The sequence below is a fragment of the Poromitra crassiceps genome (assembly GCF_964638095.1).
Source record: "Poromitra crassiceps genome assembly, chromosome: 1".
Taxonomy (NCBI): domain Eukaryota; kingdom Metazoa; phylum Chordata; class Actinopteri; order Beryciformes; family Melamphaidae; genus Poromitra; species Poromitra crassiceps.
This window is the reverse complement of record NC_139623.1, coordinates 77263054-77324001: the sequence shown is the minus strand read 5'-3', so window position 1 is coordinate 77324001 and position 60948 is coordinate 77263054. Positions and strand designations below refer to the sequence as shown.

At 44.4% G+C, this 60948-nt stretch overlaps 2 protein-coding genes across 3 annotated transcripts; both read right to left on the bottom strand.

Moving 5' to 3' along the window:
- Positions 1–2266: 2266 nt before the first annotated feature.
- aldocb (aldolase C, fructose-bisphosphate, b) lies at positions 2267–24340 on the bottom strand. Of its 2 annotated transcripts, none has more exons than XM_083646239.1 (9): positions 24214–24313; positions 16972–17085; positions 15889–16100; positions 13817–13871; positions 13560–13720; positions 10003–10086; positions 9700–9874; positions 3713–3912; positions 2267–3587 (listed from the first exon to the last, which is right to left on the bottom strand). In XM_083646239.1, exons 2-9 carry the CDS (start codon positions 17081–17083, stop codon positions 3495–3497), a joined length of 1092 nt encoding a protein of 363 aa, XP_083502365.1. In that variant the 5' UTR covers positions 17084–17085; positions 24214–24313; the 3' UTR covers positions 2267–3494. The 2 variants fall into 2 exon arrangements, with proteins under 2 accessions (XP_083502365.1, XP_083502364.1); XM_083646238.1 differs by having other exon boundaries at positions 2268–3587; positions 16972–17088; positions 24214–24340.
- A 16708-nt stretch (positions 24341–41048) lies between these two features.
- Positions 41049–60469, bottom strand: rskrb (ribosomal protein S6 kinase related b). Its single transcript, XM_083636541.1, has 13 exons — positions 60338–60469; positions 58655–58951; positions 58419–58502; positions 57869–57937; positions 56026–56095; positions 52553–52660; positions 52234–52274; positions 50932–50959; positions 50560–50649; positions 48086–48174; positions 47509–47619; positions 43317–43430; positions 41049–43230 (listed from the first exon to the last, which is right to left on the bottom strand). Exons 1-13 carry the CDS (start codon positions 60365–60367, stop codon positions 42991–42993), a joined length of 1371 nt encoding a protein of 456 aa, XP_083492667.1. The 5' UTR covers positions 60368–60469; the 3' UTR covers positions 41049–42990.
- Between the last annotated feature and the right edge of the window lie 479 nt (positions 60470–60948).

Here is a 60948-nt window from a genome sequence, read left to right as displayed (position 1 = left end):
ACGGAAACCTGCAAAATTTAGCTATCCAAAGTCCAGCAACCCAGTGGTGACCATGTTTCATGGAACTAGCCATCCCCAAAACCAAACTCGGCAACCTGTATGGGAGACTACTACACGTCCAGTGTGTCCTTTCTGTGGTGTCCCTGACCATCATTTAAGTATTTGTCCAGATTTTCGTCAGGTATCTACAGATGCAGCCAGCACATGGATCCGGGAGGAAGGGCGTTGCTGGAGATGTGCGCGGGAGCACAGAGCCTCAAATTGTGACCTGAAAAAGCTTTGCCCGAAATGCAACGGAAAACACCTTGGAGTCCTCCATGAAGTGAACCTACCGCCAGGGGAGTCAAGCTCTTATCTTATTCGCTCCAGCTGCAGTTCAAGAGTCTTGTTGAAAGTGGTCAGAGTTCTGCTGAGCTACAGAGGAAGACATCTAGAAACATATGCAATATTGGATGATGGTTCGGAGCGAACTATGCTATTAGCCTCTGCAGCCAGAGCTCTTGGTCTTGATGGGGCGGCTGAGTCTCTGGTGTTGAAAACTGTCTGCCAAGGGACTGAGACTCTAGCGGGGACTGCAGTCTCTTTCAACATTTCCTCTGCATCAAATCCAGACAAGAAGTTCATGATAAGGAATGCTTTCACTGCAGAGAAATTGGGTCTTGCCCCGCAGTCATACCCTTCACCTGTGCTCCAAAGATTCAAGCATCTGCATGGTTTACCACTTGATTCTTTCCAGAAGGTTCAACCCTTACTCCTGATTGGTTCTGATCACCCTCATCTTGTATGTCCAGTGGACCGGGTTCGTTTGGGTCCAGGCGGTGGCCCAGCAGCTGTTCACACTCGTCTTGGGTGGGCTTTACAAGGGCCAATGACATTCCCTGAGGATCACTTTGGCACCTCAGCTTATTCATACACAGAGACCAGTTTAGAGATCCAGAGATCCAGCAACTCCCAATCTCCTCATGGGGCGGCTGGAGTGGTTGGTTCCTCTTACACAGATCAAAGATGACGATCCGGACCCTCTTCATCCCATCTAAGGATTTTCCTATAACTCAAATATAGTTCCCTAATTTGAGGGGCGGCTGTGGAAAATCCCCTCATTTCCTATTCCTCCAATTGCCTCCTCACTGCTTCCCTTCACTGCTCTCTGGATGGGCGGAGCCCGAGAGCTAATAAGGCCAGTCACATCACCTGTGGCAAATCCCTTCTGCTGCAAACCATAGTAGCACAAGCTGGCTGGCCTCCACTGGATTCCACACCTTCACCTTTGCTGTGTAAATGATTACGAACCAGCAGCATCAACAACATATGGTGTCACAATAAATATTACTGGTGTTGGAATCCAAGCCTCTGCTGTCTTCTGTCCTGGCCGACAGGCCATTGTGTTGGGCCCTACCTGGAACCAGGCCTTAGCCCTGAGCTGCACCCACCCTCACCACCATTCCATACAGTTGATATTTTTCAATCATAGTGAAAATAAATGATTCCACTTTATGCTGGGGACCCTCTGGTCTAAGGACCCGTGCCAGATTGTAGTGACAAATTCAAGGGTTAGTTCTCCTGTTTTCTCGTTTTAGGAAAGAACAGTTCACAAGTATTGGCTGATCCGTCCTGTGGCACAGGGATAATGTGTATTCTTAAAATGGTTGGCATTCCTTTGAAATAACATTTGCCTATAACACTATAACATGCCCTGTGCTGCACTAACCACCATCAATTCACTGTTCAAACAAATGCAATGCCCCCCCCCCCCCCCATCCCCAGCACTTTTATTCTGAAGCCAGTCATAGTCGTTACTCACACATAGTACTACCACTGCTAGCTACAGTACATGTTAACTTTAAGCTACCTAGTCCACATCGCACGAGCTAGACACAGTATTACCAGCAGAAACTAAAAGTAGTCTGGCTAGAATATGAGATGTGTATATATATTTATAGTCCCATTTTTTTTAGAATTCTAAGGTTTGCTCGACTAGTGGAAGGAAGGCAGTATAAAAGTCTAAAGTACATCTACATAGTACTGTTGTGGAAAAATAAAATAAAATGCCTTGTTGATCCACCAATAAATGAGTTGCCTTTTCGACATAACAAACTGCTTCCCAGCAGAAGAGATTGAGTGCCTCAGATGTGAGCCATGCATGTCAGTTAGATCATAATTAAACAGAGTCTACAATGATCAACAATCAATCAATAAGCAGTCAATCAATTATTTTACTCTGACAGTACTTATTGGGTTAGTCAGGTTTTAGAAGACCAGTGAGAGACAGAAGACCATCATGAGCACAGGAACAAACAAAAAAAAGTCACATAAAGCGATTTCTAACCATTTGTCATTTTTAATTTAGTTTTTTGAGCTCCACTATTTGACACAGCAAGTGCTTCAAGAACAATATTAACATCACAAAACATCACAGTACTCAACACAGCAGTGACCGTTTCCCCCCCAACAGACCCCACATATTGGTCCGCTTGATAGATAAGTCCATATAAACCATCTTCTCTTCCTGTGGGGGGTGGGCTAGAGTGGGAGGGGGGTGACACACAAGCATCACATGATGACACCTTCACACAACTGAATACATTGTGTAATTTAAAGCTAACGTTATACTGAGAACAGACACACACGATGTTTCTCTGATTATTGGAGATTAGAAGAGTGAGAACAGAAAGATTAGGATGAACCTGGTACGTAATGGTTTGTAGTCTATTTACCAACCTCTGTTGGAGCTACAGCAGTCTCTGCTTTGACCAACTTGGCATTGGTGTGTGTTCAAATGTACGCTGTGCACACCACCCACTCAACACTTCACGCTGCCCAACTTCTGATGCTATCTTGCTGCTTATTTCTCCGCTAATGGATGTAATGTGTCACTGGTTATTGGTTGGTCTCACTGCCAGGGAGAATGTTAGTATAGAGTGTTTTACAGAAGAGCGCACACTGCATTCTGACAGAAGCCAAACACTGACACACACACACACACACGCTAATCTGGCCTGCTTGGGAGTGGTTGAAGATTTCTCATGTGGGAGAGAAAAATGGAGAAAGGACAGGGATGGAGTGAGGTAAAGTTCCGAAGAGGCATGGAGTGAATACTGACTTATCGACTTATCATTTTTAAATTTCACTTTTAAAATCCTATCTGTAACTCCTAACCCAGTGACTGTTATAGACAGATTTCAAACAATTTTCCACCTCAGTCTTAAATTGTCTCTGCACAATTTTAAATTCTGTTCTGATTAGATCGATTAACACATTTAAGTTCTGTTCCGATTAGATCAATTAGACAGAATAAGAAACAAGCCGTTTCCCTTTTTCAGCATTGTTATTTCACATTGTTTTCAGATACACATATCTAACACTTGTCATTTGACAACCCTAAAGTACAGTCGGCAGCACAGCCCTGTGATTGATGGGGGTTGTGAAGCGGTGTATAGCAGAGCAGATAAGACTATTAGCTGGCCACAGTAGAATGTGGGAGTGAGGTGGATGTTTTAATAAGCGTGATTTGCCACGTAGAGGGACTGTCCTGCTGCAGCGCCACTTCCAGAAGAATCGTACTTGCCCTGCGCAGCCAGACCATTCGCCTGAAGAAGACAGAGAGAAGAGGCAAAAATAATAATTAACACTGAAAGCATCACTGCACACAGAATGTTACAGTTTCATTTCACTCTGCGAGGGTGCGACTGTCCTGTTCGCGTTGGTTTCTGACCTCGGCACGTTTGACAAACTCCTCGGTGGCGGCCTTCTCATTGCTCTGCTCTCCCTTCCATGCGTTCAGGGCGGAGGCCTGCAACGCGCGGCCGTAGGAGAAAGTCAGGGCCCAGGGCTTGGCGAGCGGGCAGTTGTTAATGGCGCTAAGGTTCACGCTGGCGTCTTCCTCGGACTGGCCACCTGACAAGAAGGTCACTCCTGGGGAAAGACATACACATACAGTATTATTCTACGAGGGCTGAAAGATATTTACAAAAAATGTAATTGCGGTTATTTGACAGAATATATATATATTTTTTTAATAGAACGATAAGACAAACAGGCTCAGACACAGGAAAATAAGTAATAATACAAAGAAAAAATAATACTAAACAATAACAAAACAAAAAACAAAAAATAGCTTTGACATTTAACATTGTAAAGTGGAGCTACCAGCCGCATAAGGTGCTTATGTGCTTGTAAGATATATTGCGTATGGGATCTTATACAAGGGGTCTGTGGGAAATCAGCTGGGCAAGCCGTCAGTTACCCCTAACCTGAGTCACTAGTCATTCTTAACCTCGTCAAAGTAGGCTAAAAACAGGTCCCAGATAGTTGAGAACTTTCCGAATTAGTTTGTTCTCAGGAACCGGAGTCTTTCCATCTGTATTACAGACACCATGTCCATTAGCCACACCTGGAAAGAAGGTGAAGAGGAGGACTTCCATTCCTTCAAAATAAGTCTTTTGGCGACAGTTGTCCCCAGTGTCAGAGATTGCTACACAGCTGTAGGGAAGTTCAGAGAGGACTCTGAGCAGCCGAAGATGGCGAGTTCTGCCTCTGGCTGCAGTGTTATTTTGTAGGCCTTAGAGTACGAGTCAAATATTTTGGCCCAGAAACTCTTTAATGAAGGGCAAAACCAGCAGGCATGAGAAGGCATGCCCTCTGACACCTGACACCTGTCACACACTGGTGAGACAGAAGGGAAGATCTTATAATTTATGCTTGGAGTAGTGAAGACGGTGAGCAACTTTAAATTGGATCAGCTGGTGTCTACTATTAAGTGAGCAGAGTTGTACCACAGACAGACTCCTTTCCCATATAATGTCAGATAAATCAATACCAAGTTCCCGCTGCCACGCTTCTCTAATTCTCTCGGTAGAGGCTGTGTTGCGGTTGTCAAACAGACATACAAACCTAGAGATAAGATGCCTGGAGTGAGGAGGGCTCAGCAATTGACAAAAGCATGCTCATTTGGGAGCGCTTCAAAGGTATGAATCAGATCTAACATAATTTCTGGTTTGCAAGTATCTGAACCAGTTCATGCCGGGCAACTCGAACTTCCTCTTCAGTTGATCAAAAGATGCAAAATGACAGTCTATGTATAGGTCTCTGATGGAAAGCAGCCCCTTCTCACTCCATGCATGGTAATTTCTGTCTGACCATGGAGCCAAAGAAGAGTGGTTGAAGCAAATCGGTGTATGGACAGAAACAACTGGTAGATTTAAAACACTCCTAACTTGATTTAGACTTCTAACAGAATTTTTCGTGACAAATTTTGTAAAGTCCCAGGCCTCTCTAGCTTAGAGAACAACGTGGCTGCCAGAGACGAGCGTGCAACAGAGCTAGCCTCCATTTTCAGCCACAGGGGCGCCCCCTGGCCCTGCTGCCAAAACATTAAAGCCCTAACAGAATATTGCATTTGTGATTTAAACTATTTAAACTAACTAAATTTTTCTTGTCATACATTCTTTTAGAACGTTTAAAGCAACTACGAGGATCTTCCTTTTTGTGTTGATTGTAGCGGCCCCTGTGGACAAAAGCGGTAGTGTTTTCCCCGGAATGAAGACTGTATTTCCTGTACACCGAGCCTCTTCCCCTTATCTCCACCATCGACCGTCTAAAAATATGGACAGTCAGCGTGACATCACCCATTTGTTTTTGGACTCCCGTTTAGAAGCCTAGTGTGGCTGTTGAGACCAGGCATTTCCCAGAGCCACAGCTCCGCCTGCTATTGGTCCGTGATCTGTCGAGACCCAATCGGGGAACCCAGAGTCTATTTTTATTTGAAAATAAAGCGTTAACATTATTAGCAAATAGCCGAAATGGACGCGGAAAAGGAAAGCGGAAGTGACGGAAAAGGCACCGTCACTTCCTTTTCCGCATCCATTTCGGCTATTTGCTAATAACGTTATGCATAAACAGGCTGCATAGAGGACGTCAACTCATCTTAGAACAACAGTGGAAGATTACTGTAACCCACACATCCATATAACCCTACACCACAAATTAATAGAATAAATACAAGGATGTACAGTAAATTACTTTCTTAGTCTTAAATTCATAACTCACAGTAAAATAAATACCGCTAATGATCAAATAAAATAAGATAAACATACAACATGTACAAAAGATGTGATCAGAAGTGAGCATCTAAAGTTTACATCACGAAAATGATCAAGTGCAAACATTGAATGTAGAAGTTCCCCTCTGTGCTTTAACGGCTTGTTTGTGTTTGGCATCAATGTTAAGCATGTTTGCTAACGTCATTTTCCCCAATGTGTTCTACGGTGGGGAACCTATTAGGCTACATAGCTTGCAAAATGACAGCCCGACATAGCTTGCAAAACATAGCTTACAAAACGCATAGCTTGCAAAACATAGCTTGCAAAACGCATGGTATTTGCTAATGTGGCTAGTGGTTAGAAACGGGAAGGTCTCGCACTGAAATTTTGCAGCGCATCTATTCATTCAAACATTTTGAAAGGATTATTTGGTTGTAATTATCATTTGAAGTGTCCATAAATTAATTCCACCGCAGATTTTTGTCTTAATGGACTGTGATCTATTTTTCAACTTTACTGCGACGTGACCATATCAATTGAGAGCGGTGAAGACGTATGAACGAAATTAAAAGATATTGGAAAGGATAAGGACTGTTTCTGTAGTCCTACCTCCTATTGAAGAACTTTTGGATTAGGCTAATTGAAGAAAGACCGATATTTATGGTTTGTAATGATGATGACACAGAAATAACAATGTATAATATATAATAATATAATATGAATATATAATAATGACATGAATGAACAGCTGTGCGTCTGCGCTCATCCAGAGCAGAGCTGTTGCATATGTGAGAGAAAAAGAGACATGTTCATATTCAAACACCTAAACATAAGGCTTATCTTTCACCGTTAAGATGTGAAGAATGCATTGTTTGTGTGTGAGTGAGAGAGAGAGAGAGAAACTGAGTTTGGACACCTTGGAGAGCTCCGTGCGCTCATCCTGAGTCCTAGAACATAATATGTTCTAGGACATTTCTGTCACCATAAAACTTCAAATAAATGCTGAGTCCCAAATAGACGCCAGTCCCAAATAGATGCCAGGTCTGGCTACATGTTTTGGTAAATAAGCACCGGTCCCAAATAGTCGCAGAGTATTTTTTATTATGGTATGTTTTTGTGTTGCGCTCAGACTGAATTCACAGTCACTTAGGGTAATGACGTGGGCAGTACGTGTTGTTGGCGGAAGTCAGTCATTTTCCCCCCTGTCAGACAGTTTTACGCTTTGTTTCTACATAACCGACATGTTTCAAGTATGCATACTGCATTGTTTGATGCTACGGACTGTACGGACGAAGTACGAACGGAGTCAACGTGTTAGACTGGAGATGCTGTCTGGTTTCCATAAGGACAACATGGGGAGCAGTGGAGAGGGTACCTGTAACGTTAGCTGGGTGTTGTAAAAATGCATTTCTGTCAGTGGGAACAGCGATCATAAATGCAGTATGGATTATACCTGACATCTATTGGAAACATTTGGTAAGTCTGCTTGTTGCACAACAATGTTGCAGTGGTTCCCAACCTTGGGGTCGTCTGGAATTCAAATAGGGTTGCCTGATTTTTTTTTTTTTTTTTTTTTTTTTTTTTTTTACACCAGACCCAATTTAATACTACCATAGATGATTAGGGTCACTTGCGATTTTTTTTTTTTAGTTCTGAGATTAAAGTGATAATCTCTAAAATTTCAGTTTTGTTCTCTTGGGTGACACCTATGGCGATGAGTGGTAATTGCAGGTGACATCCAAACAGTGTTGCATTATCACATGTCTATACTGCAAAGGCTTCCATCAATGGACCGTAGCTTCAATCAACATTATGAGTGACTCTTAATTATTATTTTTTTAGATGAAAATCTTATAACTTTAAATCAGTATTCTGAGAATAAAGTCAGAGTTTTGATATTAAAGTCAGAATTCTCAGATTCAACTCAGAATTCTGTGGGGGAAAAAGAAGCATACTATGTGACATCACCGATGATGTCACTGATGACATTATCGATGGCGTACCGGAATTTGAATGTCGCGGCCCCAGGGAGTAAGAGATTAAATTGCAGGCCGGTTGGGTTGGGTTTGGCATTAACGCATATTTGAATGGGGCAGGCAGGCGGACTGGCTCTCTTAACGGGTTGGTTGGTACGGGCCTTAAAAAACTGTGACCTATATATTCATGAACCATAGATGACCCAGAACACTAAAACATCCTGTTTAGAAATCCATTTTGGCCCCTCTCTTAACAAATATGACCCAGAACACAAAAATATCCTGTTTAGAAATCACTCTTAAAGGGATAGTTCGGTTTGTTTGAAGTGGGGTCCTATCAGCTAGTTGCATACACTAACTGAAATAGGTACAGTGTTCTCTGACGCTGAGCGCACCGTTTATCGAGACCCAGCACTCTGAAGCAACAGCCTCCACAGCTCTGTCTCTCTACTACACGGGGCCAAGAACTAAAACGTAATTTTGCCACCTAAAACAACGCCCACCTAAACAAATCGATATCTGTGTACATGCACGCTCTATTTTGACAATTTTCAGCGATTTACTTTCCCGCCAAACAGCGGTCTCATTCGGCACTGCTTTTTCTCCCAACCGTACAACTACCGTATTCCTCCGCTAAGATCCTGCACAGAGCTGCAGTGCTGGATTACGCCGCAGATCAGCTGTTATTTTGGCTTATTTCTCCTGGCTTGTTAGTGAAGACACAACAAATAGAATACGAACGAAAATATGAGTGATTTTGATAGCGAGGACGATATGCCATTCACCTTGGTGACAAGAGGATACAATTATGAACCAGAGGGAGTAATATACAGAAGAGGAACTTTTGCAGAGTGAACAGGCAGAAAGAGAGATACGAGGAACTGCCATAATGCCATAATGCTGCCTAAATGCCGGGGTGTCCTGCAGACCTTTTTCACCATTCCCAGGATAAATTGGGGAAAATGTCCCAGACCAGAGAGGCCAGGTGACTTGTTGTCTCTAAAGTAAGTCAGTGTTTTATCTCTCTTCTAAGCCTTCCTGTTTCGTAAACCGCGGCTCTGTGCTCTGTGCTGGCGTTTGGCGGAGGAATACGGTAGTTGTACGGTTGGGAGAAAAAGCAGTGCCGAATGAGACCGCTGTTTGGCGGAAAAGTAAAGCGCTGAAAATTGTCAAAATAGAGCGTACATGTACACTGATATTGATTTGTTCAGGTGGCCGTTGTTTTAGGTGGCTAAATTACATTTTAGTTCTTGGCCCCCTGTACTAGAGAGACAGAGCTGTGGAGGCTGTTGCTTCAGAGTGCTGGGTCTCGATAGACGGTGCGCTCAGCGTCCAGAACACTGTATTTCAGTTAGTGTATGGAACTAGCTGATAGGACCCCACTTCAAACAAACCAAACTATCCCTTTAAGCAATTAATTACAGCTTTTGTCATTTGGGAATTTCAGAAATATTGCGACCCCCCCCCCCCCACACACACACACACACAAACACACACCCTTCCAATGAATTGTTCAGCTCCATTATCTACCTGCACAAAGCTCCTGCATTTTGCTGAACACATCAGCCTTTCAACTCTGCAGGCAGAGAATTGAATCTATTTTGCCTTTGCTAAACTCCATTGCTTCTACCTTCTGTAGATTCCAGCAAGCTGCTGAATATAAAGCCTACAGGGTTGTATCTGACCTGTGACTGCAGGAGGCACGGTGCGGCGCAGGGCAGTGACAGTAGCCATGGCGATCTCCTCGCCGCTGTACTTGTTGGGGCAGGAGTGTCCGGCTGTGACCATGTTAGGTTTCAGCAGCGTCCCTTCCAGGTACACATGGTGGTCTGACAGAGCCTTGTACACTGCAGCTAGGACCTAAAGGATGAAGAGAGAGACAGAGAGCAATGTATGTGTCAAAAGACTGCAAGAACGTTGACAACCACTGACACGCATGAACATATCAAGATCAAATTTGTGTCGCCGTGTTCCTCGTTCAAACTCACCTTCTCCGAGACGTACTGGCAGCGCTTCAGGTCATGCTCTCCATCAGGAAGGATCTCAGGTTCCACAATAGGAACGATACCATTCTGCGACACATGACAAAATGTGTATGTTTAAAGCCCCAATAATGTGTAGAAAACTGCTGAGCAGCAGTAACAGCAGCCTCTGCTGCCACAAGTGGTAACTACAGGATGCTAATAAATGCTATTTACTTCACTGTTTGTACGTTCAGATATCAACTCAGATCTCAGATATCGCTGTACTTTGCTAACCTTTCTGCAGTGTTTATAACTGATTTGCTGGAAAATATTTCTCCAAATATCCCAAAATGTTGTTGTGTCGACTTGTTTTATTGAAGAATAGCGACGCTAGTAATCGCGCTATGCTTACTCAGAACAATAACAAGCGATAAACACATTTCACTTGCTATACGTTCTTCACAATAAAAGCGTCCCGTTAGTTTGCCAGGGGAAAGCTTTTAATATGAAGGAGCTGCAGCAGGAAATGGAGTTACAGTGTAACTCCAGTGTAACTGTTACACCCAGGTAACCTCAATGCTCGGTCACATCGTGCAGTAACAGGCGTTCGGGGCGCAATTTTGTGTTTTAGTTTAGTTTGTGTGTTGAGTTTAGAAAAAGTGATATAAGTATTGGATAATGCATGCTAGCGAGCATACAAAACTGTAAGGTAAAATAGTTACATATTGGGGCTTTATGGAAAATTCTTAAGATACTTTATATACAAACTAGTCTCGCTGGCCAGCCTCCTCTCCCTTCCATCCGAGGAGTCTGGCGCCGCAGGTCTCCATAACTGGGATAAACCCTCCCCTGCTCTACTCTGCTCTCCCATTGGAGGCGTCGGTTTCAGACGCTGCCGGATTTCCGCTCCCCGCTTAACACATTCACTGCCAGCCGTTTTTTTTTTACTGTAGGTAGCTTCTGCCAGAGGGTTTTTTTGAGGATTCTGGCTCATTTTACAAGAGCCGAGGATTATTTTCTGCTTGGACTTTGTGAACACAAAGTTCACAAAAGTACTAATAGAATGTGTGCTTTCTCTGTCTAAAAGAGTTAGTTTGTAGAGTTAGTAGTTATGTAGATATTAGCCGTTGAGTACAGCATGGTTTCAGCGTCTGAGACTGAAAGCTGAGATAATCGCAGTTTTGTGAAATTCAATCAAACAGGCAGAACAGTCACTTTAACCATTTATTTTTGGCATCAGTGAGAGATCAGACATCTAAACAATATAGTTCTGAACGCCCTCTCCTTCAAACTCCTCCCTCCGTGGGCGTGTCTGGTGGCTTTCAGCAGCGTTTGTCACAAGCGAGTTTCTACTGCCTGTCTGAGCAGTGAGCAGCCTCCCTCCCTGGCGGCCCCCTCGTCGGCGAGTGTGGATGGGGCTCACTCGTTTCTTGGGTTTGAGAGCTTTGATGAAGCTTTGTGCGATTCTAGGCTTTATGCTGCGTGTTTCAAAGTGTGTTTTCCACCCAGTCTATTTTTGGAACCCCCCACCGTTGTGCGCCCGTGTGCACCAGCGTGAAAGCGTTTTCGCCTACAGTATGAGAATGAGGCTCGTTCGTTTCTGGGTTTTCGGTTGAGCTCAGCTGGAATGAAGCTGTGTGCGATTCTGCGCTTTCTGCTGGTGTTTCAAAGTGTGTTTCACCCATAATCTATTATGCAAATTTGCAATCCCCCACCGCCAGCTCCCAGCGCGATAATGCGCGAAAGAGAAAGCGTTTTCGCCAATCCATTTTACAGTATGAGAGAATGGTTTCCTCGCGCGTTCCCCTGCAGTTTTGGCTCTGCTTTTTCTAGTCTGGAGAGCACTGTCGCCACTTAGTGGGTCAGTGGAATGGGTTGTACACGTTCGGTGGCTCCAATATTTTTTATAGGAGACGTGGGGGGCGTTGATCCATGTCCCACCGTCAATTTTTTTTTGACGACTCAACTCGTCATTGGCAGTCAACCGTTGGATTTTTTTTGACGACTCAACTCGTCATTGGCAGTGAACGTGTTAATAGGGGTGTCACGGTACACAAAAGTCACGGTTCGGTACGTACCTCGGTTTTGGGGTCACGGTTCGGTACGAATACGGCACGGTACGAAAACGGGGGAAAAAAGCAACAAATCCCAAATTCTGTTTTTTTCCCTTTGAATATGTCTGAATTCTGCTTTTTACGCTATTTATACCATCAGAAATAGTGTCTAATATGTGGGAATGAATAAATGTCCACTATTTAATAAGATCTAGGCAATCCACACAAAAAGGTTTTACTCTAGAGCAGTGATTTTCAAAGTGTGGGGTGCGCCTCCCTCTCAGATGTCTGTATTCCAGCTGTTTGACAGGGCAAAGGCATTTCCCCCCACTTTAAATCTTTATTGTACTCAAGTTTGTAAACAGAGCGCATGTGTGGAGTAGCCTAATACTCCCACCAACCCCTCCCCCTGTTGTATTTGTTTTATGTAGCATTTGCGTTTGATGTAAGCACTAATTTGGAATCCTATCTAAAAGCGGCCACTAGGCGGCAGTATTTCTTTAGTCAACGTCAAAATACCTACATGTTAAGTAGAAGAAGAATAAAACGGCAGAAAACTTCTGTTGAAAGATACCCCCACTGTCTGACAGACAACGGGGTGGGTTTCACTTTCCCAGTAAGTACGGGAAAGAACCCTGTCAGCGCCTTAATGTTATTGGATGTGAGTTTTGTTTAGCATAATATGATTACGTTCGGTCATCTAATGGATTATTGGAACATGACAAGGAGTCATCCCCTCTTCCTTGCTTGTCTGCATCCGCAGATGTCTGGTTGAGTCTGCTTGACCGCATCACTCATCCCACGCGATGTAAGTTGCTTGTTTACAAGTTAACAGCTTTGTCAGTGTTATGTAACGTTTAGCCGCAACGCGCAACTACAGTATAAAGGACTTTGTCGCGGCTACGTAACGTTACATTGGCAAGCTTACCTCGTTGGCTTGATGTTGACAGAATTTGCAAAACAGCTTATCGCCACAAAACGTCCCATTCTGTGAACGCGGATTTCTATGGCCCTTGTGTTGTTTTGGTGTGTCTTCTTCTGTGGCGTTTAATTCAATTCAATTCAATGTCGTTCAAACAGCGTTTAGGTGCTTCTGGATTTGACGTATTCGTCGTGTCGTTTCACGTATCGTGAAACGAGGTACCGTGAGGCCCGTACCGTAAATTCACGGGACGAATACATGTACCGTGACACCCCTACCGCTTAAGAAGCTCTGTCATTGGCTCCGACCATGTCAATCAGAGCGGCTTCCGCTCCCTCTTCCCTGTGTGTCGCTGTAAATAGTCCCCTGCCGCCTCAGGGAAAACAACAACGCTAACTAGCTAGCAAGCTAACGGCAGGTTGTTACACGCTGAAAACGGCAAGTTGGATTGTTTGAAACTATTTTCCAAGGGCACTGCCGCTAAGCGCCGCCCATCGCAATCCCACTATGGAGACCTGCGGCGCCAGACTCCTCGGACGGAAGGGAGAGGAGGCTGGCCAGCGAGACTAGATACAAACTGACACTAGCAGACATCACACACCAACCTGTTGGCAGATGCTAGCGTAGCGTGCCAGGACATTGGCATTCTCGAAGATGGCCAGCTCAGAGGGCGTGGTGTCAGAGATCTTCAGCACACAGCGCCACTTGGCAAAGTCTGCACCGTCCTTCTTGTACTGGGCACAGCGCTCACTCAGCCCATCCAGACCTACACTCCCACACACGCCACACAAGACATGCATCAGAAATCCATTGAGGCTCGTGAAATGTTTGAGAGCGTGTGTTCCTATTAATGCCTTCTTACCCTGAGTGGTAGTCTCTCCATTTGTTCCAGCCAGGGGCACAACACCTTTGTCCACCTGCAGAGGGCAGATTAAAAATATAAATAAAACACCCAATTATTATGACATTAAACACAAAATGTCCTTCAAATAACCTCCCTAAAGAGCTGTCGCCTCACAGCTAGAATGTCCTGAATTCGATGATTCCCGCCTGGGAAGCTGCGGGGTGCTGAGGGTGTGTATGTCTTCAGTGCCTACTGCCCAGGTGGGCTATCTCGTCAAAAGGGGCCTTTCTATGTGGAGTTTGCATGTTCTCTCTATGCTCTCTCCCCGGAGGTTCCTCCACACAACATTTGATATGGACCCCCCATTAGAAACATGCAGAAGATCATCATCTGACCAGTGACGACAATGTTTGAAGTTGGCTCCTGGCCTGCACCCCGGACGAAGGGCAAGCCTGGATGGGATAAATGCAGAATGCAGAGACAATATTCTACCTGCCACCGTCAGCGTTTGTGTGCGTGAGAGAGTGTGTGTGTGTGTGTGTGTGTGTGTGTGTGTGTGTGTGTGTGTGTGTGTGTGTGTGTGTGTGTGTGGCTGGCCGCATGCGTGTGTTGGGTTGTCGTGTGACAAATAAAGACGGGTTTGTCCGTCCAGTTCTTCTTCTTCTAACTTATGACCTTAAGCTCAGCTTATCCTAACAACATGATATGTTGCTGACACCCACTGTGTGTGTGTGTGTGTGTGTGTGTGTGTGTGTGTGTGTGTGTGTGTGTGTGTGTGTGTGTGTGTGTGTGTCTGTATGTGTTCATACATGTTGACAGTGACTGTGTTGTTAGTAGCAGCCCTTCTAGTTTCACCAGAGGCCTGACTCAATGGCCAGTGACTGTGTGCTCCAACGGGTCTCAGAATCAGAACTATAAACAGAATGCAGTCTCTGTCTGTGTGAATGAGCACAATCAGAACTATAAACAGAATGCAGTCTCTGTCTGTGTGCATGATCAGAATCAGAACTATAAACAGAATGCAGTCTGTGTGTGAATGATCAGAACTTGTGTTCAGGCACAGCTATGCCGTCACACTGGATCTTTCAGGAGGTGTAAAGAGCACCCGTGCGAGTGACCTAATGGAGCCGCATTTTTAAATGAGGTCATTAGGGCATAGTATCATCAGGTTGAACCCAATACACTGCATGGGTGTTCCGCTAGTGACGGTTAAAATACAGTGGGATCATGGATGTGATTGTAGGAGAGGATAGACGAGTAATTAGCTGAAGGCTTTTTACATGTTAACAGGCAGCTCATACTCAGCTGTTGAAACTAACTACATCAAAACATCACTTCACTGAAAGAGAGGGAAGTGTTACTGAACCTCAACCATTCAGTGTGTGTGTGTGTGTGTGTGTGTGTGTGTGTGTGTGTGTGTGTGTGTGTGTGTGTGTGTGTGTGTGTGTGTGTTGGTTGCACTTGCTCAAGTTCAAGTTCAGCTTTATTGTCATTTAAGCAATACACAAGGCACGGCAGAAACAAAATGACGATTGCATCTAGCCCACAAATAGTGCAATTTCAAGAGAAGTACTGACAACCGACAATAAAGGTAGTAAGTTAAAAGTAAAGTGCTTTAAGGAGATTATTGCACATGCTAAAGAGGTTTTAAAACAGCAGAAATAAATAAAATAGCCTACTCTAATTTAAAAACTAAATTAAAAAACAAACATTAAAAAGTACCAACGATGGTAGAGAAGGTCATATAAAGTCTCTGTTTACCAACCATGGTAGTGTGTGAGGGATCAAACCTGCATCTACCTACCTGCATCTGTTCCTGTGAGGAATGTTAAGACATGCAAGCCTAAAGGCGTTTGTGCCAGATCGGAGCCCTTATGCTTATCCTATGTAGAGCAGTGTCTTTAGTTACTTCCATTTATTTTTGTCTGATGTTCAGAAGAATAAAAGGGCTATTCTAAAGTGATTGTCAGTTCAGATGCATCCCACTATTCTCCACTCGAAGAGGTCGGTATTTGAGGTATAAGCATGACCAATGCTGCTAGTAAGTTAGTTAGTTAGTTAGTTAGTTCACCTAAGTGTGCATTGTGTACCTTGATGCCAACAACAATGCCGCGGTCTTGGATCAGCTTGGCGAAGTTAGTGCCATCGTCTGTGCTCTGATAGAGGGTTTCGTGGAAGAAGATGACACCTCCGATGCAGCTGTCGATGCGTTCGTCGGCTGTGAAGAGCAACTGGCGGTAGCGACGTCTGTTGTCCTCTGTGTTCTCAACCCCGATGGGGGTGAAACGCTTCGCCATGCTACCTGCACACACACACATACACACACACACACACTATAAACACTATATAACTGTACACTTGTGGATAAATTACAGTCGAAAATGTCCAGGATTTAAACCTCAGAAGGCTTTGACACACCTAGCAAGTCTTATGATGACTAGAATCAGAATCAGATCACTTTTTTTATTGCCAAAATATGTAAAGATTATACAAGGAATTTCACTCATGGCCTTTATATGGCACGTACGGGTAGTGCAGCGGTAGATTTCCTGCCTACCAACACAAGGGGCATAGGTTCGAGCCGCCATGTTACCCCTGGCTTGGTCGTGCGTTAGTGATGCACGGGTCACCCAGAACCCGCCCGTCCTGAAGGCAGCGTGGGTTGGCAAATTCTGAGAATATCGCAGGTGTGGGCGGGGCAGGCTCAGAACGTGACAAAAAGCAACATTATTAAATAATTTAGTTAGAGCAGTGACACACGCAGAGTAACCCTTTATTAAAGACGTGAACTCTCTCTCACACACGTAGGCCTACACACAATCAGACAGCGAGTCTGAAGCCGTCTACAGCAGTGCACCTGCTGTACTCTCTATAGCCTACATGGTGGAGTAAAGAAACGCTTCAAATGAGGTAGCCTATGTGCCCTCAACAATAGGCGACTAAGAATGTGCCTGATGAAAAATGTAGCTTAAAATACGTTCATAGACTAGAGAACGTAATTCATATTATTTTTCCTCATTAATGATACATCGTTTCAACCGCCCGCAACCCATCCGCTATTAATCAGAATGTTTATTTTTATGATCCGGCCCGCCCACGGGGCGGGATATCTGCGGTCAGCGCGGTTATAACTGCGGCCCGCGCATCACTAACACACACACACACGTACGTACCGGTGGACTCATCGGCTGCGAGGATGCCTTTGCCTGGAGCTACTATCCTCTCTGCGATGTCCTGCAGCTCCTTCTTCTGTTCAGGGCTGAGCGCAGGGTACTGCTGAGTCATGGCTGCTGAAAGAGAGAAAGCACCGTTACATTGTTTCACTGGACCACTGACCAGCACTGCTCCTTCTATTGCCTACAACATGGCTACTTCCAGTCCCAAACTGTCCTGAGTGAGTGAGGGAAGGATAGGTTTGGTCACTTAAGGCGCTGACAAGGTTCTGCGCACCCTCGACTTGGAGCCTTGCCGCCGCCGAGCGGCGACAGAGAGACTGTGCATACTCGAACGTTAACTCAGCGCGTTGGCTGCGGTACACGTCCAAAACGTTATCGTGTCGTTTACCAAGAACTTGCAATCATGTCGGTGGGGGGACATTTTATTGTCCCTCCATTTCAAAACTCATTCCGGTGAGCCTGCAGAAGGCTTTGCTAGATGAGGGACAAGCACTGTTAAATGAGGAAATGGCATTTCCTCATTCCTCACAACAATGAGTTGTGAGGAATGAGCTGCGCCAAGAGGACGCCCAGCTGCGGCGACCCCCTCGGCGCAGTCAGCACCGGCGATTTCGCTCGAGCATAATTTGCGCTTTAGCCTATATTAAATTTAGCTTCAAGATCATTTTTTTGCACAAATCACATGACGGATTCTCCAAATGGGCTCTTTTGCTGCAGAGGGTGAGAAGTATTACAATTATTTCCACATGGGGGATGAAATAGTGAAAGTGAGTCATAGTCATATCATAGTCATACTAGTGAAAGGTCCTGATGTATTGTGTTTGATATGGCTGTATAGAAACAGCAACTGGACGTGTCACGGCATGCTGACATGCACACGGGCTTCAGACCAGCTTACATTCTTCCTCTCTTCCCCTCTTCACTCTGCTGGAAATAAGCAGTTATGTAAACACCCCCCCCCCCATACGCCCTGTTATATGTTGTTATTATGTAATAGCCCTTTTCTAAAACTCTGCTGCCCATCCTCATTATGGCTGGGAGAATGGACACTGCTCCGCCCTTTTCTCCGCTGGACACATTCAAGATGTACAAACACAAAACGGCTCCTAAAGAAAAGAAATCCCTCAGATCCATCACTCCCACTGAGGCTGACTGTGCCAAGGAAGCAGCAGTGTGGTGCCTCTCTGTAGTTCATTCACAGGTTGCCAAGCCCCTCCCTCCCAGCACAGGCTTATTATGCCACAATATGGTCTGAGCTGCTGCTCAATGTGTTGCTGCTGAAGCTACAGAATACAGAATACCTGCCTGTATCAGCACTGCAGGGAGTTATATGCACTCTACGCTGCTACACTGAGATCTGCTGCCTCAACAGCCGGATAGAAATAGCTGAATTCATCACGTATTAATTTATAGCTGCCTGTATATAGACTAAACTAGGCTACTCTATGACTGTTGTTCTCCACAATCCACATTAGGCTTCCTCATGTACTACATCCATCATCCCTGTTCAACCCGCCCAGTGAGAAGGGATGACTAGTTTGGATTATCAGTCTAAACAGCCATCTCTCTAGGCCAGGGGTGGGCAACTGGCGGCCCGGCCCGCGAGCGCCCCCTGTGTGGCCCGCGCTGGAATTGCAAAAATATATATATATATATTTTTTTTAGTCATATTTTTTTTTATACAACAGTTAGTTCCGGCCGGGCAATTTGATTGGACAAGAGGGATCCTACCAGTGCCAATATTTCATGATAATGCACTGGCGCTTCACTGTGTGTAGATCACTCTGCTTCACAGCTGCCCTAATCAACAAAACGCTTCACAGCTGTAGAGTAGACAGTAGTAAAGTAGACAGCCTGCAGTTAATTAGGCTGATTAGGCTACATTTTCAGCAAAGCAGAAAGCTGAGGGAACTATTTTTGTTGGCGGAGGAATAAATAGAGAAATCATATATTTTCTCAGCTTTTTGTCATTTTTTTAAATCAGCTTTGTTTAATAGAACTGTTGTATAAAAGCAATATCACACTCGAGGTCGTGCTGTTGTCTAATATCGGCACTGCTGTGATTATCTTCGGCACTCGGCCTACGGCCTCGTGCCTACAACCGAATCACAGCAGTGCCGATATTAGCCAACAACCGCACTCCCTCTCGTGTGATATTGCTTAAATATACAGTGCACCTGAACGCAACATGCAAGATACCCGCTGAATAAGTGTCCAAATGTTCATGTCATTCTGGCCAATACTCCACTTGTGTTATAACATTTCAGTGTGGAATATGGAATATCTTTCAATAATCTTTATGACAAAAAGGCTAAAAGTAATCTCATGTGTAAGAAATGACTGTTCTACATTGAAGTAAAAATTTAAATAATTAACTCGTTGGTTTTGGATTTATTTCGCTTCAAGAGTGCATTTTTGTTCGTGTGACCCTCAACACAGGCTTTGAGAATCCCGGGCCACTTACTGATACTTATGCTTAAATTAACCCACTCATATTCTGGTTTATTTTAAGAAAAACATTTTGGCTAGTGGAAATTCTAATTGGCTGGTAACTTTAAAATCTAGCAGCCATATTGGGAGGTGGTCAAAAAAGTTAATTTCAAGCCCTGTAGGGAGAGCAATTGGTGACATAGGAGTGAGTGAGAAAATGATTAAATATTGGTGGTTAAGACTGAATAATGACATCACAACTGTTAATTTAAAATGAGTTATTCCTCCAAACCTTTCAAGTGTCGGCGAGCAGTGTCTGCTACCTAGTGAAATGTCTAGTGTCACGATGTGTCGCGCAAGTCTGATTGGCTATATAGACGGCACGTGCTTGACTTCCTTGTTTTGGTTTTCACTCGATTGAAATTAATGAACGTGTCTCCACTATTTTTATCAGCCTGTCCTTGATGTATGACTTCGTGAATATCACAAAGAACGAGAGAGGAGGTGAGTTGTGTGTCGTTTATATGCGGCTGCAGCCAAGTACGTTACATCTGGCCTCCGAGGTGGTTTCACTGTGCGTTCCCTCTCTTCTCTTGGCTGTCTGCTTATAGCGTTCGAGTGTCATGTGACCGTTGAACCGGGGCGAACATTCACTGACTGAAGTATAAATGCAACACCATGAGCGACACTTTATTTTTCGTCTGCGACCATGTGCTGAGCGACACTTTCTAGTTTCTAATAAATATAAATTAAGCTTTAGCCTTCCTGGATAATAGGCGGCATCAGGTGAAACTTTTGCAACGTAGACCTACCGCCCGGTACTTTGATACATGATACTGTACTGTACTGTACATGTATGTACATGTACACAATACATATCCATTAGGGCTGCACAATTAATCATATTTTCATCGTCATCGCAATATAAACATGCGCAATAAACACATCGCAAAGACTGCCTGAAACGCAATGAATAACAAAAGTGGTTTTATTTACATGCGTCATGCATTCCCACTCAGCATCTGATCATTTTGTCTTGTGTTGTAAATCCAGCGTACACCTTTCCCTTTAAACAGTGTGCTCCGCTCCTCTGCCAAAGCCCAAACACGCTGTGTGTAGTTTCAGCTAGAGTCAGTGTGTATTTCATTTCTTTATTCAGTGGGCATAGGCTATGTTTGGGGTCTATGTTAGCATTATTAAAGCACAAAGACATAGGAACTGTATAGCTAATATGCATACTTTAATATTTGTTTATTTATCGCAAGTCGTATCGTCATCGCTATATTGAACAATGTTATCGCACATCGCAGATTTTCCTCATATCGTGCAGGCCTAATATACATGTATGTTACAAACTAACACACATGTCAGGCTGAGAGACTGTTTGCTATGGTAGGACATGGCCTGAGTCAGCCTGTGATCTCTGTGATAATCCTCAGCTTACAGCAATAAGATAACCTTCAGAACGCACGCGGAGGCACACACCATTGAAAACAATGTACAATTACTACAGCACGCATTTCGACAAGAGCGCTCACTGCTAATAGTTTAGTTCTGCATGATGAAATCAGTGCATGATGAAATCAGTGCAGGTCTATTCCAACAGAACAAAGGCCCTCAAATCATAAGATAGAACAGGAGCATAGATTGAGGCCACGTCTCGTCATAGACACTGGGTTAGCTGGCTCAGCCTTGCTGGGGGCGGGGTCAGGGTGGGGTAAATTTCCCCGTTCTATCCATTCAGCAAAGTTAGAATTTAGCTGATAGCCCAGCCCAGGCAGACACGATCGGGGATTTAACCACCGCAGTAAACGCACATCTGAGCAGATGTCTTGTGTTCTGCTCTAGAACCCCCAAACCTGTAGTTTAGAGCCGCAGCATCGTCTTTTGGTGAGTCAGCCCATGAGATATATCGGCGGTTTTACCCCACTCGCGCGCCAGCCGTTTAACATTTTGTGGGCGTTCCCAGACATGCAGACTGTCTCTATAATGCAGAGTCACTTGATAAAGGCCAACCCAAGGGCACAAGCAGGATGTGTGTGAGTGTGTGTGTCTGTGTGTGTGCACGTGTGTGTGTGTGTGTGTGTGTGTGTGTGTGTGTGTGTGTGTGTGTGTGTGTGTGTGTGTGTGTGTGTGATAGATAGATAGATAGATAGATAGATAGATAGATAGATTTTTATTTCTGTGTCATGCACCATATTCAAGGTGCCCAGCCCGTCTGGGCTTACAAGACACAAATCATTCAAGTTCAACAATACAAACAAATCAACAAACAAGCTACAAAACGCTCAAACATAAACAAGACAGAGTTATATATTCAGATGAACAGCTTCTCCATTCTGAGTTTCCAAGCCCTCCCAATAAACCTGGCCAAACTGAAGACTTCATCTCTGAACAACCATTCCAACTTCGCATCATCTCCTGACCAAAATAGTTCCGGTTTCTTATTTTGCATTAACTGAAATGTTACCAACCCAAGGGCACAAGCAGGATGTGTGTGAGTGTGTGTGTCTGTGCATGTGTGTGTGTGTGTGTGTGTGTGTGTGTGTGTGTGTGTGTGTGTGTGTGTGTGTGTGTGTCTGTGTCTGTGTCTGTGTGTGTGTGTGTGTGTGTGTGTGCGTGTGTGTATGTATGTGTCTTTCTGTCTCTGGATAGCCCTGCCTCAATTTTTAGCCAGACAAAACTCGTGCTCAGCAAATACCTGGCCTCTTTTGTGAGGCTAAACTACGAGCTTATACAATTTACTTTCACTGACTTTGGTTCCAATGTGGTTGGGCTTTTGCTGAGAAAACATTGCAAAATAGTTTGCAGTGAATGTGAAATCTATGTTTTGCAATTTGACTTGTTTACTCAGTTGAAACACACACACACACACACACACACACACACACACACACACACACACACACACACACACACACACACACACACGCACATTTGAGATTTTTTTCATTCAAAAACATCTTCTGATCAGATGAATGTGGAGCACATTTATGACAGGCACATGTGCAGTCGACAGCATTCGTATTATCTTATCTTCATGTATTTATTTGAATGAATAACATTTTTCTGCTACTTTTGATCTGCAAATATTTCTAGAATATCAATACTCCCACCAAATCTACCCTGTAACTACTACTATATTTGTTTACTTTCAAGATGAGAACAGATAGTACAGATTTATAAGGCAGTCTTAACAGAATAAACTCTCAAAGTTTTGTAGAAAATAAATGATAGACAGTTGACACAACTGTCCTGCTTTCTATTCCTAGGTTGTTGCACATCAGTAGACCAGAACATTAAGACACGCACTGTTCCTGCATTGCGACATCACGATGCAATGGCCAACTCCCTACTGTGTCTGTGGCATCATGCATAATCACTGTTTAAATCCACATGAAAGCATTACCGTACTTCAGGCATTCAAGAATTTAATCACGGCCCATTTCATAGTGCCTTAATTAGGGCTTAGTTACAGTTATTAGACAATATAAGAGAGAGCATATGACTAGACGTTTGACTTGTATATCTGAAACTTCTGTTCAAGATTTTCTCTCATGAAGCCATCTACTACCCCTGCAGTTGATCTTACTTGTATAGAAATTAATCCATTAACCTGGAAGAGGACCTGATGTTAGTGTTCTCCATGCTACAACAGTCAAATCAATCCTTATATCTGTAACATCATACCACATATCTTAATATCATCATGTTCTCATGGTATATGATTCCACTGAAAGACAATACTATTGATTTATTGCCCAGTATAAAATGATATGACATAAATGGATAGCTACTGGAATGGATGTTACCAGATGATAGGGTATTATTTTTAAAGGGGGGGGGGGGGGGGCTTTTCTGAAAATATACTGATTCATACTGAGCACCAAGGTCACAGTCTAGTTTACCCACCTTTTTAGTTCCCTATGAGGCTCTGCATTGAAAGCTCTCAGAGGGCAAAATGTATGAATGGTGGTGGGGGCCTCTAGTTGTTATCCGGTGCCAAGTTGACACTGATGGCCCGTCCGTGTTTGGCTGTACTGGCTGTTTTTATCTGGAGGCCTTGATCCAGCAGCGCTAAGAGGATCAACACACCCTGTTTCCCATGTAGGCAGGCAGGCAGGCAGCCCCCTGCACGGCTGCACCTAGCGTCTCTCTGACTGTCACCAGAGCCTATTTCACTCAAGGCTCTGTCTGTGTGTGTGCAGTGCAATTCAGAAAATGGTTGACACTGCCACTGGTGAGAATGAGCACAAAACAGTAGGCGACACAACTTCTACACAACCATGGATGTGTCTCAACCCCACCCCGCCCATCAGAGGAGGTCTACGTGCTTTGGCACAGATACACACGACAGGAGGACATCTCACGCACCGCCCATCCTCTCTCTGCTAAACCTAATAGATCCATGTATGTGCTAAACACATTAAGACCCAGACCGGACACAGATTCAGTGAATGAGAAGATGATGTGTGACGTTATCAATTTTAAAGTGACAACGGATCGAAAGAACATGCAACAGGCTCATTTTTGCATCCTCGAAGGCCTCCTTGCTGTTGCGTAACGGAACGTTACGACGCAAAGACCACTTTTAGAAAGAGTAATAATTTTGCTAGCTAGAAAACTTGGTTTGCTTTCTACCATAAGAGATAATGGCATAAGTTAACGCTATGAGCCACACAGCCGCAAGACAAAGTTAGTTAGCTGCGGGCTGTCAGTGCAGCATCACGTCACACATCATCACCATCATCATCAACAATAAGAAAATAAGCCGCCATACTTATCATCCGCTTGGTGTTTCTTCCTTACCTGCTGCTGCTGGGTTTAAAGAGCTCAAATGGTCAGGTCAGGTGCGCTGTGTGTGTGTGTGGAGGATGCAGAAGAGAAGAGTCTCCTGTTTCACTGCTGCAGCGCAACGTGACTCTTTACAAAACCCTCCAACCGGAGGCGGAGCCTAGATTGAATATTCATTGCGCATGCGCCGGACAGCATCATGATTCATGATCATGATGCTGCATTAATACCCCCCTCATCCAGCAGATGGATCGTAAGGTGGTTTTTGTGATTTTTTTTTTCTGTGGAAAAAAAAGTTTTGGGAGTTCAGGGCTGAAACTTTCCAAATCATGTTTTTTTGATTTATCATGGTAATTCAACCTTCCGCCATGCTAAAAAAGTGTTCCTGGCAAAAAGTAAGCGCTATAATCACGTTAACCCCCCTCATCCAGCAGCTGGATCCTATTAAAACCATTAAAACCACTTTTTTGAGACCTCCAGGAAATTTTTACAAAATTAATCTATTTTATTTTTTTCAGCGGGCATCCTGGACCAAACACCTTTAAATTTGACCTTAATATCTAACCTTGGAGTTTGTTGAACATTTGGTGGAGTTACAACCATTCAAAATCCATTGCATATTTTTCCCATTGATTTCAATGTTAATTTAGCAAAAAAACAACATTTTTTTTTGGACTCCCACGTACTTTCCCCAAAAATAATTATTTTTCTGATCTTACACCTCTCAGCTAGAGTCAATACATCAAATTTGTAGCTTATATTGTGTTTGGCCCCACCCCTGTATTTGATCAGTGCTGGCATAGCAGCCAATTGCATGCAGTTTAACATTAAATACACAGTACAGTGGTCGTCATAGCAACATGTCACATGACCTGAGAACCCGGATTTTCCAGTGCAAACTACTGATTTGAAGCCTTTAGACCAAGATTGATGGATGAATAAAGCTATTTTGTGTTTTTTGTGAAAATTAGTTGGGAGTCTAAAATTGGCAGTTTTCATGTTTTTTCGGCAAAAAACATAATTTTGTGTTTTCTGCTGTAAAGTGTAAGTACAGTAAACTGGCATTTGAGGGGTTAAAATTCTGAGTAAGCATGAAATGTTGATATGAGGTATGAGGTATGAAGTTACCAATGGATAAGTGATTATGGATAATCATAATTATTATTATTATCAATATAAAAAATAACTTATTAATATCAATATCCAGCTGCTGGATGAGGGAGTGCAACAGGCAAAAAATATAAGGAGGGTACAAGGGTTAAAGGGGAAAAAACAAGCATGATTTTTTTTTGAAACAATACTATTGAATGACGTCACGTACATATAGTACTGTATGGGTGTGGGTGCTCACCTTCCTGTGCCAGACCTCAAATTCAAATGATTAGCTATCAGAAAGCTACAGATGCTACAGATGCTACAGATGCAAAGCTACTGCAAGACACCACAAGTGATAAACACATCACTGCATACAACTTGCAAAAATACATGGAAAATCAGATTTCAAACTTCAGAGCCAATCAAAACACAATACTGTATGACTAGTTGACTACAGGTCTAAAGGAAGTATTTACAAACATTACAGAAGCTTATACACACACACACACACACACACACACACACACACACACACACACACATATATATATAGGCTATATATATATACACACACAGTATACACACACACATACAGTATGTGTGTACAGTATGACTGTATACACACATATACAGTCAGTATATATATACAGTATGTGTGTGTATATATATACTGTATATATATATATATATATATATATATATATACACACACATATATATATATACATACACACACATTATATATATATATGTGTGTGTGTGTGTGTGTGTGTGTGTGTGTGTGTGTGTGTGTGTATATATATATATGTGTGTGTGTATACTGTATATATATATAGAAAAGGCTCCGTAATGCCCCACCACCGAAGGAGCCCACAACCCAACGATGATGTCACCGCCGTGACATCATCCGCCGTGACATCATCGGTGATGATGTCAGAGTTCACCTTGTGAGGTCATCGGTGATGTCAGAGTTTCCCCTGTGAGGTCATCGGTGATGTCAGACGGTCTAGGCTGTCTCCAGACTGTGTGATGTCAGACGTGACTTTGTGACATCATCAATGATGTCATACCTCCCGGGACGTTGTGACATCACGATGATGTCATACCTCGAATGTGGGAGGTATAAAAGTGATGGTCTGCTATCTATATCCCTACTACTCTGCATGTTGCTTGCTCTACAATTCTGATATCTCAAATAAATGCCTGAAAAACCTCTCTGTGGTTCTAACGGATCACTCCTCGCGAGCTCTTACCTAAGATCCAGCACAACTCAACAAACTTCATTACAAACTGGTCCTTCGAGCTGGATCTGAGGACTTCGGACGCTCCGAGATGTCACGAGAGTCAGTTGAGGAGCCAGCCTCCCTGTCCGCGGTGCCCAGGGGACCAGAGGAGCAGTCCGGCTCCCAGCAGTCCGCAGTGCCTGGACCAGAGGAGCAGCCCTTCCCCCAGCAGTTTGAGACGTCTGGACCCGCGAGTCAGGGGCCTGCCCCCCAGCACTTCCAGACGCCCAGACCAGGGGAGGGGGAGCCCACCCTCCGTCAGCAGGAAGAGCACCTCCATGCTCAGGTAGCCCACACAAGGGCTGAGTTCGAACATAAGAGGAGGGCAGATGACCTCCTGACTGAGGCACAGCAAGCTACAGAGAGTCTTAGTGGAGAGATCCGAAGGATCGAAGCCGTAATGGCGCAGCGATACACAATGTTCAACCATAACAAGCAACAGCCCAATCCACTGACTGCAGAGGCCTTCAATGCATCCAGTGCTTTAACCAACAGCCCCGGGCGAATGCCCACTATCAAAGCAGAACCCACCGACTCCACCCTAAACGGATCTACAATGGAATCAGAAGATCAACAGTCAGTAGCATCCTCAGGGCCCCTTGTGGGCTATCAACAAACCAAACCTTCAGATGAATCTGAGACGGAATCTGGGACAGAGTTGGCGGGAAGTTTGTGTCCCGCTGAACCTCCAGAACAAGAACAGCTTCAAGGGCCGGAGGAGGCTGATATCACCGACTTCCTATTCACTCCTGTCCATGTGAAGAGTGAAGATGATGAAGATAAACCTCAGTCCTCCTCACAGATTCATCAAAGCCAAACTGAGGAAAACAGAGAGGAAGAGCCCCTAGCCATGGTAGCCCACAAAGGAGAAAAACAATTTTATTGCTCAGTCTGTGGTAAAAGTTTCAGCCGATCTACAGACCTGAAGACACACATGAGAGTCCACACAGTGGAGAAGCCATTTAATTGCTCAGTCTGTGGTAAAGGTTTTACTCTAATTGAAAACTTGAAGAAACACATTAGAGTCCACATTGCTCAGTGTAGAAAAGGCTAGAAGGCTGGAGGAGGGGCCCTGAGACCAGGCCTGGAGGCCCCACGAGCCGGATGCGCGCCCACGACCCAACGATGCATCGGCGATGATGACGCTGCCGTGGCATCATCGGCAATGATGTCGGAGTTCCCCCTGTGAGGTCATCGGTGATGTCAGACGGTCTTGATTGTGATTGTGTGATGTCAGACTTGTAGGGGTGTCAAAAATAATCGATTATAAGATGCATTGTGATGCGGACGTGCACGATTCTGCATCGATTCACAAATGTCAAAAATCGATTATCAAAAAATAAAAATAAAATAAAAAAAAATAAAAAAATATATAATGGAAGTACATGCAGTTGTTTATTTTAATTATGGATCATAATACAATGCAATTCCAAATGCACTTTTATTTTAAAAGTAGCCACACAGTGAGAAAAAAGAAAGTGAGAAAAAATAAATCATGTATTGGGGAAAAAAAGTGATGCATCAATTTAAGATGCATCGAGATGCATCGAGATGCATCGAGATGCATCGATAATTGTAATCGAATCGAATCGTAGCCCTCTGAATCGTAATCGAATCGAATCGTGAGGCCAGTGAAGATTCACAGCCCTACATATATACATATATACATATATGTGTGTGTGTGTGTGTGTGTGTGTCTGTGTGTGTGTGTGTGTGTGTGTTTGTGTGTGTGTGTGTATACTGTATATATATATAGAAAAGGCCGTAATGCCCCACCATCAGGCCTGTTTGTGGGCCCGAAGGAGCCCACGACCCAACGATGATGTCACCGCCGTGACATCATCGGTGATGATGTCAGAGTTCACCTTGTGAGGTCATCGGTGATGTCAGAGTTTCCCCTGTGAGGTCATCGGTGATGTCAGACGGTCTAGGCTGTCTCCAGACTGTGTGATGTCAGACGTGACTTTGTGACATCATCAATGATGTCATACCTCCTGGGACATTGTGACATCACCGATGATGTCATACCTCGAATGTGGGAGGTATAAAAGTGATGTTCTATTATGCTATGCTCTCTCTGCAATCTGTAAGCTATCTATATCCCTACTACTCTGCATGTTGCTTGCTCTACACTTCTGCCTGATATCTCAAATAAACGCCTGAAAGACCTCTCTGTGGTTCTAACCGATCACTCCTCACAAGCTCTTACCTAAGATCCAGCACAACTCAACAAACTTCATTACAAACTGGTGCTTCGAGCTGGATCTGAGGACTTCGGACGCTCCGAGATGTCACGAGAGTCAGTTGAGGAGCCAGCCTCCCTGTCCGCGGTGCCCAGGGGACCAGAGGAGCAGCCCTTCCCCCAGCAGTTTGAGACGTCTGGACCCGCGAGTCAGGGGCCTGCCCCCCAGCACTTCCAGACGCCCATACCAGGGGAGGGGGAGCCCACCCTCCGTCAGCAGGAAGAGCACCTCCATGCTCAGGTAGCCCACACAAGGGCTGAGTTCGAACATAAGAGGAGGGCAGATGACCTCCTGACTGAGGCACAGCAAGCTACAGAGAGTCTTAGTGGAGAGATCCGAAGGATCGAAGCTGTAATGGCGCAGCAATACACAATGTTCAACCATAACAAGCAACAGCCCAATCTACTGACTGCAGAGGCCTTCAATGCATCCAGTGCTTTAACCAACAGCCCCGGGCGAATGCCCACTATCAAAGCAGAACCCACCGACTCCACCCTAAACGGATCTACAATGGAATCAGAAGATCAACAGTCAGTAGCATCCTCAGGGCCCCTTGTGGGCTATCAACAAACCAAACCTTCAGATGAATCTGAGACAGAATCTGGGACAGAGTTGGCGGGAAGTTTGTGTCCCGCTGAACCTCCAGAACAAGAACAGTTTCAAGGGCCGGAGGAGGCTGATATCACCGACTTCCTATTCACTCCTGTCCATGTGAAGAGCGAAGATGATGAAGATAAACCTCAGTCCTCCTCACAGATTCATCAAAGCCAAACTGAGGAAAACAGAGAGGAAGAGCCCCTAGCCATGGTAGCCCACAAAGGAGAAAAACAATTTTATTGTTCAGTCTGTGGTAAAAGTTTCAGCCGATCTACAGACCTGAAGACACACATGAGAGTCCACACAGTGGAGAAGCCATTTAATTGCTCAGTCTGTGGTAAAGGTTTTACTCTAATTGAAAACTTGAAGAAACACATTAGAGTCCACATTGCTCAGTGTAGAAAAGGCTAGAAGGCTGGAGGAGGGGCCCTGAGACCAGGCCTGTAGGTGCCCACGACCCAACGATGCATCGGCGATGATGTCGGAGTTCCCCCTGTGAGGTCATCGGTGATGTCAGACGGTCTTGATTGTGATTGTGTGATGTCAGACTTGTGAGGTCATCAATGATGTCATACCCTCGAATGTGGGAGGTATAAAAGCGATATTCTACTATGCTATGCTATCTCTCTCTGCAACCTGCTAGCTGTTCTCTCTCTGCAACCTGCTAGCTGTTCTCTCTCTGCAATCTGCTAGCTACCTATATCCCTACTACTCTGTATGTTGCTTGCTCTATACTTCTGCCTGATATCTCAAATAAACGCCTGAAAGACATCTCTGTGGTTCTAACCGATCACTCCTCGTGAGCTCTTACCTAAGATCCACCAAAACTCAACAAACTTCCTTACATACATACATATTGATTGATTGATTGATTGATTTATTTATTTGGTGAAATGTCAACAAAGATACAGGGTACAGACAATCACCGAGGATAAAAACACAATAAAGCCTGGCTATTTCAAGCACTGGCTTGTTTCCATTGCGGTCCTCAACAAACAACATGACAAAAACACACGAATGGGAATCACCTTCTATACTCAAATTAAGACTATTACATTATTACTAGATTGAATAGGAATAATGGCACGCTTGAATATTATACAATACATAAACATTTGTTGTTACATGTAAGGAATTAACATCCGTTGAAAACAAAAAAAATTAGGATGGGGAGGGAGTGGGTTTGCTGGGGAGGGGTTTGCAGTGGGGGGGGGGGAAGCTCGTCCTCATTGGACTGGAGGCTGTGTTATCGGCTCATAGCAGCATCCATGTGGCATGGCTCCAATACGCTGTGGTCGAGAGAAGGGAGGGGGGGGGGTGAGCGTCTAGGGAGAATTTGCAAGGGCTGATAGGCAGAACCGGACGGCATGGGGAGGGGAGGATAGGGGTGTGTGGGTGTGTGCGTGTGTGTTTGAGAGTGTGTAGATGTGTGGTCGGAATGTCCAGAATTGTCCTTGAGTGTGTGCTGTAGCCTGATAGTGGAAGCCGTCTCTATGGTGACGGCCTCCAGAGTCTTAGTCCACCAGGTGTCGGGGGGAGGGTGGAGGGTGGATGAGCGCAGTTGCATTCGAAAATATCAGGGGAGGAATTTCTGCTGCGTCCTTGGCAGCTCCGAGTCCAGATTAGGATGAAAATGTTTTGGTTGCCTGAATTCCTATCAGGTCACACAGACCAAACAGAACAGGTCTCAAGTCTCTGGATCCCAACATTAGTTCATTCCTTATGCAGATCAGTGGAAATTTCCGTGCTATAATCCAGGTATAATCCATTTTTCACAGTTCAAATTCACTGACCGCCCATCTCAATTTTCATGACGTCACAGCCTTGGGTCAATCGCTGCTGTCTTCCCGTACCCCGCGGAGAAAGGTCCGTCTGGGCAGAGGGTGGGGGTTCCCCGGACCTCGCATTCCTCAAAGTTTAGTTGATTTGCGTTGAGAGATCAGAATAAATCCAATAAATCCATGTTTGTCATTTCGAATAGACAAATGCAAGTTTGCTCCGGCTAGAGGGTGTTGCAGGCAGAGGGAAAAAGGTGCAGGAGCAGGAGAGGGGAGGATTTGCGACCGCCCAGGTTCAGAGGCAAGACAAGAGTGTGAGTGTGTAGTGTAGTAGGCTATTGATTGTTATTGATTGTATTGATTGGTCAATGGGAAAATAACCTGCATAATCTTCTGGTTTGGCAATGCTCCTGGGGCACAGAAAAAGACTGTCAGGAACACTGTAATGGTCAGTAACTGTTAGGGATTACATTACCAAGTATGGAACAGAGACAAAAAGTTGAAGAAGGCAAACAACATGGATGACCAGAGGCACCCCCTTGCCTCCTTATTTGAATTGTTGCCATCTGGGCAATGATATACTGTAGCTACCCTCCTCTATTCACTAAAAATAGATCCAAATTTGCATTTGTTCCACAAGCCATTCCATTTTTAAACAATTAATGAACCAGCACCTTATCCCCCAATACTCTACGGGTATGTCAATTGATGACTTTTGTATGTCTATTGGTGACTTTTATATGAGTATGTCTACTGGTATTTGTGATTAAATATTTTGTGATTATATGCTGCAAACATAGGCGGATTATGACATGACAGGCCCCTGGGCCTATACAGTAGGTGCATAAAGGGCCCCCCTCACAGCGCACATACGCAGAATTAAGGCCAGAATAATAATTAAGACATACACTCACCTGCATCTCAACAGGATTTACAACACAGCCAGCTGAAAACTCAAAGCCAACGGCACAATAACAAGAAATAAACTCACCTGTATCTAATACAGGATTTACAGTGCAGGTACACTCAATTAAAGCCAAAAGTACAATAACCCTCTAATTGTCCATAAACTTATGGAACATTTTGTCAAAACTATAGGGTTGGGGCCCTAAGCCACTGTAACATCCCAACACATCCCCCGACCAGTTGAAAAAACTGGTGCTGGACTAAAAGACTCAAAGTAAACAAAGGAATGTCCGCATCAGTTATTGAATAACTAAGTAGCCTATTTAGTGTTTCATAGCGTACAGTTATTATAAAGTGTTATACCTATATAGCCAACTGAAACTACGATATGGAGACTCTTGAGACTGAGTGTGTGTGTGGCCATGTGCTATCTGTGCACGCAAGCAGGCAGTGTGTGTCATAATATCCTGAGGATGGTGAGAAGCAAAAAGAGGAAGGAGAAGAGGCCCCAAAGCGTCACAACTCATTTATCAAACATTTCCTTTCTTTGTTACTTCTTCTCATCCACACTTCCTCCTTTTAAATTCAACTATTCTGCTTGAAACTCTCCCCCGTCCGTTCATACTTGCCTTTGCTACTACCCTCTCCTTCCTACTAGTCCAGGTCCTTATGTATTTTCGTTCAAAATTTTTGGAGAGTTTGTAAACTATACATTTTTGGAAAGCTTAGAGTGTGACGAAACCCAAAACCAATGTTGCCATTTTTTTCAAAGTCTCTATGGTCGCCATCTTGGCCTTTCAAAATGGCGACCACCGAAATTAAACGCCTGCCCTGGAAACCCCTATATGGCCCAGCAATGTTATTTCCTATAATCTTTTATGACTGAAATGTCATCTATAGGCCTAGTGGATGAAATTAAAAGTGGTTTCTAAAAGTTGCATCTTGAGCAATTTGAGTAATTAGCATAATGAGCCAATTAATTGCCGAAAACTGGAAAATGGCTATAATTTTGCTTCCAGTTAACTTAGAAAGATGATCTAAGAGTCTAACTCCATCTTTGTTATGTGCAGGAATTCATCTATTACCATAGTGCAGTCATGCAACCTTTCCTAATTAGCATAATTAGTATAGATTTGGTTAAAAAAAGGTAACAATCAGGAAATCTTCTGTTTTGGGCACCTTAGAACGATTATCTTAGAGTCTAAGTCTATGTTTTGATGTCTAGAAATTAATGTCTTGCCATAACTAAATCATGCAACCTTTGTTCATTAGCATAATTAGCATAAATTATATGATTAGGCTGAAATGGACATCTATATTTTGGCTTTAGTCAATTCCATTTTGGATTTTAAAAACGACAAATGTTCAAAACACTTTAAGGAAAAAGGGAAGGAAAATCAATTGGATATAATATAAAGTAAATAGATTTATAATTTGAATTCAAGCATCCATAACAAATGGATTGTAACAAAAATCTCTGTACGTCAAGGCATATTGAAATTCATCATTTGCAATTATAACTAACTTCTGTTAGTTAAAACCCATCTAATTCAAGATCTTCAGCATCACTGCCATCTGAATCCCGGTTTTCAGATCTTGAGTCCTCATGGTTCTCACATTGTGTACTGCAAAGGCAAAGGTCAGTGCATTGTAAGTTTCTCTTCCTACAGGAGCATCTTTGTGTTGAACAATCTCCTTTGCAGCGGCATCTCACCATTTCAATGTTGGACTCAGGAGCTGGTAGTACATCAGTGGTAGTGGGTCTTAACTGGCCTTTATCAGCCTTGAAGTAGCCATTTTTGAGAGGATTTAAAGGTACTTGCTGCTCAACGCTTGCCTGTCCCCAAACATGAGCTTGCACATGTACCCTATCAATGTGCTTTTTCAAGGCACCCTCTGTAGGTGGTAGCCTTTAACTCTCTGCCATATACTTGCAGAACATGTACCAATGCAGCTCTGGAATGTTTCTTAATGTTTCTTCCTTTTGGGCAGTAGGCAGCACACACAAACCTAGCCAAGCATTTCTGTTGTTCCTCCGTGACTCTGGAGTCATCTGAAAGCTTCCGTACTTTAGCATGCATAGTGCACAGACTTGAATGCTCTTACCTTTTATTCCATAAAAGTTAACCTTTCGAACCACCCAGGTGACGTGACGGTGACGTGGAACACTGCAGCCGCTCCTGAAGGCATCACCTGGCCGAACCCTGTCTGTGATTGGATGCGACCGTCAGCCATTTTGTAGCGGCTCGCCAGACAAGGAACCCCACTCCAAGCATTCAACATTGAGCCAAGTATATACCCGGACAGCAAGGCTGGATAGTGAGAGCTTTCACTCGTAAAACCTGGGTTGTTGCACAACCCCTACGTTTTACTTCGCTTCAGCTCGAGCTCTCACTAATGCTACCTACAACTGCTGCAACGAAGCACCGCGGTGCGACCTTCGGACGAAAAAGGGCCGTCATGGCATAGTGCACGGGAAGAAGATAAGACGGTGTGAGCGAACGTTGTGCCTACCACGTCCAAGCTATAATACCTCACGAAGGTGTCGTGGGTTGACCATGATGCCGCAGCACACATGTCCTCTACCGATACACTGCACAATCGCGCCCAAGATGAAGCAACACCCCGCATAGAGTGAGCTTTAATGCCCTCCAGTGGAATCTTCCCAACGGCAGAGTAGGTTAGTGGCCTCAACTATCCAATGCAACAAGCGCTCCTTGGACAGAGGCTTACCTAAAGCCTGAGCTCCATGGCATACCAAGAGCTGGTTAGAAGTGCGCAATGTGCGCGTCATATTCACATAGGCTAGAAGCGCCCGTACGGGGCAAAGCGCCTGGAGTCTCCTCTCCTCCATTGGATCCGAGTAAGGAGGGTTAAACGCTACCAGATGTATGGTCATAGACCTGAACCCGGCCCTAATGTTCTTGGGCTGGTAAGCGGGGTTGGGGCGAAGCGTGACCCTGCGCTCATCATCAGAGAACACCATGCATGACTGTTGCACCGACAGGGCAATCAAGGAACCAACTCTTGCCGGAAGACAAAGCTAGCAGCAATGCCGTCTTCAGCGAAAGGTGTTTCAGACTGATTGTGTCAATCGGTTCGAAGGGAGGTCCCGAACGGGACGAAGCTTGCTGACGCCCTTCATAAAGCGAGAAACCAAAGACAGGCTTCCCACTGTCTTGCCCTCAATCTCCATGTGGCAGGCAGAGATTGCGGTCACGTACACATTGAGGGACTGTGGCGACTGGCCCGCTTCGTACAGGCCTTGGAGGAAGCAGAGAATGCACTGTATGCCATAATACACTGGATACAGGTCCTTTTCCGCACACCAGCACGCAAAGGACTGCCACTTGTGAGTATACTGTGCACGAGTGGAGCTAGCTCTAGCGCTCTGTATGGTCTGTACCATGTTCATCAGTAGGCCCTGGGCTAACAACCGTTCCCCTTCAGGAACCAAGCTGCCAACTTCCACTTGTGTGGGGAAGGGTGCATAATCTCCCTGCCCGCCTGCGACAGTAGGTCTACTCGACGTGGCAACAGCCACGGAGCCTCCTGCGCCAGAGCAATCAGATCCGCGAACCAGATCTGCGACGGCCAATGTGGGGCTACCAGAATGAGCTGCAGGCCCTGCTGCCTCACCCTGGCTAGCACCTGTGGGATCAGGGGGATTGGGGGGAATGCGTAGAGGCTTCCCCCGGCCAGACGTGCGGCAGTGGCCCAACGGTGGGTCGTCCCCGAGGACAGAGAACCACTGAAGGCAATGGTGTGCGAGCCGCGATGCGAAGAGATCGACGCCGGCTCGACTGAACTTGGCCCAAATTTGTTCCACCACCTGTGGGTGGAGAAGCCATTCCGAGTTGTGCAGGTTGCCCCGCGACAACAAGTCTGCGCCCAGGTTGAGGTGGCCCCGAATGTGGGCCGCCGACAGGGATAGCAGGTGAACACGAGCCCACTCGTGGATGTCCGTCGCTAGTTCGTTCAAGGCCTGCGACCGGACACCGCCCTGGCGATTGATATACGCCACCGTGGCAGTGTTGTCCAAGCGTATCAGTATATGGTGACCCAATATCAAAGAAAGATCATCATTCTAAGATAACTAAAAGTGAAAGATCTAGCCATTTCCTAATTGTGACCTAATTTTTACATACCTTATGCAAATCATGCAAATTAGGAAATGTTGCATGTCTGCACTATGGTAATAGATGCATTTCTGGACATGACAAACATGGACTTGGACTCTTAGATCGCCTTTCTAGGTTAACTTGAAGCAAAATTTTAGCGATTTGGCGATTAATTAGCTCATTATGCTAATTACTCAAATTGCTCAAGATGCAACTTTTAGAAACCACTTTTAATATCATCCACTAGGCCTATAGATGACATTTCAGTCATAAAAGATAATAGGAAATAACATTGCTGGGCCATATAGGGGTTTCCAGGGCAGGCGTTTAATTTCGGTGGTCGCCATTTTGAAAGGCCAAGATGGCGACCATAGAGACTTTGAAAAAAATGGCAACATTGGTTTTGGGTTTCGTCACACTCTAAGCTTTCCAAAAATGTATAGTTTACAAACTCTCCAAAAATTTTGAACGAAGGTTGAAATCAGAACATTGGGAACCTGACTATACCTCCTCTCAGCTTATTTATTATTTTTTTAATATTTTATTTTCCGTTTTTCAGAACAACATTATGAACAAGACAAACAGGCTCAGACACAGGAAAACGGAAAAACAAAAAACAAATAAACAAACAAACAAACAAACAAATTTTCAACATTCAACCAGTCATGTAAGGTGCTTATATCTTTATGAGAGGTACAGTATTGTGCTCGGGAACCCACACAGGGGGTCTGTGGGGAACCAGTCTGGTGAATCATCCGTCGCCCCCAACCTCAACAAGGTAGACTAGAAACGGGCCCCAAATGGCAAAGAATTTCTTTAGTGAGTCGGTCCTCCTCAGGAACCTAATCCTCTCCATCCGTATGACAGAGGTCATTTCCGTCAGCCACGATTGAAAGGAAGGCGAAGTAGTAGAAGACTTCCATTCTTTCAAGATTCGTTTTTTGGCAACAATTGTCCCTTGCGTCAGAGATTGCTGCACAGTTGTGGGGAAGTCCAGAGAGAGTTCCGAGCAGCCGAAGATGGCAAGTTCTGCTTCGGGCTGAAGGGTTATTTTATAAGCCTTCGAGTACCAGTCAAATATCTTAGCCCAGAATCCGGACAGTGAAGCGCAGAACCAAAAAGCACGTGACAATGTGCCCTCTCCTCTCACCTTATTAATTTACTAATTTACAGGAGGGTGATTTGACAACTATTTTGAATACCATATCAGTGGTGCAAGGCCAGTGGTTCCAAACCTTTTTTGTCTTATGTACCCCTTGAGCTGTTAAAATGCCAATAGTACCCCCTCACTCATGCCTGTTGATGATGCTCCTAGGTTTAAAAATACATAATAATAATAATAATACATTTATTTTATATAGCGCTTTTCAAGTACTCAAAGTCGCTTTACAGAACACATGGGTCAAACACTCAGACAAACAACACAAAGGGTGCCATAGCAACCAGAGAGCAGCGGCAGTTAAACGCGCCAGAGTTCACTCAACCGGAACAGGGCCAACCAACCTCAGAACATAAAACATAACAGAGACAAACATAAAACACAGACAACAACAAAAAGAAAGGAAGGGGGGGGTTGGCCATAGCAACCAGAGAGCAGCGGCAGCTAAACGCGCCAGCGTTCACTCAACCGGAGCAGGGCCAACCTCTGAATATAGAACATAACAGAGACAGACATAAAACACGGACAGACAACAAAAAGAAAGGAAGGGGGGGGGGGGTTGGCCATAGCAACCAGAGAGCAGCGGCAGCTAAACGCGCCAGCGTTCACTCAACCGGAGCAGGGCCAACCTCTGAACATAAAACATAACAGAGACAGACATAAAACACAGACAAACAACAAAAAGAAAGGGGGGGTGAAGGCTGAGGGATGTGTGGAGGCGGGGGGATGGGGTGGGGGGAGAGGGTAGGACTGTGCGTGCATGTCCATGTATGTGGGCCTAAGAGTCCTTGGAGTTATAGTTATATAGAGTTATATAGAGCAGGGTGGATGGAGTGGGCCTCAGGCTGCAGAGCAGGGTGGATGGAGTGGGCCCCAGCCCCAGGCCACAGCTAGCAGAGCAGGATGGTGAAAGCCCCAGGCGACAGCTAGCAGAGCAGGATGGTGGAAGCCCCAGGCGACAGCTAGCAGAGCAGGATGGTGGAAGCCGCAGGCCACAGCTAGCAGAGCAGGATGGTGAAAGCCCCAGGCGACAGCTAGCAGAGCAGGATGGTGGAAGCCGCAGGCCACAGCTAGCAGAGCAGGATGGTGGAAGCCCCAGGCGACAGCTAGCAGAGCAGGATTGTGGAAGCCCCAGGCCAACAGCTAGCAGAGCTGGATGGTGGAAGCCCCAGGCCAACAGCTAGCAAAGCTGGATGGTGGGTGGTGAAGGCCCCAGGCCACAGCTAGCAGAGCTGGATGGTGGACGGTGGGTGGTGAAGGCCCCAGGCCACAGCTAGCAGAGCTGGATGGTGGATGGTGGAGGCCCCAGGCCAACAGCTAGCAAAGCTGGATGGTGGGTGGTGAAGGCCCCAGGCCACAGCTAGTAGAGCTGGATGGTGGACGGTGGGTGGTGAAGGCCCCAGGCCACAGCTAGCAGAGCAGGGTTGGTGGATGGTGAAAGCCCCAGGCCACAGCTAGCAGAGCTGGATGGTGGATGGTGAAAAGCCCCAGGCCACAGCTAGCAGAGCTGGATGGTGGATGGTGAGAAGCCCCAGGCCACATCTAGCAGAGCTGGATGGTGGATGGTAAAAGCCCAGGCCCAGGCTGAAGAAATTAAATTAAAAACATAGAATAATGGTTTAAAAAGGTTGGAGAGTCAGGAGCCCAGAACACATGCTGCCTCTCTCTCTGCCTCTCTCAACACAACATGCTACAGCATGCATTGGGATGCGTCATCAGTGATGTTAGCTGGGGTCAGGCGCGGACTGCATAATCGGGCACGTCGGGCAAATGCCCGGTGGCCTGGCCTGGCCTGCAAAAAAAAAAAATTTTTTTTTTTTGGCCACTTCACTTTCCACTTTCAGGCCACTCACTGAACAGCAGGCCAGGCACCGCCTACTGGTTTACTAGTGGTTTTATTACTTTATTAGTTAGTCTGAGTGTAATAATTACACTTCAGGGTTAAAGTGGGTGCATCTCATTGTAAAATTGGACTCGGCCCAAATTGGGCTTCAAACGGCCCAAATTGGGCTTCAAACGTCCCAAATCTGGCTTCAAACGGCCCAATTTGTGCTTCAAACGGCCCAAATCTGGCTTCAAACGGCCCAAATTGGGCTTCAAAGGGCCCAAATTGGGCTTCAAACGGCCCAAATCTGGCTTCAAACGACCCAAATTGGGCTTCAAACGGCCCAGCCAAACGACACAAATTGGGCTTCAAGCGGCCCAAATTTTTCGCCAGTGACCTGTGGTCGCCGGCACGCACGTCGGCCCGTATCGACCTGGTCTGCTTGGTATCTAATGCCTGGCCTGAATTATGATCCCTGTCCGCCCCTGGCTGGGGTCGTAAGGTGTTTCGGGTCTCTCAACATCATACACCCTCTCCCAGTAGACCCAGCCGAGGCCGATTAAGACCCCAACCCGCGTCCCAGAAGCAGCCGCTCACGGATCAGCCTTCCTACTCTGTCTGCAACGTTGCCCGCGGAAGGGTTGATCACGCCCAATCCGCTGCAATAGAGTTAGTGCTACACCGCAGTATTGTAAGACCCTTTGGTGCATGGAGGGTCTAAGGCCCTGTGTGGGTGACTCCAGGCCAGGCTCCTCCTACGTCTCACCAGACCCTCCCGGGGGTAAAGGCAATCCTACCATGGGCAGAGAGGACGCCTCACCTAAATTTGTTCAATAACTTTTAGTGTAATATGCAGACATACAAGTAAATCCATACAAAATATATTTCTCACTGAACTGCCGATGTGTGGGCATGGCCTCCTTTTTCCTTTTGTAACCAGGCTCCCCTAAACCTGAATCTGGTGTGACAGCAACTGGATGTTTTTGAGCCATTTGTCAGTCATAACAGTTGACACTTGTCGGGGGGAACTAGTTGCGGCATGCACGTGCCATTTTAACAATGGGCTTATGAAATGACTTTTGAAATGACTTTTTCCCATCATTTTGGAAATAAATTGTAATCCCAAATCTTTCCACGCAAGCTATTCAAGTACCCCTGGTTGTGAATCACTGCCCTAAGGGATCAGTTTGTCCCAGGCCTGGTGGCCCTGTGAAGAGGGGCTCTGGGTTATGGGCCCCCTGAGCTCTTGGGTCCAGTAGGCCCGTTCGGTAATACATCCCTGGCTGCAAACCAATTTCCCCATGGGGACAAATACAATAGTATATCTGGGAAAACAACAGACCATATTCCAAACAAACATACCGGTACATCAGAACTCCATGGGGTAGCCGATTACTTTTGAAACATCTAAGGATCTAAGTTAGATCCTTAGATGTTCTAACATTAACATTTGTAAAGCTTAGAATCTATATATGAATCTTTTTTGACAGTTTACTGCATTTACTGGAAAGTGCAAAATTCTTTAACAAACCAAAGCCATACTATTATTTGTTGCTGGAGAAAAAAAACATAGCATGACTCGATGACAGGCTAAGCCATTAATTATTACTATTCAATTATTATAATAGGGATCGTACAAAATACTGCTCAACAGAATAGTGATTTTAAAGTACATTGATTTGAATATTCTCTCTCTTTCTCACCCCATCCCACACAGAAAGAAACACGTAAAGCAGCAGATATACAGTAAGCATTTAATACTCTATCTGTGCTACAGGCAATTACAAAAATACAGAATCAAATCTGTCCAACAATGCAACATTGACTTAACTGTAATCACAGTTTGTAACATAACATATAATCCAAAATATTAATAGAAATCTTACAAATAGGAATTTAATCTTATAAACAAGCTTTTTTGTGACAAAAAAGAAAGCTTGCATAGGATCACGCGTGTGAGGCATTCTGGATACACATTAGGTCAATATAATTTACAAAATTATAATATAATCTGGTGATCAGGCAAGTGCATAAAGGTGTGATTACAGGCTAGGATCAGCGTCACGGCAGCCTTTGACAAAAAAACAAAACCCTGTATCTATAAAATGTTGACTCTGGAGGTAAATGCATGTTGTTCATTCAACCCTTGCAGTTCCTGGAGAGAGCTACGTATTTAGCTGGGAACTATCTTGGAATCAAAAACAAGGCTGACTTGGAAATAAAGTTTATTAATGGATAGTAAGTAATAGAGTGATCCCTCTTTCTTGCATAATTGTTGAGGCTTGAATAAATGTGCATACAGGTAGGTGCTTTATGGGGGAAGGCAAACAAGTTAAAAGAAAAACAAACAAACAAATGTGCACAGCATACCACAAAAACTAGAACAAGAACCAAACTCCCCGAAATGAGTGGGGAGTGTTGTTTTGAGAGAAATCAACTACTCTAGAATAGAGCCAGTTTAACTGTTATCAGCTATTTTTGCCTGAGTTTTATTAAAGAATATATTTCATCTGACAATAAATGTGCAGTCATACTGTCTTTACCTTAGTGAGTGTGTGTGTGTGTGTGTGTGTGTGTGTGTGTGTGTGTGTGTGTGTGTGTGTGTGTGTGTGGCTACTAGTGATGCGCGGGCTACCCAGAACGCGCCAGGTACCGCGGGATTGCCCGCCCCACAGGCAGTCTGGGTTGGCAAATTAGGCGGGGCAGGGCAGGCTCAGAACGTGACAAAGCAACATTATTAAATAATTTAGTTAGAGCAGTGAAACATGCAGACTAACCCTTTATTAAAGACGTGAACTCTCTCACACATGTACACACAGTCAAACAGCGAGTCTGAAGCCGACTGCACCTGCTGCACTCTCTATAGCCTACATCAGACCAGCGCAATTCCTCTAAACCTGACTTCAAATGCCACACATTTTTCGTGCCAGTGCCGTTCTGCCCCCAGCCCTCAGCAAAATCTGGCCCTCTGGTAGCGAGGATTTTTTTTTGTGGCCCTCTCTATCATCAAAGTTGCCCATCCCTGGCTTACGGCATGACAATATTTGTTCGGCCCCCGCCAACAATCTGGGTTTCTCATGTGGCCCCCCCATGAAAAACTATTGCCCACCCCTGGCCTACATGGTGGAATAAAGAAACGCTTCAAATGAGGTAGCCTACAGTATATGCCCTCAAAACAAACATTTTGGAAGGATTATTCGCTGTAATTATTATTTGAAGTGTCCATAAAACGAATCCCACCGCAGATTTTCTGTGTGGACTCAACTGTGATCTGGGCTATTTGTCAACTTTACTGCAACGTGACCAATTGAGAGCGCATGAGGTAATTAAAAGAAATTGGAAAGAAGAAGAACTGTTTCTGTAGCCTACCTCTACCTCCAGTTGAAGACCTTGAATTAATTGAAGACAGACCGATAATAGCTGAGTTTGTAACGCCAACAAGAAAGAACCCATAACGACATGAAAGCAGCCGCGCCACGCTAGTATCCAAACTGTCGTCGCGCACACATGTGTCTGTCTGTCTGTCTGAGAGACAGATGGGAGAGAGACAGTTTGGAGACCCTGGATAGCTCTGCAGTGCTCATCCTGAGTCTGGAGACATATTACAGTACATTAAATTGGCCATTTGCGGGCTGCTGGGTTGGGTTGGGTTGGGTTGGGCATTTTCATATATTTTAACGGGCCGGGCGGTGCAGACTGGCTCCAATGACTGGTTGGGTTGGTGCGGGCGTTAAAAAACCCTGACCCGTGCATCACTAGTAGCTACACTGTAATCTCAGAGTCCTTCACACAAACACTTCTCTATGCAGACCTTTGTCCTGAGCTGGTTGCAATAGTCCTGCTGGGCTGGGCAGCGGTGCAGCGGGGTGATTGTTGTGTGCGTCAGCATCCAGGTGTGTATCTGGGGTGGCGGGGGGGCTGAGGAGCGAGTCGTAGTCAAAACCCTTGAGAGGCTGCAGTGACAGGGTGAGCCCGCGTCGAGCTTTGGCCGATCGATCCGGTCTCTCTCTCAGCTCCAGAATCACCTGAGTTAAGACGGAGGAAATTCACTTTGGTAATTGATGTTTGACCTTTGTGATGTGAATTTGCTCTGTAGAAAGTCATCAGTTACCTCCACAGGCTGGCGTTGCAACAGGGTGAGGTCAAAGGTCGTGCCATGGAAGAAGGTTTGGCGTTTGAAACGATCAAGGGTCCTCAGGCGGCGGGTTGGGGTCTTGCACAGTAACTGAAGAGAGATGTTTGCAGGTCAATATGGCATCAAGCTTTAGTACATAGTGGTATTTAAAGTCCCTGGAAACCAGAAATATTTTTTTTATTATTTAGCATTTTGAGTTCATCACATCACAGGAACCTATGTTAATAAGCCACCAGCCAAATTTGAACGATGATGAACGTCGCAAAGTACCGTAAATTTCGGACTATAAGCCGCGGCTTTTTCCCCGTTTTTTGGCCCCTGCGGCTTATATAACGGTGCGGCTTATCTATGGATTTTTTCAGCAAACGGCCACTCGGGAACCTCCAAAATCTATGGATTTTACAGGTTACACAGCTTCATCTGCACATCATTTGGCGGAAATCAACCGGTTACTCCTACCGGTTCAAAGTTCATTACAGTAGCAGACAGGAACCACAACAACAGCAGCAGCAGCAAAGGGTCGTGCACTAACTCTCACTCACCATGGAGAAGAAACGCAGAAATGCACACGATGCAGCTTTCAAGTTGAAGGCAGTCAATCTCGCATTAAAAGACGGAAATCGAGCAGCAGCACGTAACCTTGGCATCAACGAGTCAATGGTGAGACGTTGGAAGGGGCAGCAGGAAGAACTGTCTCAATGCAAAAGACAAAAAAGTCCTTCAGAGGTAATAAAAGCAGATGGCCCGAACTTGAAGATTCCCTTGAAGATTGGGTGTTGACATAGAGAGCAGACGGCCGAGGTGTGTCCACCGTTCAGATCCGACTGAAGGCCAAAACAGTCGCCACCGAAATGAAAATTGAACATTTCAGAGGTGGGCCATCTTGGTGCTTCCGATTCATGAGACGAAAGGGACTGTCCGTCAGGGCGAGGACGACTGTGTGCCAGCAACTCCCTCCCGACTACCAGGAGAAAATCACAAACTTCGGCGAATTCACACAAAGGAAGATCAAGGAATATTCCATCGAACCGGAGCAGATCATAAATATGGATGAAGTGCCTTTGACGTTCGACCTGCCACTCACTCGGACTGTTAACAAGAAAGGTGAATCGTCCATCACGTTGAGAACCACTGGGCACGAGAGAACGAATTTCACTTGTGTTCTCGGCTGCACAGCATCTGGAGTAAAGCTGCCGCCAATGGTGAATTTTAAGCGGATCACAATGCCGAAAGAAAAAATTCCCAGCGGGATATGCTTCAAAGTCAACAAGAAAGGATGGATGATGGAGAGTGTGATGAAGGAGTGGCTGACTGAGTGCTACGTCAAGCGCCCTGGAGGATTCTTTCACCAAAAAAAAGCTCTGCTCGTTCTCGACAGCATGAGGGCCCATATAACAGATTCCGTGAAAGCAGCCATCAAGAGCACAAACTCAATTCCAGCTGTGATTCCTGGGGGCACAACGAAGCATCTGCAGCCACTTGACATCAGTGTCAATCGTGCGTTCAAAGTGGCACTACGCGTTCAGTGGGAGGCGTGGATGACGAGCGGCGATAAATCATTCACCAAAACTGGTCGCATGCGAAAAGCAACTTTCGCTCAAGTTTGCCAGTGGATCCTGACAGCGTGGAGAAGTGTGCGACTTCTTTTCTTTATGTTACTTTGACTTTACATTAGTCTGCACCTCTTCAAACTTTTTGGGTGTGCTCCACTCTATATACTTTGAGCGTGGAGGAGTGTGAAAACATCCACGATCACCAACGGGTTCCGAAAGGCTGGACTGCTGCGTGATGAAGAGGATGACGCCGCCACAGCTGAGGCCCTTCAGAGGCTGTTCGATTCCGACACCGACAGTGACGAAGAGGAGTTCGTTGGTTTTGAGAGTGACAACGAAGGAGAGAGGAGAGTGGTTGACGAAGCCACCCTGAACCTGTTCGTTTCCGACACTGAAGATGAGGACTTTGGTGGTTTCAGTACGCAGGAAGAAGAGGAAGACGAGGATTAGTGACTTGACTTCTCTGGTTACAGCCGTTTGCTGCACCTTCACCTAAAAGATGAAGACAAGGATTAATGACTTTTCTGGTAGGCTCAGTACTGTTGACTGATTGTTTTATTATTGTTTTACAGTTATTTTGTTTACAGCCGTGACTGCACCTTATCCTTTTGAGGATTGTTTTATTATTGTTTTACAGTTATTTTGTTTACAGCCGTGTACTGCACCTTATCCTTTTGAGGATTGTTTTATTATTGTTTTACAGTTATTTTGTTTACAGCCGTGTACTGCACCTTCTCCTTTTGAGGATTGTTTTATTATTATTATTATTGTTTTATTTTTTATATTTATTTTGTTGAAATGTTAATAAATGGGAGCTTCCCCAAACAGCCATCTCTTTCCCGACAATCCCCTCTGTGCACGAACCCTTACATATGGTAATTAAACATTAAAACGGTGCGGCTTATATATGTAACAAACCGGCAATTTTGCTGCTGCGGCTTATACTCCGGTGCGCCTTATAGTGCGGAAATTACGGTATATACATTTAGGTTTGACAGTCATGACAAAAGTGATGAGAGATGATTTTAGACGGTCTTTTCTCCCGCGGACTGTGTGGGCGTGTCCCGTGTGTGTGCGTGCAGGACTTCTCCTCTGAGAGAGAGAGAGAGAGAGAGAGAGAGAGAGCGAGAGAGAGGGAGGGAAACGGAGAGAGAGAGAGAAGGAGAGAGAGAGAGAAGGAAAGAGAGATGGAGTGTGTGTGTGTGTGTGTTCGCTCGTTGCTCGGCGCATACTGACAGAGAGGAAGAGAGACTGCCGCTGCGAGTGCACAGCGCTACTGTGTGTGTGTGTGTGTGTGTGTGCGATTTGATTAAATCTTATGACGTGATAAGATCATTCATTGTAGCACCGCGCGCACCGCTCTCTTCAATCATCTTCAATGAGGAAGTGGAAATCCAGACCTTGTAGAAAAGTGGCGATTTTGGGGTTTCTGAGGCACACAATTACTCACATAAGACCCTAAATTTAATAGTTAGACGGTGATTTGGTCGTAGGCACGAGGTTGCAGGCTGAGTGCTGAAGATAATCACAGCTGTGCTGCGCCGATTTCAGCTTACCGTTCATAATGGTCATATGTATCCGCTGTCGCTACTACTGTAGGTGCGCACAGAAAAACACTGTGAATGCAGCTTAATCAAGGTTTCATTAGAACTCCATTCGAAGAATAAGCATCCCGTGCTGTTATACTGTATATCAACACTCATGGAATGCCTCTTGTCCAATCAGATTGTTTGACCGAAACTATATAAGTAAGGGATAATGGATAGTGAGCCGGTGATTACTGGCGAAATAATGACCGACAGGTGATATTGAGCCCGACGCGCAGCGGAGGGTTTAATCATTCACCTGAAGGTCATTATTTCCAGTAATCACCGGCTCACTATCCATTATCCCGCTTAGAACACGGCCTACAACTAAATCATTCAATAATCTGACAAAAATAATTATTCAAATAGATTTTTTAATAGCGTTTTCAACGACAAAGCGGTTTCATTCATAATTGGCACACAAGACACCACAGCTGCAACTGGTTGGCCTAATTAGTAGTGTCTTGCTGACAAAAGGCTCTTATCAACTGATTAATCCAGGTGTGGCAGAGCAGCGGTCGGTTGTCGAGAAATAATGACCGGTGAATCTTGTTGATTGACCAATCAGAATCGAGTATTCAAGAGAGCCGTGTTCTAACTGTTGTATAAATACGATGTAATAGTCAGAATAGTAGCTTTCAATGTTCTGTAGCAATAGAGGTTAGGGTTAGGGTTAGGGCATGTTTGGGAACGCCCACAAAATGTTAAACGGCTGGCGCGCGAGTGGGGTAAAACCGCCCATATATCTCATGGGCTGACTCAACAAAAGACGGTGCTGCGGCTCTAAACTACAGGTTTGGGGGGTTCTAGAGCAGAACACAAGACGTCTGCTCAGATGTGCGTTTACTGCGGTGGTTAAATCCCCGATCGTGTCTGCCTGGGCTGGGCTATCAGCTAAATTCTAACTTTGCTGAATGGATAGAACGGGGGTTTTTACCCCATCCTGACCACGCCCCCAGCCAGGCTGAGCCAGCTAACCCAGCGTAAACTGTTTCACTACATACTGATGTCGTCTGTGTGTGCTCATACCTCAGTGACTAGCAAGGCCAGCGGAGGGCTGAAGCTGAGAGGCATTTCATAGGGAAAACCCCTGACTTTCCTCAGCATGCTACAGTGGTCTGGCTCAGGAGGCACGGGGAACTGAGGAGAGGTGAGGGAGCATGTGGGAGAAGTCATCCAGGTTAGCTACAGGTTTCACAAAGCCTCACTTTTTTAAATACCTTTTAACGTTACCTAGAACTGAATTTATAAACGTAATTAAGAACCAAGCTGTCAAAACTAGCCTATTTCTGATTGAACACACCTAATGAAAGTTGCTGAGAAATTATAAGTGCAAAATCGTGAAAAAGAACACCAGGAAATTTATTTTTAAGGATGGAACAGGAAATGAAACAGTTTTTAGTCAAACAGATTGGATGCATACTGTGTACTCTGGATAAATCTAATGATGTATTCTATTAACGGGATTTAAAATGCTGTAACCATTTTTACAACTATATTTTATATATTTAATACATTTTATTTTAAGGACTTGCAGATACTCTAGTGATTGGATAGATGCAGACATGTTTATTTACACACGATGCTGGACAATGAAAGGTCTCACCTTCCCAGTAACCAATGAGAAAAGCAGAATTCCCAGAGACCACCAATCAGCTGCGTGGTTATAGGGTCCGCCACTCAGCACCTCGGGGGCTGGAGAGCACAGAGCGTGTTCACACCGCTCAATTATGCATGAACTGTGTATTTGCGCATATCTATATCTTCTTCTAAATCTAAAATGCTTGTAAAAATAGTTTTACTTCATCAAACCAAACAGTTCAGCTATATTGAGAATCGGGAGAGACCATAGAACAGTGATACTCAACTTGCGGCTGTGGGTGGCGCCCCCTGTGTGGCCCGCGGTGGAATTGTAAAAAAAAAATAAAAAAAAAAAAAAAAAATTACAGTGCACCTGAACGCAACATGCAAGATACCCGCTGAATAAGTGTCCAAATGTTCATGTCATTCTGGCCAATACTCCACTTCTGTTATAGCATTTCAGTCTGGAATATGGAATATCTTTCAATAATCTATGATTTAGCTGCTAAATTGTCAAATACCGCCGTCTGCTCGCTACCCAGGCACTTATGTATACTACTTAACCTAACTAACTTAATCTAACTATCTGGTGTGCACAACATTGTCAGACTAAATAAACTCTGACGGACACCCCAAAAACCTACAATCCGCAACAGGAAAATGTATATTGTTTGTTTATTAACTGGCCCCTGGCCTTCTATCATTTCACGAAAGTGGCCCCCGGGCAAAGCAAGTTGAGTATCCCTGCCATAGAACATTTCACTCAGACCAAAAGTAAAAAAAACTACATCGATTTTTCTTTTCTTTAAATCCGCAAATTGTTTTACGTTTTGGTCTGAGTGAAATGTTATGTGGTCTCTCCTGTTTCTAAATATATCTGAACCGTTTGGTTTGAACAAGTAAAACTATTTTTATAAGCATTTTACGAAATGTCTATGAGAAAATAAATATTCAACTTATGTTCCAACGCAGGGGTCAGCCAATTACATCCTATTGTGTTTACACTTCCTGTGACAGTAAACTTATGTGTTCATTGTGTTAATTGTGGCCAACACCACTGAGGGGAATTAAGAACCCTAAGAGCCATGCTAATTTTGACAAGGTAAAACAGACGGGGCCCTATCTTCCCACTGGCCTTAGGCGCTAAACTGGCGTTAAACGCAAAAAAACGTGCTTTGCGCATGACTCGGGAAGATAGCATCATGTTTTTAGGCCCCGAAATGCGCTTTACGCCGAAGAGGCGTGGCGCAGTGCCAGAATAGGCCAGAATGGGCGTTTCTGCCTTAAATACCGCCTAACGCTATCTTCCCCCCTGGCGTTAATTTAGCACTTAGCGCTTTTCAAAACCAGGCCTTATTCAGTGCGCCGGGGATATTACTGTGCGTAATTACGCAGAGCTCTCCTCTGCCATCTTACTCTCTCTCCCCCCCTCTCTCTCGCGCATCAGACAGGCACAATGACCGATGATTTTTTTTTTGTTATACCGTAGTTTTGAATGGCCTAAATGGTAAATGGCCTGCATTTATATAGCGCTTTTATCCAAAGCGCTTTACAGTCAGTAGGTACATTCACCCATTCACACACCGATGGCGACAGGTTACCACGCAGGGTGCTGGCACACCAACGGGAGCAATTTGGGGTTCAGTATCTAGCCCAAGGACACTTCGACATGCAGACTGGAGGAGCCGGGAATCGAACCACCGACCTCTTTTATCCAAAGCGATTAGTGGACGACCCGCTCTACCTCCTGAGCTACAGCCGCTACAGCCGCCAGTTTTGAGCCACTGTCATTCAGAGGCTGTTGCCTCATCCTACCTGTGCAGTGGGGGAGAAGAAAAGGTAGCGAGAGAAAACGATCATTCTGCCCAAACTTTCACCAATCTAATCTCATCATGACATTCAGGGATAGGCTATATTTTTCTGGCCGATGCGTTTAGAACATTCTTTTCACTTTGATCTTGCTATAGTGTAGCGTATTTACATGCTTGCTGTATTTAAACTGCAGTGAGATTGGTTTGAGAGGCTCAGAGCGCTTTGGTCGGGCTTTTCTGACCGGATTGGATCGCTCCGTGGAATGGAACATGAAAGGGACATTGTGATTCGTTTACTGCACTTCTCCAATGAGAACGTTGTGAATAATTCTACGCTTAAAAGGCGTGGTTATAATGCTTAAGGCCACGTGTAGCGCCGACACGAAAATAGGGACTGCGCCGGTCCACGCCCACTAATATGGGCTGCGCCTGGCGCTAAGCGCTAACTTAAGGCCAGTGGGATGATAGGGCCCATGGTGTTTTGAACAGGAAGTCGTAACACAACTGGGTCAAGTGGGCGGGGCTACATAAGGTGTAATAGCCTAAAGAAATATGTGATAGATTATGAAATACACACAGCACATTTTTGTCAGTTAATATATCCAGGCATCTACAGCTCACTGTTTAGAAGAGAACTGACAAGATTATCTACAAAGGTGGATTTAGAGTGAGTGACCCCCGTTCTCACCCATGTATTGGATGGTTCCACAGATGGTGAAGGCTCTTCCTCCTCGCTCCAGGCGGCGGGACAAACCAAAATCAGCCAAACGGAGGTGTCCTGGAACAGACCATTCCCACTGCATTATCATGTGTGTGTGACATGCAAGGATAAAAAGTAAATAGTAATGTGAAGAGTAAATCAATTGTGTAAACATAGCCTGGTATCGCCATCATAACCAGAGCTAATTTTTGTATGTTTTTGTGTGCAAGTAACAAATACAGTTAATTGCATTGAGTGTGTTGACTGACAGCTGTGCATAGTAAAAGTATGTTCTCTGGAATGTTCTGTACTTCTACTGGAAATCAGAACTATGCTACAGTACATGAGTAGTTTTATTACCATGGTCTGTCAGCAGGATATTCTCCATCTACAAGAAAGGGGTGACACAAGATGACACAAACACACATTTAACCCAAACTTGTCCAAAACACTAAATTAACTATATAAATAATATAACATATAAAATATATAGATCTATAGATACAAATCAGTTTTTCTATACCTACATGTTAATGCTGACATTTAGTGTGAAGGCAGTTAGCAGATGATTCTAAACAGAGCTCTGCCCTTTTGGGCTTCGCTATTGGATGGATATCTTCCCATGAGGGATAGACTGAAGACTTTTCATATTTGGCGCCATTAGCTACTGACCTCTTTAGGTCCGCATAACTGATTGATTGATTGAATGATTGAAAGCATTTTTTGACATCAGATTTAAAAACACAAGTACATTATCATATACAAGCATTTAAAAAGGAGAATATCAAAAGGATAAAAACACAAAAAAGCCTGAGGGCTAATTTCCATTGTGGTCCCTCCAAAATGCAAAAGTGAGAGAGTATGAGGTCTGTGTATGTGTGTGTCAGCGTAGATATGAAAAGGTGTGCTGCGTGTGTGTGGGCAAAATGTGAGGGGAAGGGGGGAGGGACGACAAATAGGAATCAAAACATAACAGGAAGTAAGACATCAGAGCAATGAAAATCTAACAGTTTAAAAGTCTATTATATGGTACACCTTAAAAGATAAATACTGAGGAAGAAACAGAAGAAAAATCTGTCAGTCTAACACAGCTAAATGTTCATACAGGTGAGTCTTTACTACCTCTATAAAAGTAGGAAGCGACAGGCTTTCGTGGAAATTGGCGAAGCTCAAAAGGGCAGAGCTAAACGAAAATGAACGAAAGATTTAAAAGTATTCTCTAGAGTTTTAGCGAGGCCTTTTTGGGTTTAGACTCACTGCTCCACAGCAGTGAAGAGAACTATTGGGAGCCGATATGAGGGTGAATGCTGCTTATGCACTGCCATCCTAGCTATGCGGATCTAAAGGTGCAATGCGGACGTGATTGAACAACACCCGTGGGCGGGTCATTAGCTAATGGCGCCAGATATGAAAAGTCTTCCGTCTATCGCTCACGCGGCGAGGATATCCATCCAATAGCGAAGCCCAAAAGGGCCTCGCTACACTCAATAGAGATTACTTTTACATTTTTCAATTATAGGGTACCCCCCTTTTTTACAGTATTAAAAAAAAAAAAAAACTAAAATTTGTTTAAATCTTTTGCTATCGGAGTAGTAACTTTTTTCAAGACCACCTCATTCTCTCATTTTGGCGCACAACTCGTTCATTTCCTCCCACTTTTACCTTCACATCTCTGTGGATGATCCCAAAGTCATGGAGAAATCCTGTGGAAAACCAGAAGACAATAAGTACAAATACACAGCTTAAAAAGAAGCCCTAAAACATCTCAAATCTATACGCACTCGCACATGGAAAAACCTAGTAACGCTCTGTCCCAGGAGGAGATCCCCTAAGGTTTCAATGACTTACAATTAGACATGATTAATATGGAAACTTTCATGTAGAAATATTCAAATCTTTTGAAAAAGTTTGAGACGGTCAGAAGTCTTGAGAGGTCAAAATGTGTTGATGTTTTGTGTTTATATGGTTGCAGTGTACTCACCGAGGGCACATCCCAACTCTGCTGCAAACACTCTCACCATGTCTTCTGTGAACTGACCAATCATCACCCAGTATGTGTACAGGTCTCCCGTGCTGCAGTAGTCACACACTGTGGGAGTGGACACAGCGTTAAGACGGCTCTCTGGTGCAATGTGCTGGGCAGAGGAGTGCTGGAGCTCAATGGGATGTGATACAGTGGGACAGTGGTGAGACAGAAAAATTGGGGGGGGGGGGAGAGGTCATCTGGAAGTGAGGACAGTAAAGCTATCTTCCGCTAGAGCAGTGGTTTTCAAATGTTTTGTCCCCGAGGCACACCAAAGGGCAAGACAAAATTAATAGCAAGGAACACCTGTATATATCCGTGCAAAATAGCCTCTACGTGTTATCACTCGTATCACTATGTAAATGTTTTGTATTTAAATGCCAAATAAAATTTGACAAACTACGTTACCCATGAAATATTTATTAACAGAATAATTCAGGAATTAATTTTAAACACACTCATTTACACCAGGGATGTAGGCTAATGGAACTGAAAAGAGGGAGAGACAGAAAAGTGTGTGTGTGTGTGTGCGTGTGCGTGCGTGCGTGTTTTCATATTTATATATTTATATTTCATATTTCTCTTTTTGGCCCGTGTGCGCATGCGCCATGGCGGCCTGTCATCTCCACTTGTCCATACAATAGACCCTTCTCACGGGGGCCATTTTGTGTTGAAAAGGCAAGGTAAACACAGGAACAAGCAAATCACTAATGAGGGTTTCCAACTTCCATGATTGGAATTTGGAAACCCTCATTAGTGTTTTGCTCAAGCTCAAGAGTTTGATGTATAATATATACATGTCGTGTTAAAGTTGTGTGAACTGTCGCAGTTTTTAAAATGTAAACAGAGTTAGACTAGGCTAGAGTCAGACACACAAGCCTCGCGCCACTTGGGCTCCATAGGGTTCCATTGCCGTTGCCACCCAGTGACGCGGTTGTTTACCAAAATGCTGCTCTGCTGATCCCTCGTATATGATTCAGTTTCAGTTGTTCTAGCCTCATAGTAAGTCTCGTAGCCTATATGAGCGACTGAAGTTTATTTATCCACCTTTTTTTTATATAACAGCACGATGTGAGAAAACTGCCTCAGAAATTAGTTTATCCACTTTTTTTTGACCAGTGACCACTACAGCACTGCTCCACAGAAAATAAAGAGCTGCACGATGTTTATAATTGACGAACGGTAGGTTCATTTAACACAAGCCAAGTAATGTTAAACTTCCTTTTTTTAGGCTACATTTTCCCCTCCAGATAACATACCATTCCGCAATCCTCCTATGAGAAACATGATATGTGCACGCTTTACCACACCGGCCATATGCTAGGTTTCAACCTAGCCTTGTTTAATGTTATTCTCATTTTTTTAGGATATAGAATTTGCGTCTGTAATGGGAAATGACTGTGTACAAAGTACTGACATCATAAACTGAAAATTCACTCATAAATCTTTGTATAGTGTGACAGATCGCTACTCTCCCTCTCAGATAGGACACTATGATTGTTTATGTATTATATATCTATTCTTATTTGATGTACGGGCTGGTATTTAATGAGCCTGGAAGCGGCGATTGCTCTCTCTTGAAATCAACGTAGAAGAGGAGCCAGACAGTCGCTCGCTCGGAGTCCCCGTTGTGTCTTTCTTTTACATCACGTTATTTACCAGTGTGTGTTTTGAGTTTTGTAACGTGTCTAAATGATCAGAAGTGGAGTCGTCGATCTCCACTCATCCTCAACTGCTTGAGCTGTCCTGAGGAAGAGCGCCTCATCAACACCACACCTGGGCACCCGGACTGCGATCGCTTCGCCAGGTGAGCAACCCTTTCCATTCTCTTTGATGTCAGCCATATTTCTTTCATGTTACAGAGTTGGGTGCCATTTGATTGCCCCTAGACTTGAGCTTGTAACCGAACCTGTAATAATAGTTTTTGGCTATATTTGCAATAATAATGTATGGTTGTCACACCTGCACTTGCCTCACAGTACACCATTGGAACCACTGCTCTAGAGACCGGACAGAAGCGACAAAGCTGAGCGGTCTTTTGTAGGCAGAAGGCTTAAAGAGTGCCTAAAATGACGTCAGTCACCTAGCCACCTAGTAGGAATGGGACTATCTCATGGTCCGATTTGATACCGCTATGGGTTTTATGTTTGTTTATGTCGATAAAACCCCCCGATAAAATGTAATAAATAATGGTTCAATGACAGCCAAGTATGACTGTGCAGAATATATGAGCCATAAATCTTTCTAGCAATGCAAACAAAGAGCGGTGTCATCTCCTTTGGATTGTGACAAATGTATGTCCACACAAGCTGCAGCAGTGTTCAACATCTGGTCCCCAGGCTAACACAGGGGGTGGGGGGAACAAACTGGGTCACATTTTCTGAGTCAGTGGTTGAGTAGGCAAAAGGACTAAATGCTCGGAGGGGAGAGGTGCAGAGGACAGGACTGACACTGCTAGAAAAGAACTTGCAGGGGACGAGGCAGTGGGTGGGCTGGAGAGGTGCGGGGGACGAGGCAGTGGGTGGACTGGAGAGGTGCGGGGGACGAGGCAGTGGGTGGACTGGAGAGGTGCGAGGTTGAAGGGGGTCGGTAAGATTTGTGGAAAAGACTCTCTGAACACTTGGGTTGTTCCGTCCGTTCATTCGTATTCTATCTACAGGGTTCCCACACATTTCCATGGATACAATTTCAAAACTTTTCCATATCTTTTCAAGGATCCATAACATAATTTCCATGTAATGTGAGGCGGTGACTTTGAATCAATACCAGAAATGATTGCTACACTGAACAATTTATACACTTCTTTATATTGGATTTTAGTGCTTTAGAGTCACTTCATCACATTACATGGAAGCTATTGAAATAAAATATGAATTGTCCATAAAATAAAATATTAATATATAAAATGCAAAATAAAATAAGCACTAAAATCCAATATAAAGATGTGTGTCCTATTTGTCGAGTGCAGTAATAATTTCTGATATTGATTTGGAGTTACTGGCAATCTCACAAACAAAACAAAATCAATCAAATCAAATCAAAAATCACATTACATGGAAGCTATTGGAAAAAAAGATGAATTTCCCAAACAAATATTAATATAAAATGCAAGAAGCACTAAAATCCAATATAAAGAGGTGTGTTCTATTTGTCCAGTGTCATTACAGACAAAATGTCCATGACGTTTGCAAAACTTTCAAAGATTTGACTAATTCCATGACTTTCCCAAGTCTGGAAAATTAGATTTGGGAATTCCATAACTTTTCCAGGTTTTTATATGACCGTGGAGACCCTGTATCTACACGTCAACGACTGTGGGTACTTTATGGACAATGCTACTGGTGCTGAGGTGAGGAAAGCTACAGTGGGGTTGTTTTGGACAGTGGGTCTCGGTTGGGTCGAGTCGGGTCACTTATCACTGGGTGACTCACTAATGTAGAGGTGGCGCTGCGTCTGCCAGCAATCCTCGAGCTCGTGGACAAAAGGGTGACGAACCTGACGCTGTGGGCAGAGGTCATAGGTCAACCTGAAACATCTCAATTCTGACCAGCAATCAAAGACAGAGCCATACTTTTCTTCCAGTGGATGCCCTTTTCCATCCATCAGTCTAAAAAAGGTTTTCTGAAGGATCACTTGACCCACAAATTTAGTAAAATTGTTTCTAATCCCAGGCTACTGAGTCACGAATGTACCATCTCTGCCTGATGTGAAATATGTTTTTTCCATGTGTGTACATTTCCATATGACCTGGTAAATAGTTACACATACATATACAGTAGGTCCTACATAAGTGACTCACAAAATAGCTAATTTTCCATTCACAGTGATTCTCTTTCCATTTTCACAGGACTCCCACAAAATGCCTGTAAATTAGCCTACTGTTAAGGTCTTGTTAGAAAGAATTCAAGGATTCAAAAATGTGCATGTTTTGGGTTAAGACATGACAAATGGTCAAAATTAGACATTATATCACATTTTTACTCATAATCTTGTCAAGTCAAGGCAAATATCCATCATAGGCAGTTTTCCCCTACCATTCTACAGGCCAGGCCAACGACGCCCCCGACAGGCCAGGGAAAAAAAAGTTTTTTTGTTTTGTTTTTTCTGTTCTCCCCAAAATTTCAATAAAGCTTTATGGGATATTATTACAATACAACAATACTGGTGTTGACAGTGTTGACAGTAATGCCAAATCATTCAAAACAATAAACATTTTGCCTTTAGGACAGGGGTGGGCAATTCTTTTTTCCTGGGGGCCATACTTACATCAAGTAAGCGAAGGGCCACACATTGGAGATCACACGTGCCAACACTCCTGATTTTCATGGGAGTCTCGCTATTTTTAACCCTCTCTCCCGTTGTGATTGGTAATTTATTGTTAATCTCCTGATATAATAGTGATACAAATCCAATGGCTGTAGCAGATGAGATGTATTAACATAATTCTGCCTTTTATTCAGTTTTTGGGGGTCGTTTTGTTTTTCTTTTAGTCTGGCCCTGGGGCCGCATTTTGCCCCAGGCCCCACGGCCACAAGAAATGACTGTAGGACAGTCATTTCTTACACATGAGATTACTTTTAGCCTTTTAGTCATAAGGATTATTGAAAGATAGCCTATTCCATATTCCAGACTGAAATGTTATAACAGAAGTGGAGTATTGGCCAGAATGACATGAACATTTGGACACTTATTCAGCAGGTATCTTGCATGTTGCGTTCAGGTGCACTATAAAAAAAAAAGAAAAAAAAAAGAAAATTGCAATTCCATCGCCACACAGTGCCCATGTGTGCTTTAGGAGCATTGTGCCAGCGTGCAGCGCTGTTCCAAAACGTGTCGACATGTGTCGTGGCCTGGGAAACGCACATCCCATAATACAACTGTTCACATTGCATCCCATAATAGTATGATGATACTTGGGATGCCATTGCGAACATAGATGTGAACAGGTTAGCTAAAAGTTTAGCGTTGCCAGCGAAGGCCCCCACCGTTGCGGTGGGGCTACGTTTCGAAATCCCTCCAGGCCTGACATTTTTTCTAGGGGAAACCCTGATAGGGTTTTCCTCAGGATGTGAAGTGTTAATTGATTTGTTGGATAGACAGAAGTCCAGAATGCTCCAGGATATTGATTAATTTGGCTGCTATATTTTACTGACAAGTATTTTCAAGGCCATCCATTCATTTTCAAAAACCTGAAAAGGCTTATTTTATTTCTCTGAAATCCACAAACTTTCAATGATTTTCAAGGCCTGCGGACACCCTGCTTTCAGCACGCACCTGAACTATCACCTCTTCTTTTGATTGCTCCAAGACACCAAGTCTGAGAATCTCTGATTTAGGTATAACCTGTTGACAGACACAAACACACACAGATGAGATCCTGAGCACCCATGGCCACCCTGCAGACTCTACTGAATTTGACACTGACATAAAGTTTGATATTTTGGTAGTTCAATCTTATTATTGTAGATGTTAAAATGATGACTATGGGGTTATATTATGTAAGACTTCACTTAGGGAATATTTATTTTCACTATTATAAAAGAAAATTTAATTAGAAATAGGGATGCACGATATATCGGTATCGGCCGATGTTAGTCATTTTCTTAACATATCGGCATCGGTCCGATGTTGCAATGTTAATATCGGTTATCGGTATTGGTCAAAGTTTTCACAATGAGAGGAAACAATGTGGTAAATGTATGATTTATGGGCTTTGCCAAATGTTTTGTAAATAAAGAAATGCATTACTTTTTCAAATTCAGTGTTTACATGTGTTTTTCACTATGTACACAATTTGATGATCATAGAAAAAGTGTTTTTATACTTTGACAGCATATGTTTTCTGTTTGGCCTTGTCTTTCACTTTCAGGATGGGTCCAAACGAACCTTTGGCGATGTAGCCCAGCACCTGTGAGGGAGAGAGAGACAGAGACAGAGACACAGACACAGAGAGAGACAGACAGACAGACAGACAGACAAGACAAACCAGGTGAAACAGTAGAGACATACATAAGACATAAGAGCACAACAAGTGTATGTAGGAATTGAGTCACGCTCTACCTGAAAATGTTGGTGTCCAGGCATGACTCTGTGGGGGAACTCTGGCATAAACATGGTAATGAACCCTGGCAGACTCCACTCTGACCTCAGCTTCTCTGGACCGACTCCTGCCAGCCTCAGCACATGCTCTGGGATGTCGGGGGGGGCCTTGGCCTGGAGCATGCGGCGCTGCCCCATGCGCAGGGCGGGCGGGGCCAGGCGACAGAGGCCTGCCGGGATAGATAGACCCACGCCAGAGAGGAACGCACGCCATCCAGACGAGCAGGACTCATCCTCCTCCAGCCCTTCAGTAGGCCTCTGTAGGGGGGGGGGGGGGGCAGGGGGGACAGACGGACCAGAAAACATTGAAGAGACAGTTGGACAGAAAACGTGTGTACTGATTATACTGAATTAGAAGAAATGTAAATAGATTTCTAGTCGCAAAATTGATTAACTGAGCTGTTAATCCAGTTAAGTAATGTTAACACAACCCTTTCTTCGACTAGTATAAAGAAAAGTTAAGGCTCTAAGGCCTACAAAATAACCCTGCAGCCAGAGGCGGAACTCGCCATCTTCGGCTGCTCGGAGTCCTCTCTGAACTTCCCTACAGCTGTGCAACAATCTCTGACACTGGGGACAACTGTCGCCAAAAGACTCATCCTGAAGGAATGGAAGTCCTCCTCTTCACCTTCTTTTCAAGTATGGCTGATGGACATGGTTTCTGTTATACAGATGGAGAGACTCAGGTTCCTGAGAACCAACTCGCTTAGAAAGTTCTTAACTATTTGGGAGCCGTTTCTGGGCTACTTTGACGAGGTTACAAATGATTAGTGAGCGGTGACTAAGGTTGGGGGTGATGGACAGTTTGCCCGGTCTGTTTCATGTGGAGCCCTTTGGTGGGGTCCTATGTGTAATATCCCTCACAAGCACATAAGCACCTTTTGTGGCTGGTAGCACCACGTTAATGATGCCAAATGTCATTGATGTATTTTATTTTATTTTAATTTTCCTGTGTCTGAGCCTGTTTGTCTTGTTCGTTTATTGTTCTATTAAAAAAATTGGAAAAAAAAAGGAAAAAAAAAAAAGCGTGTGGCCTACATCCATTCTGCAGTTACAGTCACACAACTCCCCTTGGGCAGGACAGATCTCCTGCGTTGTGGTGCAAGATGGCAGATGGGAATATTCAACCATGCAAGATGTATCATTTGAGCCCAATACAACACACATCTATACTCATCATACCAGATAATCATGGAATCCACCTGACAAGAGATTCAGCATGGGAGAATTTAATTTGGATATCCAGCTCGAGCACCATAATAACGTGCTCATGAAGCTCACTTTATTCATGTGTGTTGTTGGATGTAGGATTAACATTTCAAATGCAAAGAGCTCCAAAGAGGTTTTAGCCTCAGTCAAGCCGGCCAGAAAAAGAGATTCAACCGCGAAGTTGAGCGGTTTTCCCTTCAAAGTAAAAGGGATACATAAATAAATGAATATTGGGTGGTGCACATATTAACGTTTTTGGAAAAACAATAACAATCTTCATTTACTGTCTTTATGTAGTTTTTTTTCTTCACTGTGGCACGACAATATTGCTCAAAAACATTGCAACCCACGCACTGATCGACGGTGCTTATTCAATTGGCAATCTCCCCCTCCCCCCCACGTGCGTCACACAACTTAACCAGGAATCTCACCCACCTTCCTGCTTTTACTGCCGTCGGCCCCCATTTCTGTGATAGGACATCAACACAGTAACCTCATAGTGCGACGTCTGCAGCTCCTCTCCTCATCCAAGCACTGCATTCAGTGCTCTGCGCGCCTCTCCGTATCCATAGCCTATTCTCCTCCTTGGACAGCAGATCCACCTATATGCAATGATGCACAGACTTGTTAATAAGAGGCTTGAGCGGGACAGCGCTATTAAATACGAAAAACAGGTCGTAATGATCTACCTGCAATTATTCAGCCTGTCCAGTGCAAAATGTGTCAGATATGGCGACATGAAAACAACTTAATCCCGGCCGGGCAACGTCAGTGCAGTGCAAATCCGCCCACTTCTTTGCATCCAATGAAAGCGCAACCTCGCTGCGTCCACTCCACAGCGCCCCCTGCTGCTCTGCCGCATCGCTACACGTAGGCCTTTTACGTTTGCAGTGAATAGACAAATGCATGCCTTTACTGTCAATGGTAAAATTACAATTAAATTATTTTGCACTTGGTGTAGCTGGTAGGATACTGATACATAATCATAGATTTTTGTGTGCAGTATAGCCTACAGATTTTTCAATATTGTAGCTTTTCATCAAACA

Coding starts and splice junctions, on each gene's coding strand:
- rskrb (XM_083636541.1), bottom strand. CDS start 60,367: ATGGGGGCCGACGGCAGTAAAAGCAGGAAG. Junction 58,952..60,337: donor ACGGCAGTAAAAGCAGGAAG/GTGGGTGAGATT, acceptor CCCCCCCTACAG/AGGCCTACTGAAGGGCTGGA. Junction 50,960..52,233: donor TCATCCACAGAGATGTGAAG/GTAAAAGTGGGA, acceptor CCTTTCTTGTAG/ATGGAGAATATCCTGCTGAC.
- aldocb (XM_083646238.1), bottom strand. CDS start 17,083: ATGACTCAGCAGTACCCTGCGCTCAGCCCTGAACAGAAGAAGGAGCTG. Junction 13,872..15,888: donor GCATTGTTGTTGGCATCAAG/GTACACAATGCA, acceptor TGCCCTCTGCAG/GTGGACAAAGGTGTTGTGCC. Junction 3,588..3,712: donor AGTTTGTCAAACGTGCCGAG/GTCAGAAACCAA, acceptor TGTCTTCTTCAG/GCGAATGGTCTGGCTGCGCA.